Here is a 72,089-nt window from a genome sequence, read left to right on the forward strand (position 1 = left end):
GGCTTTCTTGTTTCTCATCGATGCTTCTAAATCATTACTTCATTCTTCAAAGCCTCCAGGTGCCTTGAAACATAAGTGATCAGAAGTTTCCACCCATTACTTCTCTTGGTGCTATTGTTTGTCAACCTCTTGGTTACTTGCTCTCAGTATTAATGAATTTTAATATGTAAATACCTTCTTTTTTATTGCCACTATCTTGATTTATTATCTACCCTGGTTTCTCTGTCCATGTCTTCCTTTGTTCCAGCAATCATTTCCTGTAAGCTACCCTACCTTCCACTCACCCTATCATCCCTTAGATGTGGTTATCATTTTCTACTATGGCCCAGCCACTTTCTACCTATGTGACTTGAACAAGTTACTTTATGTTTTGTTCTGAAATTTCTTCTATAAAATGAGTCTATCTGTGATTACTAACTCAGAGAAGTGTTGCATAGTTTGAAAAAGTTCATAACTATAAACCTCCTAGTATTTTGTCTGTTACATTGTAAGTAAACGATAACAAGTATTATTATTGTTATTGTTACTAAAGTCATGAGCTACTTAACAATAAGGTTACATTCTGAGAAATGCGTCATTAGGTGATTTCGTCATTGTGCAAACATCATAGAATGCACATACACAAACCTAGCTGGTACAGCCTTCTGCACACCTGGGCTATATGGTCTGGCCTATCGATCCTAAGCTATAAGCCTGTACAGCACATTACTGTACAAAAGAACATGAAATTAAATCAAGCATAAGATAAAATGATGGAACCAAGAGGTGAGGCTGCTACCAGAATAATACAGTATATTGTTTCACAGTAAATTTTTTTTATAAGTAGAAAGTGTACACTCTAAAATAGCCATAAAAAGTATAACATAGCAAATAATCATTTATTATAATTATCAAGTGATATGTACTGTACATAATTGTATGTGCTATACTTTTATAGGACTTACGGCACAATAAGTTTGTTCACACCACATCATCACAAACACATGAGTAATGCATTGTGCTATGATGTCACAACAGCTATGATGTCACTCCATTATAATCTTATGGGACCACTTTGTATATGTGGTTCATTGTTGACCAAAATGTTATGAGGTGCATGACTCTATTATTGTTGCCTCCTATAACGTCTCCACTTTAAATATCTCCTATCTGAATATCATTTTCCACTTATTTCAACTTATTACCCTAGTTCTCACCCTTTAACAAATCTCTACCCACACTGAGCCCTCCAGTTCATTCACTCTACCATTTTCCACTATTTATCACCCGACACTTGTCCTTCCTCCCCTCTTTGACAAGCTTAGCTACCATGATCCAGCTCAATAACCACTTCTTCACAAACATTCTTTTTTTCTGTTCATCTTCTTTCCCACAGTTACACTTGTCTGGAATTTCCAAACATCTACTTACTCCATACTATCCCCCACCCCCAACATAGCTGAAATAGTCTGAGAAAAGTCACGCGCACAACCAGGACAACTGGATACATCTCAAATTGAAGACTACAGGTATAAAACAGGCATTCAATAAAGTTGGAAAATCCTTCTATGCTGCCCTCGTCACTTCTTTTTTTCTCTTTCCTCAAATCTCTAATACCTCTACTCCCCTTACTATCAGATGTCGACTGTATCGAATGCCTCATCTGGAATACCTGTATTGCTATATGACCCAGAGCCAATGCCCACACCTGCCTTGCCTCTTGTTTCAGTGAAGTAAGCATCCCTGCTCTTGCCTAAGGCGACCTCTCCACTCTGTGCACTGGATTTCTCATTACCGACATAAGCCCCGTATCCTTTCAGTTATCCCCTTCTCAACTGCTTCAGAAGAGTTTTTTCCAGACATGCACGTGATCATATTTTTTCTCATCATTCAGCTAAAAAATCAAATGTTAACTACTCAGAGAAGTCTTTCCTGCTACCCTAAAATGTTCCATCACCCTCTACCACATTGCTTTATGTTCTTCATTGTGTTTATCAGAACCAGAAATTATCTTAGCCATTTTTACACTCTTTGTGTCTCTCTCATTTGAATGACAATAAGCTTCATAAGAACAAAGATGCACTTCACTGTTACCCCAGCACCTTGAACAGTGCCTGGTACACACTGCAGGCTCATTGGAAATATTCTTTGAATAATTGAGTCAAGAGTCTGTGTTATTGCTACTACACCAGACTATCTCCTGTTGCAAACAATCTTAAGGTGAAAAAAAATGTCGGATATTCATTTTCTAGAGAAACGCAGGCTGCTCTTTGCTATGATTAGAGGCTGTCTGCGGGAGCAAGGCAACAGGGAAGCAGGGAATGATCGCAGTGGTGCCACATGAGGGAGAGAAGAGTGAATTCCATGAAATTGAGGTGACCTGGAGGAAGAGCTCAGACCCTACAGGATCTTACTTGTAGATGGGCAGAGCTTGCAAAGAAATGCTTTGTAGAAACGGTGTGTATACAAAGGCAGTTTTAATCAAAATGAAAAATGTGCTTGGATATTTGACTCTTAAAGAGAATATCATGATGCTATAAAGCTGGGGGGTTTGGGTTTTTCTTTTTTCTTTTCTTTTTTTTTTTTTTTTTTTTCGATATAACCACCTGAAATGTGGTGAGTGCTATGGTAAACTGTGTGTCTTAACAGAATGGTCATCTGTGTTTTTATTAACAGTGCTCCTTTCAAAGGATTATAATAAGACAGTTGAGCAGAAAGATTCTTTTGCATTTGAATTTGACAGAGACAGGTTTGCCAGAAGATCAGTTCACCAATGTATGAGTTGCATAAGTGTCAAAATGAAAGATATAGTTTCAGTTCATACAAATATACTTTTTGGAGGTAATTTTTATAGAATGCAGAACATGTACTTAATTAGCTTTATTCCCAAATTAGAAAAATAAGGCACATATGTGTCTTCCGCTGTGATGGCTAAACTCTCTAATTTTACAATAAATTTGAGTTCCACTATTCTAAATATTCTCACTTATTAAAATAGTTATAATAAATATTGTAGCTGTCAAAGAGGTAAAATAAATTAATTTACCAATTTTATAAAACATGAAGCATCCTATTATTTTTAAGTATTTTGAAATATTGCTATTTGTTTTGGCCTGGTTCTAGGAGAAGCATATTTTTAGTTCTTATTTTCATTCTCAGGATTTTAATAAATGTAACTTACTTTAATTTAGCAATAAGTACCAGTCAGGTGAATGGGGAGATAAATTGATAGAAATGTGACAAAGCGAATGGATTAAAATGTTTACTATAAAGTATAGGTAGTGGGTATATGAGTGTTCATTATACAATTATTTGAACATCTGTATTTTAAATTTTTATACTAAAATGTCAAAAAGCAAATTCCAATCAAGCTAATCAACATGAAATACTTGATTAAAAGCAGCAGTTTTCAGTTCTCTGCTGATTATGTATGCCTGGTTCAGATGTTGTAGATTTAATTGTTTAACCAAAAATTATAAATGACTAAACCTTGAGAGAATGTATTTTTTAGTCAATAGAAATAAAATAATGATATTGACTCTTGATTGATATGGCTTTATAACTGGCTAGATTTTTAAGAGGAATAATGTGCTCTGTGGCTTATAGGAAAGGAGAAACAATCATTTATTTGGAATTCATTGTATGTTAGATTCTGTGTTAATGGCTTTGTGTATATTCTCTTTGTACACTGCAATAGAGTTGGGTAAGGGGCTCACTATTTTATAGATGAGTGATCTGTGACTCAGAAATGTTAAGTTATCCAAGATCACATGGTTAGGTAGTGCCAGAGTTGGGTTTAAACCCAGGTATTTTTTACTCAAAGTTGTATTAGAGAAATATGTTTACACCTTTAGAGTCATATTACTCATGTCACTTGATACAAATCTGTTTTTAAAATAAGAAACACACATTAACTGCAGTTTGGGGATAAACTAGTGTCAAGAAAAAGTGCACTAGATTTTGAGTCAGTAATCTGCATTCTGTTATGGGCTCTTAGTTTAGAAACAGAAGTCATTTAATTTATACAGTCCTCAGTTTTCCACAGTAAAATAATAACAACGATAATAATGATACAGAATCTTAAAGCGAGTAGAATCCTCAGAAGCCATCTATTACCAATTCCTTTGGTTTACAGAAGAGGAAATAAGTATCATCGGGTTAAGTAATGTATTCAGCCTTATAGTTTCTTAATGGTAGAGCTAGGAAAATTTAAATGGCCATTCCATTGTATCATAATGTTACTTTAATATAAAAGGAAAAATTAGAGGTATAAATTAAATTCATCATTTTCTTAAGTGCCACACTGAGTCCAGAATTAGCAAGCTTTGTCTAATATATGATACCTTGGTTCCTTACATCCATTTCAACTGTTGTTCTAGATCAAATATACTAAGTCCCATTTCTGCAAGCTCAATTCCTTTACCCAACCTTGTTCCACTCAGAGTTGGGTAGATAACAGCAGAAGAATAAGCAAGTAAATAATTTATTTTTCATATTATGGCTTTGCTATTTAAACACAGATAAAGTTATGTCATATAAAATAATGTCAATAATATATTTCAAGTTTTCTTGGGGAGTATAATTTCTAATGGGCAAATTCAAATAAAGTAGAAATCGACAACATTGCTTGATAGGAGAATTCAGGAACACATTTCAAAGTAATCTCATGGTAAACATGTCAATTAAATGTGTAAAGATGGTATGATTCTTTAAAGAGTGATGATACTTCAGAAATGTATACCACCAAATAGTGGATAATATACAGGAAGTTAACCCAACCATAAAAATTATATACATCATTTTTTCTCAAAGGCCAAATGTTACCAGTACATGGTTATTCTCTTCAATTTATTCTGTAATCTCTATTATAGAATTTGTATGGTTTATGCTGTAAACTTTATGGGATACAGCTACTTTTTACCTCATGAAAGTGTTAGGAAGTGAGAAACCCAAAACTAAGGAGGGTAAAGTTGAGATTCTCTATATAAGTCATTAACAAACTCATCATTATTAAAACAATAAATGGACAGAAGAAAGAACATAAGTTCAGAGTAAGGCCCAAGCTCAGACCCATCCCTATTGCCTCTAGTCAGAGTAAACGAAAGTGAGTCTTCCCTCTGAATTTCTAACATTAGTAAAGAGTTGATTAAAAAAAAAAAAAAAGAAGTGAAAGGCCATCATAGGAAATAAGGAGAAATCAGAGTTTTCTAGAGCCCAGCAGCAGGCCATGTTCAGGAAACAGGATTTGGCATAAGCCAAAGAAGGCAATTTCCACATCAAGAACTAAGTAGACCATCAGCGAATTCAGATACAATTTAATCTGTTTCACTTGGAAGCTGGTACTGGAAGAACCATCATAATGGGCATCTGGAAATTAGTTCAACAAAAGGAAATGGGATCGCTTAAGGAGTCTGATTTAGATAGAAAGTAAAGCAAATGAGCTGTTGGAAAGGAGGGAGAATGATGTGATGACTTTTTAGGAACAAAAGCCTTAATTATATTTAGATGTGTATCTTTTGGATTTACTTCTAGACTCTTACTCACTAATCATTCTTTACCCTATATTTTAATTCAATATTTATTGAGCAGTTCAAATGGGCATACTTTTAATAATGATCGATGGATTCTACTGTTAACTATATAAGACATCTTAAATTCCACTGGACTCAATCTATATTTATTTACACATGCCTCCTCCTCTCTCTTTCTTTCTTTTTTTCTTTCTTTTTTCCTTCCTTCCTTCCTTTCTTTCTTTCTCCATAGTCACAATATGGAAGAAATGACAATATTTTAGTATTAAAACAACATATTATAAGTCCTGAAAAATCATTATGGTTCATTCACAAGGGAAAAGATGCTTTCATGACATGAATCCACAGCTAGACGATTGTGGGGATTTCCTGAGAGGTGAGGATGCTCGCTATCCCTTGTTTTCCTCTCTTTTTCCATGTCTCCTCTGCTGTGAGCTGTGGTCAGGTGCTTGCTAGCAACAGTGAGCACAGCAGATGGCAGTAAGCAGCTGTTATACTTTCCAGACCTTGGTCAACAACTCATTCCCAAGCTTGGTTGAATAGAAACATTGATTCGTTAGATTTGTGTTTACTAATTCATATTCTGCATCCACCTTTCTGCCCTTCTCGATGACAAAGAAACACCTCATTTCACAGAAGTGCAGCAAACTGGGAACAGAGGATGAGAGAAAAGCCTGGGCTTGGCTGTACAAACTGAACTGGACTTGAGCCTGAGGTGACCTAGCAAGGCGTGGCACAGATGTTGTGGCAAATCTTCCTTGGCTTCCACGGGCTGTTGAGCAATTCCTTGCGCCCACATCTGTGAATGCTAATCCCATGCCAAACAATGCTCTGCAGCATCATCCCACCAGTTTTGCAACTACCAGCTTTTCCCAGAGTTAACTAGAGCTGCAGGTAGCGGAAAAGACCTGAGCCCACTGCACTTAGCCCATAAGCCAAGAGATAAACCTGGGCTTTACTAACTCACCCTTGGCAGAGACCATAACAGAGCTGTCAAAAGGCTGTGAACTGCTCTAAGCTCCTACCTTCAAACTTGCCCTGTTTAGTTCAGCTCAGAAGTCTGGAATTTGTGAAAGTAAACAAGTCTTATCCCATGGATAAACTGGATAATGCAATTTAAAATACAGATGTATATTCTTCTGACAGACAGACGAAACTGCTCCAACATTAACCGGGCCATTTATCTATGTTGAAGTCAGTAAGTCATAAGCACTGTGGGTAACATTGGGATCTGGAGACTTGCTTAGGTTTGGATCTCAAGTGACCAACTGAAGCATGGGCTGCAAAATGAGAAAGTTGCTCTTACCCTTTGGGATTATTAAAAAAACTTGTATCTTTTCTTCTCTGTGCTAAAATCTAGAAGGCAAATTTTTCCTTTTGTGCTTTCTATAATGTATCGGAATGATATCCTGGTTTATTTTTCATAACCAGCAAGTATGTACTTATCCTGATCTGTTTTTTGATCAGATATTACAAAGCTGGGTTACCTAAGGTTAAATTTTTCATAAGATCAGCTGTTAAAATAACTTCATTACTGAACAGCATTTATAATCTGTGCACACTTCTAGCTGGGCCATCGACTTAGAGTTAAGACTTTTGTGTACAATCAGCTTTGACTACCCTTGGCTGTCTATTCTCAGAAACAGGGCAGCCATTTCACCAAAACTTCCAGCCTATGAATTTCCAAATACTAGCTCCATAGCATGAACACTAAGTAGAGAAAAATTGGTTTTGAGGAAAACCCTCTTAAATATACTTTCAAGTGAGGCAACATTAAGATGTCACAGTCACTTGACATTTTAGCAAAAGTTGGGAGTGAGGGAAAACTGTTTCTTTATACAACTTTTCTGCCCAGCCTCTAGCAGGATGAGCCATTTGGCTAAATCTCTGGATTCCTTCCAGGTAAACATTAACCGGTTAGAAAGGTGAGTAGTCTTAGCTAAATGATTGACTTCCATCTATCCTGATATACAAATTATGAAATAATACTCAGATAAATATTTGCCACTTCAAAATGTGAACCTATTAACCAAAAAGAAAAAAAAAAAATTCGAGTCAAAAGGAACTCTGAAAAATCTAACTTTCAAACTTTGAATTTTATCCCAGTCCATTGTAGTCTGGCCCACCTATTGACAAATCATCTTCCCCAGGAGATCTGGTGGGAAAGCTGTAGGTGGTCCTAGGCTGGTATCTTTGTCTGAATCAAGTACAAATTTGGTGACTATTGCCAGGCTGTAGGCTTTGTGGCCTGTGATCTAAGCAAAGTCAAGGGATAGATTAAGGTGCCTACATCTTTCTTCACTAAACAGCAATTTCACTTTCTGACATCATAAACACCTCTGTGGAGCTACAGAGCAAATTCTTTATAGATTTGGAAGTTTCATTGAAGTGAATTATGGAAGCAAAATACCCCTTAAGGCTGAAACTATCACTGTGTCTGAAAATGGGAGGATAAAAGCAGAGAAGGATTTTCTAGAATCTATCAGCATAAAGTCTCCAGAGAATATACAATTTATATGAATTATTCTGAGCTAGGGAAGCCGAGAATGTTTAAAAGGGGTGGGGGGGATGAATATTTTAAAAGCTTCCCAGAAACAGATATGAGTTAACAATAACAACAACAACAACAAAATCCTGTACCAGCTAGCATGGGTAGTCATTATTCTGCCAGCCCTTAAAGAGAAAGAGAGGCCAAACACAGATTTCTGCTTTTTTGAAAGTCACCTAGACATAAACAAGAATAAAATTTAAAAGGACAAAAGGTAGAACAATATGATCCCTTTACTCTGAATAGTTTAGAAAATAAAAAAGAAACGCTGGCAGCTTAGGCAAGCAGGAGATGCCTCAAACTTCAAAACTTTGCATAAAACCTAGAGCCTGGGCGTGTGTAAAAAAAGAAGCAATTCCAGGTGCAGTGGTTCTTAACCTTTTGGGAGCATGGGTTGTTCTGAGAATCGAAGAAAACTGTGCATCTTCTTCACAGGAATATAAACATATGCATGACTTTGCATTCAGTTCATGACATTTTACTGACAATATACTTATTTTGCATATACATATTGCACAGAGCAGAGTCTTTTTTTTTTTTTTGTAATAAGTTTTGCAAATCCTCGAGAAGGTAGAGTGAGTCAAGGTTATTAGTGAGAGACAGTGATGAGCCATGTCCTACAGAAATAAAAGTGGCAGATCATTCCCTCCTACCCTGCCTCAAGGAAAAATGAGATAAATAAAAGATATGGCAATGGCGTGTCAAGGAGTTGTGAATCTCAAACGTGTAAATGAGCACTTCAGCACAGGGGCGTTTTCTTCTATCTCTACTTATTGGTAGCATTTGTTTGAATCATTAAAACCTTTAAGAGGCGTTATATAGTTGTGTCATTTTTTTGCCTTTTGCCTAGGGGTCCCCTGCCATGTCATGAAAGTGTCTTCAAGACACTAAAATATTATTTTTTCACTCACAGTTTGCAGTGGGAGTGGTCTAGTTGTCTGGTCGCATTCCAGAGGCAGGAGGGGAGGGGGGCGGAAAGAGCACTTTTGAAGCCAATGAGTTCCTGTTACTGGAAGATTATAATCTGAATGAGAAAAGCGCAATGACTTACTACTGTCATTCAAAGAAAAAGGAAGAGATGCACATCACAGACAGGAAATCAGTGAAGAGGCAAAGGTATCAAAACTATTTGGCAAATATGAAACATATGTGGTGCCTAGAGCACAGATCTAGTTTTCCCCAGTTGCAAATTTCATAGCAAAGCATCAAAAGCCTCAAGAACCACTTAGTTTGTAACTGACTTACTACCCAGCATCACTTTTCTGTTTTCTGCTATGATATGCCCTTACTTAAAGCTAGAACACATAGATCATTCAAAACCTCAGAACGAAAAGGTAGTAGGGCTGACTTAGGAGCACCAGAGAATAATACTCCTTTGCCGACAGCAGCTGCTAAAGCCTTGAAAATATAAAAGAGCTGAAGCCTCGTCTCTCTTATTAATTAAATTCTTCTTGACGTATTGGGTTCCTCAGTGAAGAGAGGATAGAAATCTAGAATGATCTGCTCAACCAACTCAGTGCCAGTGTTCTGACAAGTTTCTCCAAGTTTCTTTAACCTAAATAGCTAAATAACAGTCAAATGGAAATACTGCCAAACGATCTGATCATCTCTTTTTCTCACCGTGGCCAAATGAGGCCCACACAACAATAGACACAGGTCTGAATGCTAATAACTATTTGTAGATCAACGAATACATTCAGAACAGCTAGTAACAGCAATTTAAATGAGAATGGCATTTTGTGGGCACAGATTTCATGTTAAAATGAAAACCAAAGGAGTTGTGTTTGTCGAGTTAATACCAAGGACAAAGGCGAATTACAGGAGAGCATGGTACATCTGTATAGCTGATAATTGATATGACTCGCAAAAAGAAAAAGCAAACAAACAGCAATAACAAGAAAAAAAGACTTCTTTTGTTTGGCTGGAAATTAAAGAAAGCATGACCTTCAGGCCAATTCCTGTTCGGACAGCCTACTGAGGCATCCCCCAGTACTAACTAAAAATTATGATAGACTTAAAGTTGTGAAAAATTCAGTCTATCATCAGAGGTACAAATGACCCAAGTGCAAGGTACCTGATCTGAATTTCAAGTGTTGATACCATCAGAATGGAAGATTTTTCCATTTTGTTTCATTTCAGAGTAAAACAAGGGCATCGCGTCAGCTATGCAAGTCCTTGTATATCAGAGAGGCCACCGGTTCCTGCCTTATTTTTAAAGCAAAAAAGTGATCAGCACTTAGGAAACCCAGTAGCCTTCAGGTGTTCGCCAAAACCACAAAAAAATTTTGACCTGTTTTTTGAAAGATGAATGAACTATTCAGGTATCAACGATGATGCCCTTGATTTCAAAGGGGAGGGATGCGTTTAATAATAAAAGGCAATTCCTGTAATTCTTTTGTCTTCTAGTGGAGCCGTAAGCAAGACAACTTGTTTTTTTGGTATGATCTCGTGCATTAATTGTTACTGGGGCTCATCTTAGAAATTATTTCCACACGAAAGTTACTACCAACGCTGTAATCACAATCTGGATATGGGGACAGATTACATGGATGAGCAAATTGCATTCACATTCACCACAGATTTTAGTTATCCCTAGGAATAGAGAATCAAATTTTTATGCTCAGACTATAATTAAGAAATATTTCTAGGGAATATTTTTTCACTATAAAGGCATAGTAGTAACCATTATGTAATGATTAAAGGAAAAAATATGCTTTTTAATTAAGACACTGGTCCTTTAATTAGCACACATTTATATCATATATATAATTAACACATAATTATATCACATGTATAATTTGATCCCTTCACTACTTGTATTTTGATGAAAGTTTTTATAAGAATATGACACACACAAAGTGCACAAATATTAAGTAAAGTGTACAGCTCAGTGAATTTTGCAAAGTGAATAAACTTTGAAAGCATAGCCCAGATCAAGACATAGATATTAACAACTCAGATACTTTCCTCGTGTCCACTCGCCACCACTGCCTTACAGAAGAATACACATATTTCATTTCTATCTTCATAGATTAGTTTTTCCTCTTTTAAAACTTTGTATAAATGAATCATTCTTTCCCTTAATATAATGCCTGTAAATGTGACAATCTTGTGTGTGAAAAATCACACATTCTTTTTCATTACTTCTTAGTATTTCATTGTATGAATATAACACAATTTATGGGTTCTTTGTTTTTGTTCTAATTCTGAACAATTCAAAATAAAGCTACAATGAACATTTTTGTAGCCAGGAGTGGTACTATTGTGCCATAGCATATGCATATACCCAAGCTTAGGAGATATTGTCAAAGCATTTTCTGAAGTGATTATACCAATTTATATTTTCTCTATTCTCTTAAGCAGGTATGATATTTCCAGCTGCCCCATATCCTTGCCAGTGGTTGGTGTCATTATTTTTATTTTAGCCATTCTTATAGGTTTGTAATGGAATTGTATCATGGTCTTCATTTGCTTCTCTCTACTGAGTAATAACATAGAGAACTCTTTAATATCTGTGGGATCTATGGTTATGCTGGTAATTTGTTGGGATTTTTTTTTTTTTTTTATGATGATGTCTTCGTAGTAATCTATCTTATTAGGTTTTTCAAAAAAACAACTTTTGGCTTCATTGGTTATGTTTGCAATTTTACTGATTCCTGCCATTTAGCGTTATTATTTCAATTCTTATTCTCTCTTTGAGTTAAATTTGTATACTTTTCCTTGCTTATTTTATGAATACTTAGATCAGTTCCATTTAGCATTTCTTCTGTTTTAACATTTGCACTTATATTTTCCTCTATGCCCTCCTTAATAATAGTATCCCACAAGTTATATATTATTTTTCATTATTATTTCAAAATATTTTCTTACTGATATTCTAATTCCTATTAATATCAATTTCAACGTATGTGTTATTTAGAAATGTACTGCACAATTTCCAAATATTTATGAGTTTTCTACTTTTCTACCAGGGAACTCAACTCAAGACTTTGAGTATTTACCAAACTCCTCCTCCCTAGCATACTCTAACTCCAAAACTGCAAGGCTGCCAACACCTCTACCTAGCTCGTGAAACTTCCATGAGTTTCTTGCCCCATTTTCGCATACAGTAAGCATCAACAAAAAACTTGAGGAAGATTTTCATCCAGAATTTTAGGTTCAAGTGTCTGAAATTTTATTTTATTCTCTCTAGGATCTGATTTCATAAGAAGTAGATGCCTTGGAAGTATTGATCTCTGATCTCTGTCTCTCCAGCCCAGAGAGATTGCTGTAATGCAAGCCCCAAATGCTGCTCTGCATTTGGCCTCTAGTTCATGTGCTGCCAATGGCCTGTGCTTCAAAAAGCAAAAGCAAAAGCAAATGTGATACTCAGCTCAATGTGCTCTTATCTCTGGGAGTTTGATCTCTCAAGTCCTAGCTGCTTTAGTTGCTTTTAGATGTCTTCCAACAGCTGTTTTTATTTTCTCTAGCTTTTATAGTAGTTCCCAGTGAGAGATTTAGTCTCATAGAAGTTACGTCACCAAGGTGCAAAACAGGTCTCTTCCACCAGCATTTTAATCTACCAAAGTATGATAGATTTGATTATTGTTTAAAACATTCTACTCTCCCTGCTAACAACTTTGAGAGAAATGTAATTCCCTTCCACTGCCCTTGAGTTTGGTCTTGTGACTGTCTTTGGCCATCCAAATATTAGCAAGCATGTTGCAAGCAGAGGTTTTGGATACATTTGTGTGATGCAGCAAACTTTCTCAGTCCACCACTATGCCATCCAAAGAACTTGCTTTGTTGGCCTACCTAGCTTCTGGCCAATCCACAGACCTGCATCTAAAAGCAGAGCTGCCCAGCTGTGCCTCAACTACATCAGGAAATCCAAGCCACCCTGCAGACTCAAACAGCAGAGCCACCCTAGCCAACTAGCACATTCTTGAGAATAAATTATTATGGTTGCTAAGATATTGACTTGGGTGATGCATGTTATATAGCATCATTTTGGCAACACCAAAATACTAACTGATACATAGCGAATTCCATTTTGGTAGTTTACAATTTCCCTCCTTTTCTCCCACCCAGAGCAGAACCAGCTTCCTATGAACATGCTAGCATATTTTAAAGTGAGACAGTGGGACCAAAGGTACCTATAAGTTTGATAACTCCATACACAGTTTAATACTCAATGCCTTTCCCTCTCTCCCTTTCCTTCTCCTGAAAAGCATTATTTAGGTTTTGGCAGCATGGCTTTCAAAGATACAAATACATAGATTTTTTTAAATTAAGATATAATTGATATATAACAGTCTATGAGTTTAAGATATATGATGTGTTGGTTTGATATATTTATATATTGCAAAATGATTACTACAGCTAACACCTTCATCATATCACATATTTGTCATTGTCTGTGTGTGCTGAGAACAGTTAAGATCTAGTCTCTCAGAAACTTCGAAGTTTATAATACAGTGTCGTTTACTATAGTCACTATGTTGTGCATTAGATCTTCAGAACTTATTTACTTACTAGTTGTTAAGTTTGTACCCTTTAACATCTCCCCAGTTCCCCAACCTCCCAGCCCTTGCTAATCACCATTCTAATCTCTGATTTTACAGGTTTTCGATTTTTTTAGAGTACACATATAAACTAACAGTTTTATTTTTTCAATTTTTAATCAGTTTTTTTTCCCTTTCAGGAAAGAGATTCAATGTATAAGATTATTTAGTCTAAATAACAGTTAGAAAATCAATGAGTTGGACAAGTCAGCAGGATAATCTTTAGGGCTGCTAACTTTTAAATTCGATGAGAAGTTATTGTTATTAAATGGTATGAAAATTGTTATTCCACATGCATAGAGATTAGTTACATTAACACAAGACTATGGGTCTGGAAAAATGAAAATAAAAAATGTGGATATATTCTCATGGCTTATATTGTACCTGAGAATTGTCTGACTTATCTTGAAACATCCAGTTATTTCTAATAAATGCAAATATGGAACTGCCTACAAGCCAATGAGACCACAGAAAACATTGGCATGGGTTCATTTATGTGAAAAAAAAAAAGTCCTATTATCACTGGGAAAAACTGAACAGTACCACAAATATCACAACAATCTTCTCTGGAAGGCTGAGTGTGATGACCATGAAATCCCTGAAAAAGATTATTACTGACAATAGCTTCAGTATTCCTCAATGGAATCTAATGCTTTTTTTTTTTTTTTTAAAGCATGAAATTTGAAACACAAAACAGAGGGTTGCAGGAATCCTAAAATAGCGAGCTTAATAAAAAAAAAAATCAAACAATAAAACACAGGACTACATAGTATTGTTTGTTTGTTTGAAGCAACTAAACACATTTAATAAATGATCAGTTTGTTTAAACTTTTTGCTACAATTAATAAATAGTACTTTGAAAGTGATTTTTTTAACCCTTTATTTCTAGGAACTCAAAAGAAATAAAACACTACATATTCACTCTGGGGTCAAAACACACTGCGTTCAAGGTAAAATGTCAAATATAAGATAAAGTCTCCCAGTCCTTGTCTGTAGATGGGGGAGCTGACACAAGACTGGAGATGACATTTCTTTACCCCAGTCAAGTCCCTAATACCTCTCCTTGTCAATTTACCTAAAAACTTTTTTTCTGTTTTTAAGATATAAATGTAATACATATTTAATGTAGAAAATATATAGAAAAACTGTAATAAAACTAAAAATAATTTGTAACTTTACCATGTTAGTATGTGGGTATATATTTGGGTATTTAGGAGTGTATATAAATTTTAAATAAAATTGAGTTCATAGTGTGTATACAGATTTGTGCCCTGATTTTTACACTTAATATTATATCATGAACACATTCATAAGTGATTTATTATTTTCTGGGGTATTTTTATGGCTTCTTGCTGTTTTCTTTATCTCTTTGTCTTTTGCAACAAAGACTGTTTGTTGCTGTAGTTTTTTGTCTTGTCCACAGATTCTGTCCATGATAATCTTTAAGGCACTAATGGTAGATTGTTTAAATGATTGCTTTACAAGGCATTTTCTTTCAAAAATACTTATCGTATAACTGTGATTTTTAACTAAACATACAATAATAATTTAGACTAACATTATTTTCAATACATACTTTAAAATCTTTTAAACCATGATATTTCCATGTTTTGAATTATTCATCATGCTCAAGTATTCAGATATCGCTGTGGTATATTTTCAAATGTGTTTTTGGTTCTTTCCCACATATAAAAGTCAATATGGCTTGTAATAGAATTCTGAATCACATCATTTTTTGATATATATATTTTTCAATTAAAGTTGACGTACAACGCGATGTTAGTTTCAGGTATACAAGACAATGATTACACAAGTCATCACCCTGATAAATATAGTACCTGACAATATACATAATTATTATATTATTGACTATATTCTTTATGCTGTACTTTACATTACCTTGATTATTTTGTACTTCTTAATCTAGTCTCCTTTTCCATCCATCCCTCAAACCCCCTCTAATCTGGCAACCATCAAAATATTGTCTATATCTATAAATTTGTTCCTCTTTTGTTCATTCGTTTATTTTGTACTCTAGATTCACATGTATGTGAAATCATATGGCATTTGTCTTTCTCTGACTTACTTCATTTAACACAATACCCTCTAGGTCTATCTATTGTGTTGCAAATGGAAATGTTTCATTATTTTTTATGATTGAGTAAATATTTCATCGTAAATATGTATGTCTGTACCATCCAGTGATGGATACCTAGGTTGCTTCCCCATCTCGACCATTGTAAATAATGCTGCAACAAACATAGGGATGCACATGTCCCTTAAAAACAGTGTTTTGGGTTTCTTTAGATAAATACCCAGAAGTGAGATTACTGCTCCTTCTTTGCCTCTTATTATAGCTTTTGTTTTAAAGTCTATTTTGCCTTGCATAAGTATTGCTACCCCAGCTTTTTTGTGTGATTGTCTCCATTTTTATGAAATATCTTTTCCATTCTTTTACTTTAAGTCTGTTTGATTTTTCAATCTGAATTTAGTCTTTTGTAGGCAACGTGAGTAAGGATCTTCTATTCTTATCCATACACTATGTCTTTTGATTGGAACATTTAATCTATTTATATTTAAAGTAATTATTGATAGATATGTAGTTATTGCCATTTTATTATTCATATTTTTTTTTATCTTTTTCTTCTTTTTAAAGAAGTCTCTAAAACATTTCCTATAATACGAGATTAGTAATGATAAAGACATTTAGCTTTTTCTTGTCTGGGAAGCTCTTTATCTGCCTTTTGAGTCTAATTGATAGTTTTGCTGGTTAAAGTAATCTTGGTTGTAGGTCTTTGCTTTTCATCACTTTGAATATTTGCTGCAAAGTTCCTGTTGAGAAATCAGCTGAGTTTTATGGGAGTTCCATTATAGGTAGCTAACTGCTTTTCTCTTGCTATTTTTAAGATTCTTTGTCTTTCACCTTAGGCATTTTAATTGTAATATGTCTTGGTGTGAACCTCTTTGGGTTCATCTTGCTTGGGACTCTGCTTCCTGGGTTTGTGTGTCTATTTCCTTCACAAGGTCAGGTAAGTTTGCCATCATTATTTTTTCAAATAGGTTTTCAACTCCTTGCTTTCTCTCTTCTCCTGGCATCCCTATGATGCAAATGTTGGTACATTTGATATTGTCACAGAGGCCCCTTAAACTATCCTCATTTCTTGTATTCTTTTCTCTTGTTGCTGTTCTGATCGAGTATTTTCTGCTACCTTATCTTCTAAATGCTGATTTGATCCTTCACTTCATCTAATCTACTATTGATTCTGTCTAATGTCTTCTTTATTTCAGTTATTATGTTTTTCATTTCTGACTGGTTCTTTTTTATGTTTTCTGTCTCTTTGTTGAAGTTCTTACTGAGATCATTGAACATATTTATAACCAGCGTTTTGAGTTCTGCATCTGGTAGATTGCTTTTCTCCATTTTTTTGTTTGTTTTAGTTCTTTGTGGGGGAGGGGCTTTGTTCTGTTCTTTCATTTTGAATATGTTTCTTTGTCTCCCCATTTGGGCTAACTCTCTGTGTTTGTCTTAGTAGAGTGGCCTTAAGTAGTAGGTGTCCTATGGGGCCCAGTGGTGCAGTTTCCCTGGTCACCTGAGACAGGTGCTCCAAATATGTTCCTTGTGTGCATTGTGTATGCCCTACTGCTATAGTTGAGCCTTGGTTGTTGTTTGCACATCAATAGGAGGGACTGACCCTTGGGCTGATTGATCGTGAAGACTGGCCAGTGAGGAGCTGACTCTATGGAGTAGGATTCTCTTTAGTGGGACTCTGGTGCCTGCCAAGTTTTCTCTTTGGGTTTGCCATCCTCAGATGCAGACCCAGGTGCTGCTCCAGCTCCGTCTGAAGCTGGCCATTGTACATACTGGCCCTCAAACCTCCTGGGCTGGGTCCTGCCACAGGCCAAGTTCAGCTATAGCCTGTGCCCTGCCTGGGGCCACCTGGCATGAGCCACAAAGCAATCCGCAGATGGCCACAACTTGCACTGGGCTTAGAGGTACCTCGAGAGGCCAAGCCATGAACTGAGGTCAGTTACTACCAGTGCCGAGCTTGGGGCCATTTAGCAGGAGGTACAGGGCATGCCGAGGCCAGATGCTGCGTGTTTGAGGTTTGTGAACTTTTGAGAGATTTTAAGAAAGTCCACATCATGAGCCAAGACAGGGTTTTAATATAGGGAAGCCACTGGAAGTGGCTTGGGTGGGCCTGCATGTAGGGTAGGAATCACCAGGGCAGGGTGACCCGTGTTAGACAGGTTGATGGACATGATTACTGCCTGTGTCTGCATGACGGGAACAGGGAGGGCTTAATAAAGAAACAATGGCTTCTGCCAGCTCTTTTGTCTGAAAGGAAGCTGCTCCTTCAGCCCTCATCCTGAAGCCAGACAATTCAGTTTCTCCTTGTATGTCCCTGGAACCCCTGGGCAGCTGCCTCAGCACTGGAGCTCAGAAAGAGTGAATCCACTTGTGGGTCTTTTAAGAGGAATAGCTGGGGTTCCAGCCACTCTCCATCTCAGTCAGCCACAAACTTTGCTGGTTTTCAGGGGCAGAAGTTGTGAAGACTTCTCTTCCTGGCACTGGAACCCTAGGTGAGGAGGCTGGGACCCCTCAGTCCTTAGGGAGACCTCCACAGCTGAGATATCCCTCCCAATTTTTATCGACCACGCATGGATGTGAGACCAGCCCTTTTTGTATCTCCTCTCCTCCTACCAGTCTTGAGGTGGTACCTTCTGTATGTCCTTATTTGTAGGACTTCTGTTCAGCTAGACTTCAGGTGATTCTCAATGATGACTGTTCTGTAGTTTAGCTGTAACTTTGATGTGGTTGTGAGAGGAGGTGAGCACAGCATTTACTTATTCCGCCATCTTGACTGGAAAATCCCACAGCATTTTTTTAATCCAATATTTATAAGTCTTCCACTACATAGAGAAGTTTGAGGTCAGTCTGATAAATGTACTTTTCAAAGTAAACATTTATATTCTCTACCTGAATATTTGTAAATTTTTTCTTATTATTTTTAAACAGTTTGCCTCCATTTTCTAGTGTGTTTCTCTTATTTATTTATTTATTTTTTCAAGAAATTTTGTCAGCTCTTCAGTCTCGTATACAGATTTTTAATCAGATAGGATGTTTTCCTCAAATACCTTTTTCAATATTGCTTACATTTTTTTTCCAGGGCACGTGGAGAGGTACTTTTCTTAGGGATATGCAAAGTCTCAGATTATCCCTCTGTTCTCTGCCTTACAACATCTCTCTCATTATTTTCATGCATTTTATTTTTGTCTGCTTTCTGAAAGGAAAGTGGTTGTCCTCCACATCACTTTTTTTTTTTTTTATGGAGTCTCATTTCTATTTTTATGTCTAATGTGAATTTTAATCTTTATGGTTTTCTGCTTCTGCTACATAAGGCCATGTCTTTAACCTCTTGCCAAACTGTTCAGCTGCTTTCCAAAAACTTTTTCTGAACCTAGAGAAGATCATATTCAGAGGTTTGCTGTTTTATTTGGATTTTTCAAGATGCTGATAGTTCTGTTCCCCTGCCCTGTAATAAATTTTATCACATTTATTCTTCTTTTTCCTTCATCATTGAATGACAGATCTCACCACTACAAACTCAACAGCCTTCCTGGATTACTCTTGGCTTATTCTACTCATGTCCACTCTGGTTAAATTCACTTTTCCTATTTATCGAGGGAAGCGGAGTTGATGTGCAAAGCCCCTCAATCAATTGCAAAAGTCTGGAAGGCTTTTTCTCATCTCGAATCACTCAGCTGGCATGAGACTGGGTTTTCTATCTCACCATCTAGTGACTTGAGAGTAAACTATGTCCTTGACAAACATGATTCTCAACAAGTACACCTGTTCATATTCTCCTCTGTTCATATTGTGTGCTTCACCTTGAGCTCTTCCCCTCTAAGGCAACAGTGCACCACTGTTTCCTCTCCCTTTCTAATCCCGCCTCTTCCTTTCTGCAGTTAGTCTCTGGTTGAGTACAGGAAAAGAACCGAGAGGAAGGGCACTGGTAGTACAAATCTGCCTTTAAGAGCAAAATACAGGCAGTTGTCTAGTTTTCTGTTTTTCATAGATTTATTGATCTGAATCAAGGGGTAAACAGTTGGGGAAAGATGAAGTGTTTCCCCATCTCATTTCGGGCAGTCTTGTTCTGTTTGGAGGAATTACACTGGCATCTACATTTTTTTAACCCATTTCCTGTTTAGAAATAAAAGTGCAGCTCGCTGCCAGCGTTAATCTAATTTTACATAAACATGCTCTTTGTGGCTGAAGCAAATCTGACTGATTTTAAATGTGAAAATAAAGTATAAAAACTGCTCTTGGAGTTATTTCTAAACGGAACTTGCGTCTAATCTTAATGTAGCAGAAATGTATATGATGATCAGTATTTAATAGTTTTTTTATGTGATAAATTTCAAAGCACAGAACAACACGAAGTTTGTGGAACATCACATTCCACACAAAAATGTCACATTTCTTTCTGGATCTTCTTGCCAACCTTGTCATTGTGTGAGCAGCAAACTTTGCAGCGACCAGTTGGATTCTGTGTCCCTGATATTGGTGGTATGCTCTTGGGGAAATGTCTTCTTCAAGACAAGTGAAGAGGTGTGACATCATCAGAGCATAGATGACCTGGACATTGCTACTCCAGCTTGTGATGTTTTTCCAGGGTTCTTTCAATCAACGTCAGTCTGAAGTTTACATGACTGATCATGTGCTCAGGATTGTCCTTTTAGAACAATGTAGGATGTAAGAGTTCAGCACTGTAATGTTTAGAAGGTAGTAAAAAAATGTCTTATACCAAAACTTATGCCCTTTGTGCTCAGTTGGAAAGAAGTGAGCATCTAATCAGCCAAGTCCACTGCTCCCATATTCTCATTATAATCCACAGTGACACATGGCTTCTTAGTTTTCTTTCCATTTCTGTTGTCTACTTCAATTTCAGTATCATTGTGGAATGGTGACAGCTTTGTCGCCTCCTTCTTGTCACACCATTTCAGTGCCATAAGTTCCCCACAGAATCTGGCTATAGTCGTCCCCTTTGCAATCCTTTTTTTCACATCGTTTGTCATCTGTTTTCTGTTTAAGCAAGCTATCCCAACTGCATCAGTCCTGTTTTGATGAAATGCTCTGAAAAGCGTGGGAGATGCATGGCTAACTTTGGAGGTAAGGTTAGGACTATAAACCACAAGTTATCGAAGTAAACGCTGTAGCCACAAGCACCACTGTTGAGTATTCTAGGGGCAAACGGAAAATGGGTAAATTAGGCATTTTTCAATTAATTAAATTTAGTTGACTTTTCAGGCAGCAGAAATTTAATCTAGTCTTACATATTTTTGTATGCTGGTTTTCCTGTCTTCTTTGGTATCTTGTCAAGAAATTCATCAGTAGAGGCTAGATTAGAAGCTTCAAACAGGATGTCGTTTTACCCTAAAGCCTTTCTTCATGTCTTTAAGTACAAATGTCTTTCCTCATAGCTGCTCTGACAGTGCCATGGCTGAGATCTGAAGCATGAATCTTTAAGCAATGCAACCTCACTATGAGAGATTCAGGCAAGCCTTCCATACCAAAAAAAAATCTTGCAATCTGTCTATTTAATATCAGATAACACATACTGCTATGATGTACAGTTCCTCTCTTATTCATTCTAAATGTGGATCAATAGCATTTGCTATCCATATCTCTTAGATATATGGCAGGGAATCTGTCAAATCTTTATTATGTGTTATCTATAAAGCATTCCATTGTGTCAAACAATATCTGTTTAATTGAATGAGATAGGACATAGTTCATTTTTCATATAAATAGAAAACATGTTTTCTGCTGAGTGTATTATTTAATGAATAACCATCACATTACTTCAAATAGCACTTAACGTCTAAATTGATTCAAATATAAAAATATAATTAGACCATTATTGTTCCAATAAACATTTGTTAACAAATAAATAAATAAATCTAGAGTTAAAATTTCAGGAGTCTGCATTCCATGAAACAGAATGTGAATTTTTATGTATGTGAATTTTTCTATCGAGAAAGCCCAGAGTTTTCAGCAGGTTCTCAAAAGGATTTATGACCAAAAGTTTAAAAAACCAACCATCTTCAGGGGCTTTTAAAAAATATTTTGATATCAGGCGTCTCCCCGCCCCCATTTTGAAATGATGAACATGATGCTGATAAAATACTAATTAAACTGTTGTTAGAAAGGCTAAGAGGCTCATCTTAGGAAAACATACCACATTATCACTAACAATCTCTGAGTCCTGGGGTATGTCCTTTACTAAGTCCACAGGATTTCAGTTACCTCATTTGTAAAATGAGGAGTTTGGACTAGATGGTGAATACTAAGATTTTTCCCAACTGTGAAGGCTAAGAGTAGTCATGAAGATTCACATATAAAAATTCACATGTTTTAAATAAACAAACAAGTCATGTGGTTAGAAAATCCTTGCAACAAATATGATTTTATTAACATAACTAATGAAACATTTAAATGGGAAATTAAACTGTGAGTTCTCAGAATCTCATAAAATCAGTTGTTTCTCAACTTTGAGTCTCTTGAAAGTTAGACATGACTTCAGATGAAATTACTTACACAGTTTATATAGTCTATCATTTAAATCATTTGTTGTATTGCTTTGCGTGATGTTCAAAGTTTAATGAGCAAAAACAAACACTGTTGTCACCTATTGAAATGTAATAAGCAAACTAAGGATTAAAAAATGGGATAAGCACAAGGGTTGATATAATATAAACATGTGGTTAAAGAAAAGAAAAGCAGCTCTATCTTGGTATAATGTAGCAGCAACAAGACAATTAAAATGTGGTTGGAAATGAGTGGTATACAATCACTGTGAAGAGGAAAGAGAGAAGCTGGCTGAGAAATACTGGACAAGTTTAAATACCACGAGATTCTTGTTTATTTGCTCTAAGAAGCAGTCCAGGCTCTCTGTTAGCCAGCATTGTAGGATAAGCCTATAAATATTTACTATATTCTTGGCTCAACCACTGGACAAGTGACTGAAAATTACTCATTTCATTTGACTGGAGCTGGGACCACACAGATGACATTTTCAGGCCATTCTGAATAATTGATCACATCATGAAGAACTATTTTTAAAAAATAAAGTAACTTTTTTAATTTGCAGATTAAACCATTGCTCCATATGCAATTGATGGACTCAGAATGGATTTTGTCTGCTGTGAGAATGTAGGCATTGATGACTTATATATATATTTATATTAAATAGTCTAATTATTTGCTTTAAAATGGAGTAATTATGCTAAAAAGTATTACCAGAGTCAAAGTTTGAGGAAAAATAATCCCCAAGCAGATATGTCTCTTCAGGAAAAAAAAAAATTGACACCATAAATTGGAGTTATTTCTGGAGCCATATAAATTGGCTAGCTTCTGATTATTAGGAAGTAATTTTTTTCCTATTTATTATTAAGAAAATAATACTTAATGTATGTTTACTGTGTGCCAAGAAATATACAAGATACTCTAACATATATAAGTCTAAGAGAGAGCAAGAAAGAAACTGGTTGAAAAGAGGCAAGTTATTTACTTGGGGTCAAACTTGTCTATTGTAAAGTTACAATTTAAAATTATTTCACACAAGTGCAAGCCAAAGCTCTTTCCACTATATCATTTCACCAAACATAATCCATTGATTCAATATGTCAATGCCAAGAAAGAAGATACTTATGAAGAAGGGCTCCTGGGATTAAATTTAAAAAGAGCCTCACAGGCTTTCCTATATAGGAGCTCTCATGCAGCACACTTTAGGGAAAAGTCTGAACTAAACTGCCTTCCACTTGCCCTGAACTGCCTGCTTGCACTGTGTTCCTGCTATTTGAGCCAACGTTTATAAAAGAGTTCCTGGAACTGTAGTTCACCTAATAGAATTGAGACTTTTGCCATCCAATTGTAGCTGTACAGCTGTATCTCCATTAGCATCTTCACCAACTGATCAGAGCAGCTCCACTCCAACCAATCAGGATGGTGCTTTTTGGATTTGAAGTCCTCATTTAGCTTGGGGAGCATACTTCCCTTTGTCACTGAAGACTGAAGACTGATGCCCAAGTTGAAGTTGAAACACCGAAGACATCTCACCAGAGCAGAGCAAATAGGGGCAGAGCAGAGCAGGTGTAGCCAACTGAAGCAGGACAGAGCAAAATGGTGTGGATTAGAGCAGAGCAGAGCTATTGAGCTGGAGAGGATCCTCATCCGAGGTCCACTTCACAGCTATGCTGTTCCAAAGCCAGCTGAATTACGATTGAGCTGTTTACACTGAATAACGTTTCCTTCTTTACTGCACCTCGAATTGGGGATTCCTATTGATAGTAAATTGGTAGAAGCAACCATCAGTTGACAACCAAAATTAATAAGCAACCATAAAGTGTAACATTTTGTGTCACACAGGGATACCACTGTTTCCCGGAAAAGTCGTATACATCATGAAAGGGTATAAGCCACACAGTCAATTGAATTCAACAAATAACTTTATCAATCGTCTTCTATTTTTAATATATACTAGGCACAGAGGAGTCATGATGGTTAGTAAAAACCAAATCTCAATATTTTAATATAATAGTCTGAATGATACGTTATTCATTCACTGAACAAAACTTTATTATAAACCTATCTTTCAAAGTGCACAATTTAGTGGAAGAACAAAGATAATAATAGGAATAAATAAATAAATGCAGCTGTCATTACATCTTGGAAAAAATATTGTATAGGTAAAATGGAGAATAAAGAGGGACAGTCACTTACATGTTTTGTTAACGAAGGCCTATAGGAAGGATATTTTGGGACTTGAGACAGCTCTCAGCATGTAAAAGATCAATAATCATGTGTCCCAGTAGATAGAAGAGCATGGGGAAAGTTTCCAAGACAAAAAAGAGCATGGCGGTCCTGGAGATTCAAGAGAAGCCAGTGAACATAGGGAGGGCCACTTGAAATGAAGTAAACTGGAGCAAGATCAGGCTCTTGAGAATGCAAACTACATGAGAAAGTAGAGAATGAAGGATGAAACAGGAGCTAAATGATACCATCATGGAGAAGCTGGTATTTGAAGTGAGATTTGAAGAAATGATACATTTTCTGTAGACTTGATGATATATACAAGAAGCCATGAATAAGACTGTGACGCAAAAAAAAAAAAAAAAAATGTAATAATGGCATATAGTCACAGACGACTCAAGCACTTGTGCAGAGAGATGTGATAGATAAGTTTGTAATGGTGAGTTTATGAGAGGTCTTAAATACAAGAGATTTATGACTTCTAGTATTCATGCAATAGGGAAACCACTTAAGCTTTATAAACAGAGTGGTGTGATCAGAGGCAAGTTTTAAAAGATTACTCTGGGGGAGTATGTAAGACACATCATTGGCAGAGATGCCCATGAGAAAGCCAGTGCAATCAAAGAGGTATGAAGAAACAGGTCTAAACTGGAATGGTGGCAGGGAAGTGCTCCATGAGAGAGGAATATAGAAATCACTATATCGGCATCACTGATCTGAGCTTATCGCTCTCCAACATCTAGGAACAACTGTAGAGAGAAATAATTTTTAAGACAGATGGTTTAATGTTATACACTCAGTCATTTCTTTAGTTGCTCTAAAATTCACTCCTGTATGGAAGCAGACCAGCCAGATGTGATTCTGAATTATATTGCCTTGACCGCCTGTCAAATCATTCTGGATTTCATTTTTAGGTGATACCATTGAGCAGAGTGAGCTATGTCATAAAAGATAGCCCTGTGGCCCACATTACTGTGTTGCTATTAGAAGAATGTGATTGAAGGCACGATTTACAATATTACGCCGGACAATCTTTATGACAATTCTAGGCAGATGTTTCATTCTAGTCTCTTAAGAACATTTGCAATGGTCATACCCCTTTGGAGTATTTAGTTTGTGTTATCTGATAGATAATTATAAAGTTTGTGATTTATCAGGCTTCTCTTTAAGGAGTCACTACTGAAAACTTTAGAGGCAATTTGTGGCCCTAAGTAAGTGCAACGGTCTTATTGATTATCTTTTCATTTGAGCTTTTATAGTGTGCCCTTGAGTATTTTCTTTTTCCTCTTTTTCCTCTATTTATTGCTTGAAATCTTCCTAACAGTTATAAGACTTTATATAAACTACGTTAAGTATTTTCTAGAACAAATAACAGTATGATTAAGAGAAAAGAATAAAATGCTGAGTAAGTGCTTTTTCTTCTTTTTTTTTTTAGCTTACCTTTTATACTTCCCTTGATGAATAGAAATTTTAAAAGAAACTGGAGAAATAACATCTGCGTTTTAAAGAGAATCATAAATTTTACTTTCCCATTTATTTAAGTCTGCCATTTAAAAAATATCCTAATAAAGGTCCCAAAATTATAAAACCAAATGTCTACAACTTCAAGACAATACTTTCTATTTATACAAGTCAGAAGGGATAGAAGAAACTAAATGACATAAGGCTATAAAAAATTAATTAAAAAGAAGTTAAAACAAGATAGAGTGGGAAGAAAGGGAAAACACCCAATTGAAATATTTCTGATTTTTATCACTAGATGGAATAAGCCAAAAATACATATTTGGTATTGCAATGGTGAAAATATCTCATTACGTGTATAGTAAAGTGCTCTCCCTGACATTCTGAGGAGGAATTCTAGATGTGTTCTTTGTCATATTCATAATTCCCTGGGCTGACAGGACATTTGTGTAAGAATGTAATGTTCCCCATTTTACTAGCGATGGAAAAGATTCATCAAGATAAAAGGAACTCTAGATGTCACAGGAATTTAGTGACAGAGTTGATGATAAAAGCCATTATTCTATACAATGGTTGACAGTTGATTCAGACCTGTACTGTATATTCTAATGGATTCATTAAAAAATAAGAATAAAATAGTGTTACGATGTGAGTCTCTTTAGTCACTTGTCAGTTCCTCATTTCTAATAAATGGATGTGGGAACTAGCTACATGCTCTCTCCCCTCTAATATGGCATCTGCCCCACTTGTGATCTAGAATAAAAGGTTATAGACAGAGCATGGTTTTGTGATTCTATAAGCTAGATAAAACATTTGATATGACAGATTACGAATGTTTTTGTCAGGCTTTAAGGTCATTTAATCAGCAAATGTTTATAGGCTACTATGTGCTAGCTCCTGGGGAACAGCAATAAACAAAACAGATCCAGTCCCTGTCTTAATGCCTTTTAATAATTATACTTATTGTGGATTTACTATATGCCAGATTCTGTTACAATCACTATGAATTTCTTAACACATTTAAATCTCACATCAATACTATTAAGCAGATATTATTATCCTCATGTTATAAGTGAAGAAAGTAAAGCACAAAAAAAACGTAATTTAAGGTTTGAATTTCTGTTCCAAAATGTAAGAAGCCTAGAAGTCATCACTTTCATCCTTCTAACAAGAAAATAAAAAAGTTGAATAAACTATTCCAAAAAATTCAAAAGGAGGAAAATCTCCCAAACTTATTTTATAAGGCCAGCAGTCTCCTGATTTGAAAACCAGACAAAGACACTACAAAAAATTATAGGCTAATATCTTCAATGAACATAAGTGTAAAAATTCTCAAGTTAGCAGACTGAGTTCAACATTATGTTAAAAAAGATCATAAACCATGATCAAGTGAGATTTATTCCTGGGATACAAGTTTTGTTCAATATCTGTGAATCAATTAACATGCTACAACACATAAAGAAAATGAAAGATAAAAATCATATGATCATATCAATAGATGCAGAAAAAGCATTTGATAAAATCCAGCATTTATTTATTATAAAAATTCTCAGCAAAATAAGAATAGGGGGAATGTACCTTAACATAATAAAGGCCATTTATGACAAACCCACAGCTGACACTATAGTCAACAGTGAAAAGCTAAAAGTTTTTTTCCTTAAAATCAGGAACAAGACAAGGATGTTCACTTTCATTACTTTTATTCAGCATAGCATTGGAAGTCCTAGCCACAGCAATCAGACAAGAAAAACATAGATAAGGATTCAAATTGGAAAGGAAGAAAGAAAACTGTCATTTGCAGATAACATGATATTGTATATAGAGAACCCTAAATACTCCACCAAAACATTATTAGAACTGATAAAGGAATTCACTAAGGTAGCATGATACAAATTAATATACAGAAATTGTCTGCATTTTTATACACTAATAAGGAACCATCGGAAAGAGAAATTAAGAAAATAGTCTCATTTATAATTGCATCAAAAAATAAAATAACTAGGAATAAACTTAACGAAGGAGATAAAATATCTGTACTCAGAAAATTTTAAGACATTGAAGTATGAAGCTGAAAAAGATACAAATAAGTGAAAGCATATACCATGCTCATTGATAGGAAGAATTAACATCATTCAATGGCCATGTTACCCAAAACAATCTACAAAGCATACTACCCAATGCAATCCCTATCAAAATACCAAGGATATTTTGTACAGAACTAGAACAAATAATCTTAAAATTTATATGGAACCATAAAAGACCCCAAATAGCTAAAGCAATCTTGAGAAAAAAAGAACAAAGTTGTAGGTATCACGCTACTTGATATTAAATGAAACTACAAAGCTATAATAATCAAAACAGCATGGTACTGGCATAAAAACAGACATACACATAGACCAAATAGAGAACCTAGAAATAAACCCATATCTATATGGTCAAGTAATCTATTGCAAAGGACGCAAGAATATACAGTGGGGTAAAGACAGTCTATTCAACAAATGGCTTTGAGGAAACTGAACTGATAACATGCAAAAAAACATAAAACCAGACCACCTTCTTACACCATATATAAGAATAAATTCAACATGAAATAAAGGCTTAAATGTAAGACCTGAAATCATAAAATTCCTAGAAGAAAACATAGGAGTAAATACTTAGTAATATTTTTACTCTTAGTAATATTTTTTTTGATTACTCTTAGTAATATTTTTGTTGATACGCCTCCTCAGGCATGGGAAACAAAATAAAAAATTAAACTAATTGGACTACATCAGTCAGAAAAGGTTTTGCACAGCAAAGGAAATCATCTACAAAATACAAAGAAAACCTACTACGTGGGAGAAGACATTTGCCAATGATCGATTTGATACAGACTTAATATCAAAGTTATAAAGAACTTATACAACTTAACACATACACACACACACACACACACACACACACACACACACACACACACACAATCCAATGAAAAAGTGGGCAGAGTACCTAAATAGACATTTCTCCAAAGAGGGACATATAGTTGGACAATGAACACCCAAAAAGATGTTCAACATCATTAATCATCAGAGAAATGTAAATTAACAGCACAATGAGATATCACCTCAAACCTGTCAAAATGGCTGTTATCAATAAATGAAAAAACAAATGTTGTGAGGATATGGAGAAAAAGGAACACTTGTGCATTATTGGTGGTACTGCAAATTGGTGCAGCCGCTAAGGAAAACAATAGGGAAGTTCCTCAAAAAATTAAAAATAGAACCTATGACCCAGCAATTCCACTTCTGCATATTTATCTGAAGAAATCCAAGACACTAATTTGAAAAGATATATGTACCCCTATGTTTATTGCAGCATTATTTACAATAACTAAAATATGGAAACAATCTAAGTGCCCATCAATAGAAGATTGGATAAAGAAGAGGTGGTACATATACACAATAGAATATTACTTGGCCATACAAAAGAATGAAATTGTACCATTTGTGACAAAAATGATGGACCTAGAGGATATAATGCTAAGTGAAATAAGTCAGACAGAAAAATACATACCATATAATTTCACTTATATGTGGAATTTAAACAACAATACAAACAGGAACAATAAAATAGAAAGAGACGTACAGATACTGAGAACAAACTGATGGTTGCCAAATGGGAGGAGGATCAAGGGTCTGGGAGAAAGGATTAAGAAGTACAATTGGTAGTTACAGAATAGCCATGGAAGTGTAAAGTATAGCAAAGGGAATATAGTCAATAATATTGTAACAGCTATGTATGGTGCCAGGTAGGTTCTAGACTTATTGGGGGAACCACTTTGTAAATTATATAAATGTCTAATTGCTATGCTGTACACTTGAAACTAATATAAAATGCTATTGAAGGTGTACCATAATTGAGAAAATAAAAATGGTTACTTAATTAATTTAAAAGGCATACGAGCCATGGAACTATCAGCCAGGGAGACAGCAAGCTTAAAGCTGATCCCTGGAAGATTTAGCGGAATTAACCTGGTTGGGATGAGGGAAGATTGTGGCCAGTCTAGGCATCAGAAACATGCTGTTTTTTAAAACTAATGCTATTCCTTGAAATTTGTTGGTACATTTTTTTTTTCACATAGACCTTGTGAGCAAATGATGAGAAATGTATACTTAAAAGGGGCATAGAGAAAGAAAAGGAAAAATATTTCATAATTAAAGACAAAAACCATGTCTCATTTATATCTATTGTCCTATGTTCTACCTGAAATAGTGCCTTGGTAGATACTGTGATTGTAAATTAATGTATGGTTGAAGAAAACAAGACGCATATAAAGCAATCACATTTATATCTAATAAAAAGAATAATCTATTATCAAGTATTCTTCAAAATTATCCTTGAGTTATTGGTTGCCAGATAATACTAATAAATCTAGGTGACTGAATATGTAAATTATTTAAGCAAATAAATGAATTCGGTTTTCATTAAAATAGAGGTTTTTAAGTTAGTTCAGGGGAAAACTATATGATGACATGAGCCTGAGATTTTTTTTCCACCAAATCTAGATTGCCTGGAAAAATAAAACAATTTGAGACATGCTAACTTTCAGATGTCTGAAAGTTCACTCTTATTTAATTGAAGGCATTTATCATCTTACTACAATATTGCATGGAGTTGCTTGGTTGAGTGATGAGATTAAGAGCTATCATGGAAGGAATTGGAAGGATAAAGATAAGCTTGAAAGGGAAAGTGAGACGAGAGAGTGAAAGTCTAGGGAAGAAAAAAGGCTTAGACTGTGAAGTGAAACTTAGGAAGCAGCCCTCTCCGCTGCAAGGCTAGATGCCTTCTTGCTTTTTTTAAAAAAAGATTGTCCAAGAATGAGTGTATATTCCTTTGAGAAACTATCTCAACCTTTTTCCTATGGTTATATATGACTTAGGTAAATTCATATTTTAAACTAGCAAACAAAAATCCAAAAGAGTTTAGCTAGCTGAACTGTCTACAGAGCACGTTACAAATTGTATCCACTGGCTGTTTTGTTTATTTAAACTCCTTTTAGCTCTGAGCTGGGCTTCATCTATTTAGGAAACTCACTGGATGTTTTTGTTGTTATTTCCATTGCTTGTTCTGTCTCCTGCCTGTAACAGTCAACCCCATTCTAATGTGTCAATCCTTAAATGTCCAGCAGTTCAGGGTATTTTGGGATTATATGCCTCATGAGTTTAAAATGAGAAAAAATGCATAAATATCACGTGTGAGCCTTTAGAAACAATGATAATAAATACTTTATTGTTGGGCTAATAAACTTGAACAGTCTCTTTGAATCAATAGTATCAACAGAAATTTGACTCTCTTCCAAGATTCTCTCTCAATATCTCTCTCTCTCTCTCTCTCTCTCTCTCTCTCTCTCTCTCTCTCTCTCTCTCTCTCTCTCTCACTAATTACAAAATAAACAGTTCCAAGAAATTACAGAGGCTTTATCCAGACTCTGCATGATTTACTCTTTGAATTATCTCTAAGTCCAGAAATGGCTTTATAAGTGGGCAAAAGAATTTTAGAAATATTTCAAATACTCACTTCCTGTGGTGCTGACCCAATGATCTCTGCCTCCTGATATTCATACCCTTCCACATTGTATTAGGGTTGGTCTGTATGTCCAATAGAATACAGCAAAAGTAATAATGTGACATTTCTGAAAGTAAATTATAAAAGACATGGTGACTTCATCTAGTTTGTATGTCTCCTCTCTTAGATCACTCGCTCTAGAAGAAACCAGCTGCCCTTGTCATGAGGACTCCTTTGGAGAGGTCCTTATAGAGACAAGCTAAGGCCTCCTGCCAACAACCACATGAGTGAGCTTGGAAGTGAATGCCCATTCTACCCAAACCCTCAGTTGACTGCAGCCCCAGATGACATCTTGACTACAACTTCATGGGAGACTCTAAGCCAGAACCATCTAGCTATGCCATTCCTGGATTCCTGACTCTCAGAAACTATAAGAGATAATACATGTCTGTTTTAAGCCTCTAAATTTTGAAGTAATTTGTTATTAAGCAAGAGATAACTATATACTATCCATGACTTAATTCATTTATTTAATCTGTTGACATCTACAGTCTTAATCTTTATGATATTCACTTTAGAGGCATAATAAATCAAAATATCTGCCCTCAAGGAGCTAATAGAATCATTTGGAATGCAGATGCACGAATAATTTTAATCCAAGTTGATGAGTGCAATGAAAATTTACAAAAGAACACACACAAAAAGAGGGACTTAGTCTACTCAGAAGAGTTCAGTAAAGTTTCATAGAATTTTGATATTTGAATTATATCTTAAAGAACAAGTAAAAGTTTGTCCAAAGGGAAAAAAAATGCATTCCAAAAAAAGGAGCAGAAATGAACCAAAAGTGAAATTTGTGAGCTACCATAGTGTGTTCAGAGATTTGGAATCAGTTTTATGCTATAGGAATGGAACAGTGGAAGCAGAAAATGGCAAAATGTTTCTAGTGAGGGGGCTAACACGAGCTTGTAAAGGGTCCTTGATGCCATGTCAGAAACTTGGAGTTTATTCTACAGGTCTTGGAGACCTATATTTATAAACAAAAATTTATTTGTGTTGTAAACAAAAGTTTTAAACAGAAACATCATCATTAAATTTATATTTGGTAATGTGCATAGACGAAGGATGAATTTGAGGAACAAAAGGGCTGGGAGCAAGTACATTACTTGGGAAGTTGGCCCTGCAGTTATCAGATAAGAGATGGCAGTGGCCTGAATTTGGCAATGGTGACAGGGATATAGAAGAGGACTGAATGATGGTTGGAGAAAAGCAAAGGAGGAGCACAAAAAAAAAAAAAAAAGACCACATCCATAATTGGATGATGTGATGAAATGTGACACTACCATAAAAGAAAATACATGCAGGAGAAAAAAAAAATTGTAGGGAATATTTATGATTCAACTTAAAATATGTTGAGATTAAAACTCTTTCCCCATTATATAAAAAGAAAAATCACATTATAACATATTATTGAATTGTACACTTAAAACCTATAGAATTTTGTTAACTAATGTCACTCAAATAAATTTAATTTTAAAAAATCACATAATTGGTATTAATATCTTTGTGTACAATTAAGATCCCAACATTCTTAATAGGGAGGTATAACATACCAGTTCACATGAGATAATGTAGAGTGCTAAAAATCAGAAAGTATACACACATTTGAATGACAGTGTCATTAATGGGAAGAAACTGGACCTTATGTAAATTCTGGAGGTCTTTGGGTGTGGCAAGGAGGTGGTGATTCAGTGAAACTGGAATAAGAGAGAAATGATATATGTAGTAAGCCAAATCTATGAATTAAATAAAACCTGCCTGAATCAAGTTTCTCTTTCAAACATGATATTATCATGAGTAAGTGGATTATTTCAAATACCGTTTCTAGAGTTTCATTTTAAAATAAAATTGTGTTGGTCATTCGGAGCAGAGTGGGTTGCCCTCTGTTTCCTCCTCAGTATATTCTGTTGTCTGGGTATTTGCCTTCTTAGAGAAAGAGAGAAAGCAAATGACTTGGGATTTGGGAAAGAATCTATGATGGGACTTATTAAAGATGGCAGCATAACTCAGTTCCTTCTCTTCTCATTTGAGAACGCTGTTGCAAGAGAAGAAAGAAAATGTGAGAAAAGGAAAAGAGTTAACTTTTTTTAGCACTTACCATATGTCAGGCTCTGCTAGGTGTTTTCTCTATATTGTCATTTGACCCTCATACACTTGTAAATTGTGTGTTATTAATCCTCTTACAGAAGTGAGGAAATATAGTTTTGGAGAAGTTAAGTAATTTGCCTAAAACTGCACAAGACACTATTTTCAAGTATATTTTTCCTTAATATAGCAAATCAGCTGTTGACCCACAATGTAGCTGCAGAGACAATGCATCCCTTCTCTTGATAAAATACATTCTTACATCATGACTGGAAGTGTGCTATACTCCAGCAACCCAGGTGGAAAGGGCAAAGCAGACCTAACAGGGTAAGTAAGAGCAAGGTTTCTCTTCCTGTGCTCAACATGAATAGTATCTCTTTTTAGAATTGAAGTCATGACTATTAAACTTTTAGAAAACATTCTGAATGGAAATATCCTCACTGCCCTTTTGAATTATAAGTTTAACGTTTGCTTATGTAAAGGAAGAGACAGAAACGGAGAAATGGATAAGGAGATATTATAGTACCTTAGTAGTACCATGCTGCCCAGAAATGAGCAGTGTTTAAAATTTGTACATATCCGTATGAAATTTTTCCTAGGCAAATGTGTGTGCATACAAACAAACACACATGCGTACACACAAGAGATTTTCCTTCAAGGACTTCTCAATTTGCTTTTCTCTTTCATTTAACAATATGTTGTGTAAATATGTCAATATGAATAAATCTACCAAATTTTTTGTAACATCTTTACTGTATTTACTATTCACAAATAGTTGCCAAACTTAAATAGCACTTCAAGAGCAAAAGAAAGCTTATAAAGAGTGCAGCAACATACAAGTCTGCAATTACTCTATAGCTATGTTGGCTCAAAAACCAGATATTTTTAGCCTATGGCCATGCCACCCTGAACATGCCTGATCTCGTCTGATCTTGGAAGCTAAGCAGGGTCAGGCCTGGTTTGTACTGGGATGGGAGACCACCTAGAAATACCTGGAGCTGTAGGCTTTAAAATAAACAAACAAACAAACAGATATCTTTAGATGAGATTTTACAAGAGGAGAAAAAAAATTAAAAACCTTAATTGGACCACCAATCCTTCGAGTTAGAAGTAGTCTTTGAGGTTCTCCTCAACCTGGCTTTTGTGCCCCCTTTTTTCATTCCCACTGATGACCTGTGTAACTCATGATGCTCTACTTCCCAGCTCTACTTCTAGGGGTGAGGCACTCCCATACATACCCACCAGCAAGGTCTCCTAATGTTCTAACTTCTCTATTCTGGGGCTCATTCCCTCGGTTTATTCTCTTACACACCAGGAGCATCCTACAGAGTGTTGCCTACATAAGAAGAAGCAGTCTGATTCTGATGAAAATCCAGTTGGGGATCATAGTGGAATAATTGTTTATTTAGGTGTTCTGGTTGTATAATACAGTCACTACTTTAAAACCTGTTATCTCTTCAACATGACTCTAGGTGCACCAAAAGAGAATTTTTCACAAATTACTGACTTTTTATATCTGACTATCCTAAATAAAACTTGCAAATTTGTTAAAAATTTCATCTAGTCATTTTCAATATAAATGGTAACAAGAAAAGAGAGAGGCGGGGGAGGGAGGGAGGGAGGGAGGGAGTGAAGAAGGAAGGAAGGAAGGAAGGAAGGAAGGAAGGAAGGAAGGAAGGAAGGAAGGAAGGAAGGAAGAAAAATAGAGCTATACAAGATGTTATTTACATAGATTAGGAATCTGCAAACTATGGACCATGGTCCAAACCTGGCCCACTGCCTGTTTTTATAAGTAAAGCTTTATTGGAATGCAGCCACACGCATTCACTAATGTGTTGTCTATGGCTATTTTTACTCTGTGATAGTGTAGTTGAGTAGTTGCAGTTTAAAAGCCTAAAATACTCACTCTCTGACCCTTCGCTACATAAAAAGTTCGCCAATTCCTAATATAGATCAATATTCAATAATGATTTCTAATAATTTGATGTGTCATCTCTCTTAAAGTTATAGTTAGTTTTGTAGAGCTAGTGCCTTAGTTCAATGAAATATTCCCAGTGGTAAGAATTCTTATGAGAGTTACTTTTTAGTGAGACAGGCTTTTTCGCTTTGGGAAAAGTGAAATATTTCCCTTCAATAACATCACTCTAAGGGGTCCTCAAATGCCTTCTCACCTTCATTAGTCCTTAGCATCACAGCTACACTTAAAAAAAGCCACACCATATAACTCAGGAACTTCTCTGTCTGCCTACCAGAAAGGAATAAAAAACATTAAAGAGAACTAATTAAAAATAAAATGTGGGTGGAGGGCAGATGACTTACTGATATCTCCTCCACCCTTCCTGTCTCCTGTCCCTGTTCTGATCACCAGTGAGAAGCCTGAGGTGTGGGAGGGGCCGGCAACAAAGGCCTGAGTGCATGCAGATGTGGGTGTGTGCCTATGAGAGCAAGACTCTTGGAGAAAGGCCTCGCACTCAAAGGAGAGAGAATGTGTCTCCAGGGACAGAGAGCATCTGTAGGAAATTACAAACTTGAGATCATGGGCATTTCAGAGTGAGAAACTCAGTATGTAAGAGATTTTGACAGAATGTGTGATTGTGATGTGTATGTACCCGAGACAGTGAGTATGTGAGAGTGAATAAGGCAAGGATGAATAAATGTCACAGAGTGGCACTATATGTGTGACCAAGTGTCTGTATGAAAGAACAAAGAAGAAATATAAGTAAAAGAAATGAGGAGAAAAAAATATATAAATGTGATTGAGATTCTTTCCAGCAAGAAGAAATTTGTATATATATGATGTAACTTTAGTGTAACTACATTAAATGTCAATTCAATGCCACTAACAAGAAATTAATTCTTAATTCAACATAACTTATCTGGGCTATAAAGGATAATAGAACAAGATGACAAGATGGTTAGCTGAATCCCTGTGCTGTGTTTTAATGAACTGAGATAATTTAAATAATGTAGACAAAATCATGTTGACAGAAGTAAATATCACTTCACAAAGTATGTGGTCTTTTAACATTTTGTTGGGATTTCTATTCCATCAATTATCATGTTGTATTGTAATTATCGATTTATCACTTATTTCATTAATCTATAAGGCTAGCCAATACTGAGTCTCCTATACAATATTTGGTGCATAGTTATTATCATTAAGTATTTGCTGAATGAATTAATTAATAAGTAAGTAAAGTAAGTTAGTTCTTGACTAAAAATTACATTTTTGGCATCTAAACATCAGATGATATAAAGATAGCTGCTCCTAGTGACTCCAGTACTTCCTCCAATGAAAACCACAGGAGAGAGTGCAAGAATCATTGTCATTACAACCACAAATGAAAAACAATGACATGCACACTGCATGTCTTCACTGCAATGGTTTCAAACATCACTCTCAGAACAGCAAAGTATTAGGACTGGCTCATGGTTACCCAGGTCTTGGGTTACCAAAAAAAAAAAAAAAATTCTCTCTTGGGACCTGGATATCAACACATATGGGAAAAAAGTATATCTGGAATTGGGGTTTGCTCAGATAAGACATAACAGAGCTGACTATTCACCAGCATCACCCAAGTTCGAGCATTTACTTTTGCTGTACCTAAGCGATAGATAACAGTTCATTTAAGTTGAACTATTCTTCAAAGGAGCATGGAGGTACACTCCCCAGACCATCCCAGAGTGTAGACGGTGAACCTGAGAACTATGCAGTTATAAAGCTTCAAAACTCCTTAGAGAGGGATGACCACGTGTCCTAGTTTCCTCAGGATAGCCCCAGCTTATGCCTGTCATCTTGCTGTAATTATTCACTTTCACTCTGGGAAGTAGATTATACAATCAACCCACTCAGGAATTATCTAATGCTCATTTTACAGATGAGAATCTTGTGGCCTGGACAAGTGAAGAGATTTGTCCAAAGTTCCACAGCTAATATAGTCAGTAGCACATTAACTGGCATTTCTTAATTGAGAAGAATGCTTTTCATTCCAAATGGTAGTATAACCTTTTCTTTCCGCAGAAATCTCAGCGGAAAACTTTTATTTTCCTATTATAAAATTCTAAAACTACTCATGTAAAAACTTAAGGAAAACACTTCAAAAAGAGAATTTCATTTTCCTAAAGCTTGGACTATAGAAGGATTTCTTCATTTGTGAAGGAAATGCATATATCTGAGTGGAAACATTCAGATTTAACCATGATATTGGCCTCATCTCCTGTAAACCCTCAACCATGGTCATCGTAAGTGTGGTGAACTTTGGCTTGGTGGGCTCTATAGGATGGAGACTGTCCCAGCACAGGGGTGGGGATGACTGTTCAGGCAATAACATTTGATGTATCTGTGTTAGTGTATCAGATGCTTATGGACATTTGTTAAAAATATATTTGTTATTAAAAACTATCCATTCACTGCTAAATAATATTTTGAGCCCAAAACAACTTAGTACAGTGGTCAAATTTTGGAGATAAGAGAAAGTCTTCAGTAATCCTAAGCAAAACTGATCAAAAGGTATTGGATCATTTCATGAACACACAAAGTTAGTGATATTTGTGTAGCCCTTATGTCAGAGGACATTATGTGGCTGGCAGATTTTCTTAGATCAAGGTTTACAAAAGAATATGAGATATCTCTCAACTGGAAGGTCCAGTTGGCTACATCAATTACCTAGCTTTTAAACATAGCAAATCCATAGGCCTAAAGGAAATTTTAAAATAATAATAAAACTCAATAAATATGTATCATGCAAAGGCCCAAACACTGGGCCTCTTATTCCCAATGCCTTCCCTGCCCTGATTTTGCCTGTGATCTTATCCAGTAGTGTTCATCACTCTAGAATCAGGAGACCAGGACTTCACTTCCGTTACAGTTTAATTGCCTCTGAATACATAGCTACCCCCTGAAGTTTCTTACTCACTTGAAGACTTCTCTTTTCTTTCTTTCTCTTTTTTCTTTTTCTTTCTTTCTTTCTTTTTCTTTTTTCTTTTTAGGCAAAGCAACCCTTAGTTGACCTCACAGATTTCAAGGACCTTGCCAGCTTACAATCCCTTATTTTTTTATTTTTTACACCTACAGCATCTGGTCTTCCTAGGTGGTCTCCCATCCAAGTACTAACCAGACTCGACCCTGCTTAGCTTCTAAGATCAGATGGGATCGGGCTTGTTCAGGGTGGCGTGGCTGTAGACAATACTTCTCTTTTCTGAATCTCTTGTCTGGCTCATCTACAGAAAAGTCTGTGGCACAGACTCTGCCCTTAGACTAAGTAGATGAAAACTCACTCCCAAACTAGGAGGTTTCAATTTCTCAACAATAGAATCTATGTGTTCTTTATAAAAATTTCCTAATTCGAGGTGTTGATGGGGCCGTACTCCCATGGAAGCCTCTCAGACTCCTCTCTCAGATTCTAGTGGTCCCAGGCATTCCTGGGCTATTGCAGCAGAACTCCAATCTCTGCTTCTATCTTCACATAGCTGTATTTCTTCTATGTCTATATCTGGTTCCGAATTTCCCTCTTCTTATAAGGATAAGAGTCATATTGGATTAAGGGCCCTCATTTTACCTTGACCTCATCTGCAAAGACCCTATTTCAAAATAAGGTCACATTCACAGGTACCCGAGATTAGGACTTCCAAATATCTTATTAGGAGAGTTCTGATCAAGATGATGGAGTAGGAAAACATTGTGCTCACCTCCTCCCATGACCACATTAAAATTACAGCTAAATTATAGAACAATCAACCTGGAGAACCACCCAAAGACCCAACTGAACAGAATTCCTACAACTAAGGATATAAAGAAGAAGGTATGTCAAGACTGGTAGAAGAGGTAGAGACACAAAACAGTTTTGGCCCCAAACCACATGTGGCAGTTGACAATTGGGAGGACTATTTCAGCTGCAGAGGTCAGCCCTGAGGAGCAAGGAGTCTCAGCCCCACACCGGGCTCCCAAGCCCAGAGCACCAGTGCTGGGAAGAGGAGCCCCCACAGCATCTAGCTATGAAAATCAGAGGGGATTCCTTACATCCCCGTAAGTCGGAAGTCTACTGGAAACTCAAATATCCTCTTAAAGGGCCCACAGAGAGACTCGCTCACTTGCAGGCACTCACCGTGGGCTCCAGCAGAAGGACAACAACTCAGGAGGTGCCAGAGACATACAGAGAGAAACCGAGTTGTGTGGCTTCAGGGTGAGGGCTGAAGTGACAGCTGCTATTGTCCCTGTGTTGAACCTTTCTCGGATACAACCTAATCTGAACCTGCACTAGCCTGGTGAACTCCACACCTCGATCATGATGACTATTGAGACCCTGCTCCACCCCAATCATGAACAAAGAGAGGCTTTGGGGCCAGCAGCAGCCAGCCTTGACCCAAGCTGCAGTCACTCTTTAAAAACTCTCAAAGGTCCACAGGCCCCATGTGGGTAACAGCTGGCCTTGGTGCGCCCTGTGCCTTTTGCTGCATGGTTCTAGACTGGCGCCATATCTGAATGTGCATTAACCCGGCAAACACCACTTGCCCCACCCTCATGACTCTCTGAGAAACCAACACACCAAACTCAAACACTGATGGAGGCATTTTGGGGGCTGGGTAACCATCCCCACCTGAGATCACAACAGTAGGTTCCTTCAGCAGCAACCAACAGGCTTCAGCTCATGTAACTTGGGAGACATTTTCGGTGGTGGGCAACCAGCTGCAGCCTGAGCTATCGTATTTCTTGAACAAATCTCAGGGGTCTGTGGACCTGAGACTAGCAGTGGCTGGTTTGGGAGTGATTCAAGACTTTCATGAGAGGCCACAAGTACAGCACTGGCACCAAATCTGAATCTACACTAACCTGGGGAATGCCACCGGCCTCACCCTGGTGATACCCCAGGACCATGCCTCACCCTACTTGTGTACCACCTGAGGCTCTTTTATTTACTGAGTTTTATGGGAGCCAGCAGGAGGTGGCAGGACTTGGAGTGCCCTGTGCTTTTGCTGAGCTGCCCCAGGCTCAGTACTGGTGCCACCCAGCCTCAGTGACAACGTGGTGTCTCCTACACACTTCCAGAACCAATATAGGCAGCTACCAATCATGGATCAGTATGTAGCTCCTACCAGGTAGCCTCAGGCTGGTCATAGGTAGGAGATGAACTTGGCCTACACTGAAGCCCTTCCCAAGAGGCCACAGAACCAACACACCTGGAGATTGGCTTCGGACCAAAACAGAGCACTACCCAATTAGCCTCATAAGTGGCACACACAAAGGGAGATCTCCACAGGCACCAGGGCCTTCTACCACAAATTCAACTCCATGTAGTGAGCCCCTACACAGCAGCTCATATGCTCTGGTTGTGGGCAATCTTTACAGAGAAGCAGCCTAAGGGTCATTTCAATTCACTGATGTACCAACACCAATCGAGGCTCAACTACAACAAGAGGTCACACACAACACACACAAGCAACACTCCTGGAGCACCTAGCTCAAGTAATCAGGGACACTGTGCCATTGGGCCCCACAGGATACTTACCACATAAGGCCACCCGGTTGAGACTGGGAGTCATAGCAGATATACCTGATACACAGAAACAAACATAGAGGCAGCCAAAATGAGGAGACGAAGAAACAGGTCCAAAATGAAAGAACAGGAGAAAACTCCAGGAGGGAAAAAGAAACTAATTGGAAGCAAGCTATCTACCAGATAAAAGTTTAAAACACTGGTTATAAGAATGCTCAAGGAACTTAGTGAGACCTTTAACAAAGAGATGGTAAGCATAAAAAATAACCAGTCACAAATGAAAAAGACAATAACTGAAATAAAGAGTACACCAGAAATAATCAACAGCAAATTAGATAAAGAAGAGAATCGAATCAGCAACTTGGAAGACAAGTTAGCAGAAAACACACAAAACAGCAAATAATAATAATAATAATAATAATAAAAAATAAGAATAAGTTAAGGGACCTCTGAGATGACATCAAGTAAACCAACATTTGCATCATAAGGATACTAGAAGGAGAAAAGGAAAAGCAAGATATTGAGGACCTATTTGAAGAAATAATGACAGAAAACTTCCCTAATCTGGTGAAGGAAATAGACATACAAACCTAGGAAGTGCAGCATCCCAAACAAGATGAACCCAAAAAGGTTCACACCAAGACATGTCATAATTAAAATGCCAAAAAGTTAAAGACCAAGGGACAATCTTAAAAGCAGCAAGAGAAAGGCAGTTGGTTATCTGCAAGGGAGCTCCCATAAAACTCAGCTGATTTCTCAACAGAAACTTTGCAGGCATGAAGATACTGGTAAGAAATACTCAAAGTGATGAAAAGTACAGACCTACAATCAAGACTACTGTACCCATTAAGGCTATCAATTAAAATTGAAGGAGAGATAAAGAGTTTCCCAGACAAGAAAAAGTTAAAGGAGTTTAACTTTAACAGCAGTATTATAAGAAATATTAAAGAGACCTCCTAAAAAAAAAAAAAAAGGATAAAAAGAACATAAATATAAATAATATCATAGCAATAACTACATATCTATCAATAATCACTTTAAATGTAAATGGATTAAATGTTCCAATAAAAAGAAATAAAGTAGCTGATGGATTAAAAAAAAAAAAAACAATACCTATATATACATGCTGTCTACAAGAGACCCACTTCAGATTGAAAGACAGACTGAAAGTAAAGGGATGAAAAAAGATATTTCATGTAAGTGAAAATGAAAAAACTACTGGATTAGCAATGCTTATATCAGACAAAATTGACTTTAAAACAAAGGCTATGATAAAGACAAAGAAAAATATTTAATAATGACAAAGGGAATAACCCAAGAGGATATAAACCTTGTAAATATTTATGCACCCAACATAAGAACACCTACATATATAAAACAAATATTGAGGGACTGTAAGAGAGAACCAAATGGTAATAAGTCATACTAGAAAATTTTAACACCCTGTTGACATCAATAGATAAATCTTCCAGACAGAAAATCAACAAGGAAACAGCGGCCTTAAATGACACGTTAAAACAGATGGAATTCATTAATATTTTTAGAGCATTTCATCTCAAAGCAGCAGAATATACATTCACCTTAAGTGCACATGGAACATTTTCCAAAATAGACCACATGTTAGGCCAAAAAACAAGTCTCAATAAATTTAAGAAGGAAATTACATCAAGCGTCTTCTCTCTGAACACAATCGTATGAAACTAGAAATCATTGATGAGAAAAAGACTGAAAAATGCACAAACACATGGAGACTAAATGACATGCTGCTAAACAATAATGGGTTGATAGGGAGATCAAGGAAAAAAAAAGATATCTCAAGACAAATGAAAATGAAAATATAATGACTCAAAATCTATAGGACACAGCAAAAACAGTCCTAAGAGGGAAATTTATAGCAACAAAGGCGTACCTCAAGAAACAAAAAATAAAATAAACAATCTAACCTAACACCTAAAGAAACTAGAAAAAGAGCAGCAAACAAAGCCCAATATGAGGAGAAGGAAGGTAATAATAAAGATCAGAGCAGAAAAAACAAAATCGAGTCAAACAAAACAATACAAAAAAAAGATCAATAAAATCAAGAGTTCATTCTTAGAAAAGATATACAAGACGGATAAAATTTATCCAGACTCATCAAGAAAAAAGAGAGAGGACCCAAATCAATAAAATCAGAGAAAAAGGAGAAGTCACAATTGATATCACAGATATAAAAAGTATTTAAAATAAATACTGCAAACAATTATATGCCAACAAATTGGACAATCTAAAAGAAATAAATAAATTCCTAGAAATTTATAATCTTTCAAGCCTGAATCAAAAAGAAACAGAAAACATAAACAAACTCATTACTACAAACAAAGCTGTATCACTTATCAAAACAAAAGTCCTGGGCCAAATAGCTTCATACGTAATTTTTACCAAACATTCAAAGAAAAATTAACACCTGTTCTTCTCAAATCATTTCAAAAAATCCAAGAGGAGGGAAGGCTCTCAAACTCATTTTACAAGGCCAAAATTACCCTGTATTCAAAACCTGACATAGATATTACAATAAAGAAAATTATAGACCAATATCCCTGATGAATATACATGAAAAAATTCTCAACAAAATATTAGTAAACCAAATTCAGCAATACATTAAAAATATCATACACCATGATCAATTGGAATTTATTTCTGGGATGCAAGTTTGGTTCAATATCCACATATCAATGAAGATGATACACCACATAAACAAAATGAAGGATAAAAATCATATGATTTTTTCAACAGATGCAGAAAAAACACTTGACAAAATCCAGCGTCCATTTACAATAAAAATTCTCAGCAAAGTGGGAATAGAGAGAATACACTCCAACATAATAGAGGCCATATATGACAAACCCACAGCTAACGTTATACTCAACGGGGAAATGCTAAAAGCGTTTTCCTTAAAATCAGAAACAGAACAAGGATGTTCACTTTCACTACTTTTATTCAACATAGTATTAGAAGTTCCAGCCACAACAATCAGAAAAGTGAAAAAAAAGAGAACAGGGATCCAAATTGGAAACAAAGAAGTAAAACTGTCATTTACAGATAAGGATATTATGTAGAGAGAACTCTAAATATTCCATCAAGAACTGTTAGAACTGATAAGTGAAGTCAGTAAAGTAGCAGGATACAAAATTAAAATTGAGAAATAGATTTAAGTTTTATAAACCAATAATAACTATCAGAAAGATATATTTAAAAAAATCTCATTTACAATTGCATCAAAAAATACCTAAGAATAAATTTAACCAAGGATATAAAATACCTATTCTCAGATAATTATAAGATATTGAAAAAAGAAATTGAAGAAGATATAAATAAATGGAAGCATATACCGTGCTTGTCATTAGGAAGAATTAAAACCGTCAACATGTCCATACTACCCAAAACAATCTATAGACTGAATGCAATCTTCATTAAATGGCACTTTTCAGAGAACAAGAACAAATCTAAAATTTATATGAAACCACGAAAGACTCTAAATAGCCAAAACAATCTTGACAAAGAAGAACAAAGTTGGAAGTATCATGCTATCTGATATCAAACTATAATACAAAGCTATAGTAATCAAAACAGCATGGTATTGACATAAAAATAGACACATAAATCAATGGAACAGAATAGAAAACCCCAAAATAAATCCATGCCTATGTGGTCAATTAATCTATGACAAGGGATATACAAAAATATACAATGAGATGAAGACAGTCTATACAATAAATGAGATTAGGAAAATTATACATACACATGCAATAAAATTAAAGTAGACTAGATTTTAACATCATATACAAGATTAAAGTAGACTAGATTTTAACATCATATACAAGATTAAAGTCAAAATGGATTAAAGACTTAAACATACACCCAAAAGCATAAAATTTCTACAAGAAAATATAGGCATTAAACTTTTTGACATTGTTTTTAGTAATATTTTTTTCTAATATATCTTCTCGGGGAAGAAAAACAAAACAAAAAAATAAACAAATGGGACTATATCAAACTAAAAAGTTTTTGCACTAGCCTTATCCCAAATCCATTGCATACTTTTCTTTAAAAAAAAAAAAAAGCAGCCAAACACATTTTCTAACAGGGACACTGCAAAGGAAACCATCAATGAAACAAACAAACAAAAAAAACCAATCTACCGATTGAGAGAAGATATTCACCACTGGTACATCTGGTAAGAGGTTAATATCTAAAATTTATAAAGAACTCACAAAACACCAAAATCAAACAAACAAACAAACCAATCTAATTTAAAAATGGGCAGAAGATCTGAATAGACATCTTTTCAAAGAGGACATACAGATGGGCAATAGACATACTAAAAGATGCTCAACGTCACTAATCATCAGAGAAATGCAATTAAAACCACAATGAGGTATCACTTAACACCTGTCAGCATGGCCATCATCAATAAATCAACAAACAATGTTGGCGAGGATGTGAAGAAAAAGGAACCCTTGTACATTATTGGTGGCACTGCAACTTGGTGCTGCCACTATGGAAAACAGTATGGAGTTCCCTCAAAAAAATTAAAAATCGAACTACCTTATGACCCAGCAATTCTACCTCTCCAAGTTTTTCTGAAGAAATCCAAAACACAAATTCAAAAAGATATATATGCACCCCTATGTTCACTATAGGGCTATTTACAGTAGCCAAAATATGGAAGGAACCTAAGTACCCATCAATAAATGATTGAATAAAGAAAATATGGTACATATATACAATAGAATATTACTTTTGGAAGCACATAAAAAATGAAATTTTAACATTTGCAATGACATAGATGTACCTAGAGAGTATTATGCTAAGTGAAATAAGCAGAAAGAGAAAGATAAATGCCATACGATTTTATTTATATGTGAAAACTAAAGAATAAAATAAACAAACAAAACAGAAACAACTTCATAGATACAGAAAACGAACTGAGGATGGCCAGATGGGAGGGGAGTTGGGAGGATGGGTGAAAAAGGTGAAGAGATTAAGAAGTATAAAACAGTCACAGGGATGGCAAGTACAGCATAGAGAACGTAGTCAACAGAATTGTAAAAAATATGTATAGTGTCAGGTGAGTACTAGACTAATCGGGGAGATCACATCACAAAATATATAAATGTCTAACTACTATGCTGTATACCTGAAACCAATATAAAATGATATTAAATGTCAACTCTAATTGAAAAATAGAAATTTAAGAAAAGAAATTTAAAGGAAAGAAAAGAAAATTGCACTTGAATATATCAGTAGATGTCATAGTACACATACATATAGTTTACGGCATCTGACCAAATACTAGAAAATAATTAAGCCCACAAGCATGCTATTTAGGTAGAGAGACTTTAATTTGAAGATGGACATACATTCTGTGGGCTCTTTTTATACCAGCCACATCTATTTGGGAATTTTCTTAAAAATGTGCTTCCAAAAGTAATTTCTAGAATCCTGTGGGAATTGTTTTGGCTTTCCTGTTGTTCAAGTGTATCCACATGGTTCTAACACCTCATGCAAAATATGAACTAATACCATGCTGGCATGTCCACATGGCCATGAGTTTTGGAGCAGTTTTCTTGCTTTGATGATGGGGATAAAATTAAGGAAACAGACCATGGGCAGAGAGAAGGCAAGGCATTGGATAGAGCAGTTGCCACAGCTGGTCAATTAAAAGAAAAAAAAAGTCCATGGGGATAATACTGGAGAATAGCTGGCCTTTTCTCACTTAATGTGATATGTCTGGAAGGTATGCCATCCAATTCTCTCTCTCCAAGTTCATGGACATGCTGACAATGTGTTGTCCCAGACCTGGTAAGGAAAAACCACTGGCCTTACTCCAGACCCATTGCATACTTTCCATTTTTTAAAAAAGGCAGTCAAACACATTTCCAGCAGGGACACTTCAAAGCAATTGCCGATTCATCATTCTATTTGTTCAGCAAACATTTATTGAGCACTTATTATGTACTAGACCTCATGATAGATGCTCGGAGAAATAATAGAAATGAGATATGGCCCCTGCTATCCAAATTTGCTCATAGCTTGACAGCAGAGGGACATAAATGAACAGCTAATTATAATACAACAAAATGATAAGAATATCAATAAAGACAGTGGGTAACAATTACTAAAAATGTAATGCATTCCAGGAGTAGCACTAACCTCATTTATAGATTATTTAATTCTTACAACACCTTTAAGTCCAATTAGTTTTCTGACTCTATCGTTGAGGAAATCAAGGTGTGGAGAAGTAAAGCAACTTGCTAAAAGTCACAGAGACAGTTAATTCTAGATCCAGGATTTAAATTCAAGTTGATCTGCCTATAGGGCTTATTACCTCAATTATTAGGACAAAGGAAGCACTGAAGAAGGCTATGGACTCTCTGGATCCTAGAAATGAGAGAGAATTTGCTCATAGAATCAGAGGAAGTCAGGGCAGAGTAATGGCATGACCTTTGTTCCGAGAAGCCACTTGGGGTGGGCCTTGCAAGAAGCATCTGGTATGGTCAGAACACTGTCTCTAAGCAGTGTGAGTTCTTAGTCCAGCACAAGAAAGTCGTGCACTGCCAGTCTTTCTCTGTAAAAACATGGATCATGTTCTCAAAGCCTTATAGGCCAGGATATTAGCCGTAGCTCATCTCTTCCTAATCCTATTCCTCAGCCATGCACAGATATGAAGTGAAGAAAGAAGGAGGCTGCTTTTGAATTTAATACTTAGATAGGAGTCTATAGAACACACACACAGCCTTGAATTATCTCTATAACCAAAGTGACAGAATGACTTTACAAATATTCTCCTGGTATTTTGTACATAGACCCTTAATCTCCTATATTTCTTTGACTTTAAGCCTTCAAACTGACTCTAATTTAGTTTTCATTTTTCTGTTAAAGCTCACTTCTTTTAAAAACTCTTCCATGGTACCAAGCAAGAAAAATCCTCTCCAAAAAGATGGCTTTCATACCCGGGAAAAGAAGGGAGAGGTAAAGGAAATAAAGAGCAAAAAATCTTCTAAATTTCACAAATATCTATAATTCATTTCAGATATCTTATTTCAACATTCGTTACAATAAACAAAACAACAACAACAAAAATACTTACTGACAACCTGCTTTCTATTTGTAGCTCCGAAGCCAAGGGCCTTTAGGTCAAGTCATTTAATTTGTCTGAATATCAATGGACTTATCTGAAAGTTTGCAATAAGACCCATCTTGTCTCACTTACATTTGAAAATCAAGTTTAAAAATATATGTAAAGCGTTTTGAAAAAATACATATAAATGCTAGGTGTATTTGTTTTCTCCTGCTACAAAAGTACCACAAACATAGTAGCTAAATACAATGCCTATACTATAATAGCTACAGGTCCAAAGTTCAAATGGGTTTGTCTAGGTACTATGTACAGGATATCACAAGGCCAAAATCAAGGTGTTGGGTGAACTGGGTATTTATCTGAAGGCACCAGGAAAGTATGCATTGCCAAGCTCATTCAGAATTTAGCAAAATTCAGGTCCTTGCAATTTTTGTGCTGGAGTCTCTGATTTTTTGCTGGCTGTCAACAAGGACCATCTTGATTTCCTTGAAGCAGTCCACATTTCTTTTCATTCAGCCTCCTCCTCTGTCTTCAAAGTCAGCCATGAGTGTCAAATCCTCGCATTTTGAATCTCTCTGATTTCCTCTTTTGCCCTCTGTTCTGTTCTCCTTTTCTACTATCAGCCAAAGAAAACTCTGCTTTTAAAGCCTTATTTGCTTAGATCAGGCCCACTGGAAACCTACCTACTTGAGCTCAAATATATTCTATAGAATTGTATATAGCATAACATAATCATGGGAGTGGAAGTTCATCATAGCCTCAGGTTCCAGAGATTAGGATGTGGCCTCTTGCGGGGGACGGGGAGGTTGGCTTTTTAGAATTCTGTCTACCATATTAAGGTATCAGACTCAGGAAAAAAAAATATGTACAGAAGACCTAGTTAAATTTGAATTTCAGGAAAACAACAAATAATTTTGGGGAACATACTTGTACTAAACTTTTTTGTTGTTTATCTGAAATTCGAATTTAATTAGGCATTCTAATTAAACATTTTACCTGGCAACCCTAACAAATATAAACCACCATTATCATTCATTCTTTACCTTATTATGCCAAAAGAGCAAGATTCTGTGTGTGCAGATATAACCATTTAATGCTATTACAGCTCTTTGTTTGATGAAAAGTTGTTCTAATGAATCTACTCTCACGCAGAAACTATTTTATATTTACTAAAAATTATTATAATATTTAAACATAAAGAGAAGAAAATTGAACACATTCTAATGGCTACTATATACTAAGCACCAAAGTAGACATATAAATAAGAAAGAGAGGAGACAGACAGACAGACAGAGAGAGAGAGAGAGAGAGATTTGCTTTATGCCTCAAAACACAAACTACCACAGAACAACAGAAAAATGATATTAATCAGATACTCTACTCTCATTTTTCAAACCTCTTTATTTTCTGTATGTTTGATGCTTTGATATTTCAGGGCTTACTGACCTTGGAAGTGCTGGCTCTCCCAAGACTAGCCAATTCCTAGAGATAGCAAATAATTCCACCTTTGAATATGCCTTTCACATGCAAACCAACAAATTCAGAGCCCATTCCCCAACTAGTTTCTTTATCAGTCCACTATCCACCTGCCCTAATCACCAAGGACAGGTACTAGACAACAAGGGACAGCTCCTAGGCCCAGGAGTCCACTAGTCAATCCTAAACTTTTTAGCCTGTTTCTCCCACTCCTTCCCACAGAAGCCATGGTAAAGGCCCATGTTCTTCCCTCACTCTTGACCTCCTGACTGACCTGTCCTTCCCTGGATGGCCCTGGATGGTACAATGTGCTTCCTATTTCTAGGGATCTGTAAGTACACGTAACTTCCTTCTTCATGACAGTCATTTCTGTGTCTGCATGCCTTACCATATCTGATCAAAATAAATCCCAAGTACCTTTAAAACACAAATATTTAGTGAAATGCCTACTTTTTACATATTACTTTGAAAGTGTCACTGGGTGGTAGAAAGGATGGAAAGCACGAGGATGAATAAGACTGCAGCTCAGCTCTCAAAGGGGCTGGCGCTTCGGATAGAGGGTGTATTCCTGCCTACGTAGAGCCCAAGGAAGCGAATGGTCGGGGTGGGGAGACAGAAGGGCTGAGAATGCACACATCCCTCCTCAAGTTTCCAGACTGAAGCCTTGCTCTTGAAGCATCACCTTGGTATTGACTTTTCATTTCATCTCTTTCTTCTCACCCAGGTGCTGCAGACTGGAAAGCAGGCCTGCTGTGACATTGTCAGGTCTTCCACGTAAGCCATTTTTAGGGGCTTTTCTCACTAGAATCTATGAGAAGAAATATAATTTTCTTAATTATATTTATAGTATATAAACATAATTTATATAGCAACAGTCTATACGTATATAAATACATAATCGTATACAAAGCTGAAACAAAAAGTTCACATAAGAAAATTTATCCTATGTATGCTTTGATATTTTCTCCTTGCTTCTCTTTTCTCTTCTTTTATTTTGTTTTATTTTGTTACTTTTAATTGTGCTGGTCACGCTCCATTAAATTGATTTCATGACTCACCAATGAGTCAGGGCATAGATTTTTAAAAATATTGTTCTGAATATAGTGGATGAGAGAAATATGGTGGCAACAATTTTCTCTCTAAATATGACAATCCTAATTAGGAAAAACACATTTTCTGAGTCTGGGGCCCACTAGCTCTCAAATAAAACTATTACTTGGGGAAATTTTTGCCTAAACAGTGATCTCCAGCTAGGATTTTTATTTTAAGGTAGAATAAAGGTATTGAGATTTTAGACTAAAGGCCTGGGAGTGGAAAAAAGAAAGGTTAAAGGAATTGTGTATGGAAACTTCAAATAGGCTTCATTTGGGCTTTGCGATGTCTGATGTCATGTGAGTTGTAGGTATATGCTTATTCATTGTACTGTTCTCTATACTCTTATATGCCAGAATTATTTCATAATAATAAAACACAAATGTCAAAAATAGGAAAGAAATATCTAACATTCATGTAATAAGAATGAACTCTAATGAGGGCTGAGACATCTGTAGAATAATTTTATATGTGACATATAAAGTTGGAAACTTAAAACTCAAACTCCAGTTGCTTTGTATGAGCTAAAGCTTCTTTCTCAGCTATGTTCCCCACATTCATTCTCATCTTCTTAGAATATTAGAAGACTTAGAATATTAATAATAGCTAAAATTTATTGAGTACATATTACATACCACAGACTATACAACTGGTGTTATCTGAATTTTCTTACTTGATTCTCCTAACATTTAAGGGAAGATACTACTATTATCACCCCTTTACAGATGAGAAAAGTAGAGTTAGAGATTTTTAGATAATCTATACTAGTAAGGGACAAAGCCAGGAATGAAATTCAAGTCAGTTCTCTTAACCTCCAAAGTCTACTGCTTCACTGAAGACAATGATGAAAGAAGTGATATACTGTTTACTTTAATCCGTGGCTGGAATAGATCACCTTTTCAGAATGAGTACGTCACACTATGAGAAATTTTCACCCCAGTCACTGAGGAGTAGGGCGGAGGTGTTTATTGCTACTCAAGACTTGATAAGGGGGAGTCCAGCAAACAGAGTAGTTGGAGAAATCTGGCATCCTCTAGGCAATCTGCAAAACAAAGATAATTTCTTAATAAGCCATATAAGGCCATCTTTGCCACATTATTCAGGCACATGTGCCATAATAGCAGCCGTGGGGCCTGAGTTATACAAGCCCAGGCTTTACAAGGAGTTGGTGGATATTTGGTGCAGACACACAGTAGCAGGTTGTCCTCTTGAGATAGCCTCACCCTTTTGTGTTTTTATTATTGAATTACAATTGTAAAAACACCTACCTCTCTGCCTTTCTGCCCTAATAAAATAACATCACTGTTCAATCCAATATCCAAATACCAGAAGCTATAAGAATTGTTCCTATATATAAAAAGGCATTCAAGCTGAGATAACATAAAGAAGTGCTGAGGAATAGAGGGTCAAATACACAAGAACATTGGGTTAGAACTTGGACTTCTTTGCCACTCAGTATTTATGTGAACTCGATCAAATCAATTCACAGCCTGAGTTTCTGAGTTCATCCTCTGATAGGAAATCGTCTCTTAGTTCTTTAACATACTTCAAAATTTGCCTCCTTAAAAGATAATACATAAACATTTTTCCATCAAAAACACCTATTATGAGCTGAATTGTGCCCCTCCAAATTCCTATGCTGAAGTCCTAATGCCAAGTACTTTAGAATATGACTATATTAAGGGATGGGATCTTTAGAGAGGTAATTAAGTTAAAATGAGGTCATTAGGGTAGATCCTAATCCAATCTGACTGGTGTCCTTATAAAAATTGATTAGAACACAGAGATGTATAGAGGAAAAAATGTGTGAAGACATAGCAAGAAGGTGGCCATCTACAAGCCAAAGACAAAGATCTCAGGATCTGACACTTTCATTATGGACTTTCAGCCTCCAGAACTGTGAGGAACTAAAGTTCTGTTATTTAAGCCCATTCTGTGGTACTTCCTTATGGTAACCCTAATAAACTAATATAAAATATTACACAAATTAAGAACTTGGTGTTCTCATGACCAGGTGGAGCCTACTCTAAAGGGCATGGAGCTGAATAAGAGTAAGAAACCCCTTTCTATGCTGCAGTGTGCCAAGTGCTGCTTTCAGCACTCGGCATAGATTAAATTATTTCACCCTCACAGCAAATGCTATAGACATCATTATTATCCTCATTTTACAAATAAGAAACTAGATAATCAGAGAGCTTATGGCACTTGCTCAGAATCACAAAACTGGAATGTAGTACAGCAGAGATTTGAGTCCAGTAGGAGGATCTTCAGAATCTGCAAAAAAGAGGTGCAACCATCTCAAAAGGACAGTCTGCTTCTGCTTTCGCTCTTCCTTCTTGCTGTTCATTCTTACCTATTCAATCTCCTTTTAGATATTATCTAAACTGCTCTTTAAAGGGTCAAACATACCCTCTTAATTCCAAAATGTAGGATAAGCTCAATCAACATTTTGTATCCATTCTTTACTTCTAAATCCACTTGCTCAGTATTGAAAGAGATGGAAGGATAAAAACTACAATTTTCAGACTCCACTGTAGTTAGAGATCTAGGTGTGATTTAAGTTCTGCCAAGGAGATTCACTACTATGAGATTTGAAAGGCTGCGATGAGGCAGAAGCCATTTGACGTGCTGACGTGGACTAGTGTAGTGTAAGCCATTCCGAGTTCAGCTCTGTGGGACAAGGGGTGAGGTGACAGCATCAGAAATAGGAGGAGAACCATGCTGACCACTGTGTTTCCTCTAAGATCATACAAATTGGAAACCAATGGCCTAGCCCCTGACTTTCACTCTTCCTTTCCTATTGGCAATTTCAAAAGGACCTAATTTCCTATAATAAATCTCTTTTAGTTTGACATACCCAAATAATTTCTATTCCCTGCAATAAAAATCTTATTTATACACATAGAATGTAGCCGATTTTTCTGTCCTTATCGCGGTCGCTATCTACATGCGGCACTTAGCACTCATGACCTCCTGACCATCTTGGTACTTCCTCTTGCCCAGTTTTTGGTGTATTTTCTGTCTTTGATTTATTTGTTTTTATCTCATTTATTGGATTCATTTCTTACTTCCAATCCCTAAGTGTTATCAGTCAAGAATCTGGCCTTGATTATTTTCCTTTTCTCTATACCTTCTCTTTTTCAATCACGTCTTCTCCTATGATTTCATTTACAACTTTTGATTAAGTAGTTCTCAAGTGTCACCTAAACTCCAGAGTCATGTTTTATAACTGCTGGTACCTCCTCATGTACATACCCTTCTGTCATCTGAGACCCAAATGAACTCAACACCTAGTTTCCCTGCCTCACTTCAACTTTGCCACCGGTCTTGCTCTTCTCAGCCTCCAGCCATTTTTAGTGATAACATCACCATTCATTTCCATTATGTGCATTCAAAATGCTCTTTGACTCCTGTTTCTTTTATTTTCTCTATCCAATCTATTAGATTTGATTTCCCATCTTTTCAATTTATATAATTCTATGACACAGTTTAGGCCTTTATTAACTTATATAGAACCTAGAGTATTATCCTTTCTCTAGGATTTCTCTTTCATTCATTGAACAGATTTTTATGATACACCCACCACACACAAGGAACTTGAGAAGTAAAAGTGGCTATGTGAGGTCATTGCCTAAAAGACTTCATAGTGCATAAGGGAAGGCAGACACATGCATCCATAGGTAATTCCCTCATTTATGTGTGTATTTAACTGCAAATGAAGTAAATTGACATAATAGTGATGTGAGCACACTACAATGGGACAGATTATAGGACACTAACTAACTCAAAATTTGATGACAGAAAAGGATTAACAGAAGAAATAACTCTTGTACAGGCCTTGTTAAATGAAGAGGATTTAGACTGGGGAAAAATCGGAAGGAGGTCATACTTAGGCTAAGGGAGAAGATGAAAAAGGGCAGAAGCCATGTTCATGACTGTGAAGAGGTCAAGTTATTTGGAGGTGGTGGAGGACAGGATGCATGTGTATGGTCAGGATATGTCAAGAAAGAGAACTGAAAAAGTAAATTAGGGTCACGTTGAGAAGAAATTTGAGTATAATATTACATGCATTTTTCTAAAGAAAGTGTCTATACTGATATTGTCTATACTGCATTTTTCTAAAGAAAGTGTCTATACTGATATTGTCTATACTGCATTTTTCTAAAGAAAGTGTCTATACTGATATTGTCTATACTGATAAAATGTAATATGAGCCACACATGTAATTTTAATTTTCCAGTAGCCACATTAAAAAAACAAGTGAAATTAATTTTAATAAAAATAATTTATTTAACTCAATATACTTCCTATACCGTACTCCCCATCCCCGTGACCATCTATCAGCTACTAATTTGTACTTCTTTAACCCTTCACCCCTTTCTTACAGTTTCTGAATCCCCCTCCCCTCTAGCCATCACCAGATCGTCTTCTATATTCGTGAGTCTGTTTTTGATTAGTTTGTTCTTTAGATTCTATGTATAAGTGAAATCATATGGTATTTATCTTTCTCTGTCTGACTTATTTCACTCAGCTTAATAACCTCTAGGTCCATGCATGTCATTGATTTCATTTTTTAATGGCTGAGTAATATTCCATTGTATATATGAATCATAATTCTTTATCCAATTGTCTGTTGATGGGTGTTTAGGTTGCTTCCATATCTTGGCTATTGTAAATTGTGCTGCCATGAACATAGGGGTGCATATATCTTTATGAATTATTGTTTTGGTTTTCTTTGGATAAATACCCAGCAGTAGAATTGTTGGGTCAAAAGGTATGTCCAATTTAAGTTTTTGAGAAACCGCCAGATTGTTTTCCATAGTGGCTGTACCAATTTGCAATCCCATAACAGCGTATGAGAGTTCTCTTTTCTCCACATCCTTGCCAACACTCGTTCTTTGATTTTATTGACAGTAGCCATTCTGACAGGTGTGAGGTAAAAATCTCATTGTAGTTTTAATTTGCATTTCTCTGATGATTAGTGACCTTTGGCATCTTTTCATATGTCTATTGACCATCTGTATTTCCTCTCTGGAAAAATATCTATTCAAGTCTTCCAGTTTGGGTGACTGGGTGTTTGGAGATGCTGTGGTAGAGGAGGCCGAGCTAACTGTTTCCTATAATGGCTGAAGGTTGTTCACTTCCCTTCGCATAATAGGTAAGGGACTTTTCAGTGTCATAGCTGATGTGGCACAGACCACCAAGCCTGGTCGGTCACTCTCCTTACGGCCCGCCAATCAATCAAAATACACTTTCCTTATAGAGAAAGAACATGCAAGTAGGATGTATAAGGTGTATAAAAGGGAAGCCCCGCTGTGATCAGGGCTCAGGCTTTGGATGGGAATCTACTGAGCTGGTGCCGGCAGCAGTAAAGGCTACTTCCTGCTTATTGCCTCCATGCCCCATCTCTCTCTCTGAGCATCCTGCAACAATGCCATCCATAGCACTTGCCTAATACATCCTCTCTGACGCTATTAGAGTTGTCTTCCAAACGAGAGTGAGATCCTGCCACGCACATCACTAGCTTCTGCTACCTCACCCTCCTGACCCCACCATGGGCCTGCTCCAAACCTCCTGACTCTCCATACCTGGGCCTCACTCCTTTTGCTCGTCCTCATCCTGCCCTGCCTGGGCAAGGTCCCACTGAGCCAGCCAGAGCCTCCTGTACCTGCATGTGCCCTCAGCCATGTCAGCCTCAATAGCTAAGGATGCAGGATAAAAATAACTTTAGGAATTTGCCTGTTTTCTTAAGTCTACCCAGGAATAAGCACAGGTTCCCTCTGCCCTCAAGGAATTTAGCCCTGGAAGAAAACTGGGATATCTGCTCAGGATCCATTCTGAGGGATATTGAACAATTTCTAATTGCTTTTCCATTGCTTTTCCTCAGACCGTCTTGTCTCTCTCCAGCTCTGAGAATTTTTCTCTCCTCTTCAGCTGGTTCAACTTTTTACATTTTCACGTATTATTCCAACTGTATTGTTTATGGCTAGAGTGACTGTCTCTACGTTTATCTGGGGGCAATCTACGTTTATGCCTGTTATCCTAGCATAATTAATGGTGCCTACATTCACAATCAAAGTGCCTGCTTTGAAAGATTGAGGATCTATTTTGAAACTCAAAAGCTCAACATTGAATAAGTTCTTTCTTGCTTCATTCTGTTACTACCCTACTCTAAGGTACGGATGGCTCATACAGAATGAGCATGTGGCAAGCACACTATATTTTCAAAATACTCTTACTGCAAAAAAATGGTTCCTTATCATAATTAACCAATATGTATATTAAACCAATAGTTCATTCTATACTTAATTCATAGCCAATAGGATTTTATTACTGAAGGGTTGATTAACCCAGGGAAATAGAAAAATGAATTATATAAAGAATAATATATATAAAAAATATATCTAACATATATCCAAAAATCTTATCTAATATAAATAAGAGATGAAGTGTTAATTATTCACTAATAATATCATCACCTTACATTATGTAATAAAATACATTTCACCTAAATTAAATATCCTCATTACTTAAAATTAACATATTTTAATAAATTATTCTTATTAAATTATTATTTTAAATTTTAGTTTGTAATTCAAAGAAATAGAAGAAAATGTAGGCAAGAATTGACTTTATCCCTGGATGAGAAATAGTTTTCAAACTGTAAAACAATGAAAGAAATAACAAATAAATATATTGATATAGTGACAACATACCCTTTAAAACTTGTATGCTATATTTCCTTAACAACCTAGGTAAATGTATAGGGAAACAACATACTGGGAAAATATTTATAATAAATAAGGCCAAGAGTTAATATCATTAATTATATAAAGAGCTACTGTGTAGATTCAGGAAAAATACTAAGATCTTAAAAGTTAAAGAAATAGAACATATGCAAATATTTCACAGAATAGCAAATACGGATGGCTATAACAAACTTTGGAAAAAAACTCCTATGATGCAGATGAAAACACTTGCAGTGGTTTGCCCAGGGTCTTCTGATGGGTGTGTGTCAGAGAGTATATCTGAACCACGGAGACTCGACTTCACGCCCACACTCTCGCCTGGCCACCATGCTCTATTGCGTCTCAGATGGCAAGAGTGAATAGCACAAGGCAACTGTAAGCAAACAAATTGGTAACACACACTGATAATTTAAAACACACACACACATCTACTTGTCCTGTCATTCCCATTAAAAACAGGAAACAACAAACAAATAACATCGCAATTCAGACAAATGAGAAAAACAGTTACTTCAATAAATGATATTGCCAAAAAAGAAAAACTGGCACTCTCACATATTATGAAATAGCAATGTGTGGAAAGTTTTCATGCAATCCGGTGTGTAAGAATAGTCTTTTACAGTGTTATGTACCATAGACATTCCTCAAATTTATCACGTTTCTGAAAACCCACCCAACGCCAAACATGTAAACGCTGACCAGTAGAAAATAAGTTTTAAGAGCAGTTGTTTTCACATTTTAAACTGGCTAAGATTCTCCTGAGGAATTTATTTAAATGCCATTTCTGGATCCAACTCTAACTCTTGGTACAGGTAGAGGAATTTACATTCTTGAAAATACCTCAGGTTATTCTGATGCAAACAGTTTACAGGCCACATATTAAGAAATAGTTCTAAGAGAGAAGTGTCTATTACTGAATCACTAAAACCATTATAATGTCCCTAATTTTACCCCACTTTTTAAACACTGTCTTTTATCTTTTCATTTTATTTTATTTTTGAGATCTCATGCATTTCTTAACTTTTTATTTTCATTATTGAACACTATAAAATAACTAGGATGGTGAGGGTAAAAATGAGGGCAAAAAAATTTGCCACTTTGGCTATATTTGATAATTTCCATTTTCTATCTCCCATATCAGTATTCATTTTTTTCATTTTTCATTTATTTTGTAAAATAAGTAGGATAAATACTATAAACTATGTAAATTATTTACAAACTCTTTATGTCATAGGGACAAATAAAAGTTCCCATGGAAATGTGCTGGCGTCTGGAAAACATCTGAAATTTCTTTTCTGTGCGAAGAAGACGCGAAGTGCCGCAACCATTCAGGATCCTAGAGGACCAGACACTCAGGCTTATGTGAGTATGTGAATGCCTTGGCGTTTCACACTAAGCTTGACTCTGTCTGAAATCTTTTCTAAGGAGTATTGATCACCAATAAATAAGTGAACAAATAAACAAACAAATAAATAAGTGTTAAATTAAAGAAGTTATTGCCAGAACTGAAGAGCTTAAAATATTTGTCAGTTCTATTTATAGTTTTTTGAGGAATCATAGTAGTTGCACCAATTTGCAATCCTGCCAATAGTGCATGAGGGTTCACATCCTTGCAAACACTTATTATTTATTGACTTTTTGATAACAGCCATTCTAACTGGTGTGAGGTGGTATCTCACTGTGGTTTTGATTTGCATTTTCCCAGATGATTAGTGATGTTGAGCATCTTTTTGCATGTGTATTGACCATCTGTGTCTTCTCTGGAGCTATGTCTCTTCATGTCCTCAGCCCATTTTTTTATTAGATTTTTTTTTTCATTATTGAGTTGTGTGAGTTATTTATATTTTTTAGATATCAATTATGTATTGGATATAACATTTGAAAATATCTTCTCCTATTCAGTAGGTTGTCTTTTTGTTTTGTTGATATTATGCAGAAAGTTTTTGGCTTGATGAAGTCCTATTTGTTTATTTTTGCTTTTTTTTATCTTGCTCAAAAAGATATTAGTAAGACTGATGTCAACTAGTTCACTATTTATGTTTTTATCTGGTTTCATCTTACAATTAAGTCATTAATCCATTTTGAGTTTATTTTTGTATATGATATAATAATAGTCCAGTTTCATTTTTTTCCATGTATCTGTTTAGTTTTCCCAACACCACTTGTTGAAGTGACTATCATTTCTTCATTGAATATTCTTGCCTTCTTTGTCATAGATTAATTGAACATGTAAGCAAGGGTTTATTTCTGGGTTCTCTATTCTGTTCCATTGATCTATGTGTCTGCTTTTTGTACCTGTACCATACCGTTTTGATTATTATAGCTTTGTAGTATAGCTTGAAATTGGGGAGTGTAATACCTTCAACTTTGTTCTTTTTAAATATCACTTTGGCTATTCATAGTCTTTTGTGATTTCTTATAAATTTTAAGATTATTTGCTCTAGTTCTGAGAATGCCATTGGTATTTTCATAGGGATTGTATTGAATTCGTAGATTACTTTGGGTAGGATGAATATTTTAAAGATATTAATCCTTCCAATCAATGAGCACAGTATATCATTCTATTTACTTGTGTCCTCTTCAATTTCTTTCTTCAATGTCATAGTTTTCATAGTACAGGTACTTCACTTCCTTAGTTAAATTTATTCCTAGATATTTTATTCTTTTGAATGCAATTGTAAAGTGTATTTTTTTCTTAATTTCTCTTTCTAATCATTCATTATTATGTATAGAAATGTGATTGATTTCTGCATATAAATTTTTTATCTTGCTACATTGTTGAATTAATTTATTAATTTTGTTTTTTGGTGGACTCTTTCAGATTTTCTATATATCACATCATGTCATCTGCAAATAGTGACAGTTTTACTTCTTCATTTCAAATTTGGATTCCTTTTATTTCTCTGTCATGTCTGATTGCTGTGGCTAAGACTTCTAATACTATGTTGAATAATAGTGGTAAGAGTGGGCATTCTTGTCTTATTTCTGATGTAAAGGGAAAGCTTTTTAGATTTCCACCACTGAATATAATGTTAGCTGTGGGCTTGTCATATATAGCCTTTATTATGTTCAGGTAAATTCCTTAATTACCAACTTTGTTGAGAGTGTTTATCATTAATGGATATTGAATTTTGTCAAATGCTATTTCTGCATCTGATGAGATAATCATGTGATTTTTATCCTTGGTTTTGTTGATGCGGTGCATCACATTGTTTTGCAATTATTGAACCATCTCTGCATCTCTCGTATAAATCCCACTTGATCATGGTATATAATCTTTTTAATGTACTGTTGAATTCTGTTTGCTAGTATTTTGTTGAGAATTTTGCACCTATGTTCATCAGGGATATTGGCCTGTAATTTTCTTCTTTAGTAGTGTCTTTTCTGGTTTTGGTATCGGAATAAGGCTGGCCTCATCAAATGAGTTTGGAAGCATTTCTTCCTCTTCAATTTTAGGTAATAATTTGAGTAGGATTGGTATTAATTCTTCTTCAAATGTTTGGTAGAATTCACTTGTGAAGCCATCTTGTGTGGGTTTATGCTTATTTGGAGTTTTTGATTACTGCTTTAATTTCATTGCTAGCAATTGGTCTTTTCAGATCTGTTTCTTTCTGGTTCGGTCTTAAAAGGTTGTGTGTTTCTATAAATGTATCCATTTTTTCAAGATTGTCTAACTTGTTGGCATATAGTTGTTCATAGTACTCTTTAATAATCTTTTGTATTTCTGTGGTATTGGTTATAACCTTTCACTTCCGATTTTATTTGTTTGAGTGCTTTATCTTTTTCTCTTGATGAGTCTTGCTAGAGGTTCGTTAATTTTATTTATCTTTTCAAAGAACCAGTTCTTAATTTCAATGGCTTTTTTCTTTTCTTTTCTTTTTCTTTTTTTCTTTTCTTTTAGTCTCTATTTTGTTTATTTCCACTCTTATCTTTATTATTTCCTTCTTTGGGGGGATTTTGTTTATTTGTTTATCGAATTCCTTTGGGTGTAAAATTAGATTGCTTACGTGCAATTTTTTTTCTTGAGTTAGGCTTGCATAGCAATGAACTTCCCTCTTAGAACTTTTGCCACAGCTCATAAATTTTGAGAAGTTGCGTTTTCATTTTCATTTGTCTCAAAGTAGTTTGTGATTTCTTATTTGATTTCCTCTTTGATGTATTGGTTGTTTAGCAACACATTGTTTAGCAACATATTGTTTAATCTCATATTTGTGTTTTTTCCAGTTTTTTTTTCCTGTAGTTGATTTCTAGCTTCGTGCCATTGTGGTCAGAAACTGTGCTTGATATAGTTTGTGGTCAATAATATTGAATTATTATCCAATATTATTTAATAAATTAATATTTAATAATATTGCTTGAATATTATTAAATTCATTGAGGCTTGTTTTGTTGCTTAATTTATGGTCTATCCTGGAGAATGTTTCATATGCATGTGAGAAAAAAATGTATATTCTGCAGTTTTGAGCTGAAATATTCTATAAATATCTCTTATTTAATCAGTTCTAATGTGACATTTAAGGCCATTATTTTTCTATTAATTTTCTATCTAAATTATCTATCGAGCTTGTTACCTACTATTATTGTATTACTATTAATTATTGCCTTTATGTTTATTGATATTTGCTATATACTTAGGTGCTCTTACATTGCATGTGTAGACATTTACCTCTTTATATTCTCCACTTCGATTGACCACTTTGTCATAATGTAATGTCCTTCTTTGTCTCCTTTAACATTCTTTGTTTCAAAATACATTTTGTTTGATATGGGCATTGCTACTTCAGTTTTCTTTTTATTTCTGTTTGCATAGAATATCTTTTTCCAATCTTTTACCTTCAGTCTGAGAGTATCTTTTAACCTAAAGTGAGCCTTTTATAGGGAGCATATAGATGGATCTTGCTTTTTAATACATTTGGTCACCCTGTGTTTTTTGATTGAAACATTTAATTCATTTACACTTAAAGTACTTATCGATAGGTATGTGCTTATTGCCATTCTGTTTGGGTTATTTTTTGTTGTTGTTTTTATAGTTTTCTCTATTCCTTTCTTTACTTAATCTCTTTGCTTTTGTTTTGCTGGTTTTCCTTAGTTTTGTAGGGGTTCTTTTCTCTTTATTTTTTGTGAGTTGTTTTGTAAGTTTTTGGTTTTTGGTTACCATAAAGTTCATATCCATCCATTTATATCTATAGCAGTCTATTTTAAACTGATAAGGTTTAAGTTCAAACTCTTTCTAAAAGCACTCCATTCTTACTCCCCCCTACATACTTTATGTGTTTGAGGATGTCATATATGATATCTTTTTGTTTTGTGTATCCTCTATTCAATGTAGTTATACTTAATCTTGCTACTTTTGTCTTTCAACTTTCATATTAGCTTTTTTAGAAGTGGATTCTCTGTATTTATTATATATTGCCTTTATCAGTGAGATTATTTTTCTTTCCTGTATTTTCTTATTTTTATTATGGTCTTTTCTTTTCTGCATAAAAAAGATACCTTAACATTTTTTTTTGTAAATCTGGTTTAGTGATGAAGAACTCCTTTAGTTTTTGCTTGTCCAAGAAACTTTATTTCTCCTTCAATTTTAGATGTTAACCTTCCCGGGTTTAGTTTTATAAATTGTATATTCCTTTCTTTCAGCACTTTAAATATTCCTGCCCCTCTCTTCTGGCCTGTAGTGTTGCTCCTGAGAAATCAGCTGATAGCCTGATAGGTTTGCCTTGTATGTGACTTCTTGTTTCCCTTTTAATGGCTTCAAGATTGTCTCTTTATCCTTAACCTTCGCTATGTTACCTACAGTATGTCTTGATGTGGGCCTCTTTGGATTAATCTTGCTTGGAATTTTCTATGCTTCCTGGACCTGAATATTTGTTTCCTTCCCCAGATTTGGAAAGTTTTCAACCATTATTCTTCAAATATACTTTCTGTCCCTTTCTCTCTCCTCCTTCTGAAATTCCTATAATGCAAATGTTAGAGCACTCAATATTGTCCTAGAGGTTTGTTATCCTCACTTTTTAAAATGCTTATTTATTTATTTATTTATTTACTTATTTACTTACTTACTTACTTATTTACTTACTTACTTACTTACTTACTTACTTACTTGCTATTCTTATTGGGTGATTTCCGCTACTATATCTTTCAGGTCATTAATCCATTCTTCTGTATTAACTAATCTAGTGTCAATTCCTACTAATGTATTTTTCATTTCTGTTACTGTATCCTTCATCTCTGGTTCTTTATTATATTTTCTAACTCTTTGTTGAAGTTCTCTGAGTTCTTCTATTCTACTCTCAAGTTTGTTGAACATCTTTATGGACCATTTACTTGAAATCTATCAGGCAAATTACTTTTCTCTATATTATTAGAGTTTTCTGCAAGTTTTTTTCTTGTTCTTTTACTTGGGGCATATTCTTCTGTCTCCTGATTTTTGACTTTTTGTGTTTGCTCCTATGAGTTAGATGAAATAGCTATCTCTCCAAATATCAAAAAAGTGGGCTCTCTGTAGACTGTGTACCACATGGTTTTGGTGAGTTAGTTATAGCTGGGTGAGCATATACACTGCATGGTATGCCACATGACCAGAAGAGGTGGGTTCTGGGTTGGGCAGCCTGACATATATGCAGGTGTTGTAGCTCACTGTTCTTCTGACTGTCCATGGTCATTGTGGAGTCAGGGTGGGACAGACTGATGTGTGTGCATTTCCTTGCCCTTATGATCTGAGCAGTGCTGTTTGGTGTGCATGCAGCATGTCCTATTGCTTGAATTATCTGTTGCCCAGTCGGTTTGGTCATGGCTTCCTTTAGTGTGTGCGTCACAGCATCCAACCAGTTCCACACTTTTTTTCTGACAGATCAGCCCTGTGTACACCACAGCACTTTTCTAGTTCCACAATTTCTCCAGGCAAGGCAGCCCTATGTGCTCACGTGGCAATGCCCCTCCAGTTCTGCAACTTCTTCATGTGGAGCAGCTGTTTATGTGCTTATAGCACTAATTCCAAACTCTCTCTGGAAAGGGAAGCTCTGTGTGCATGCACTGCAGCACTTTGCTGATTCCACCCTTTCTCCAGGTGGGGCAATCATATGTGTTCACAGAGCAGTGTCCCACTAGTTCTGCACTTTTTCTGGATAGAGCAGCCCTACATGTGGGTACTACATGCTGTGCTAGTTCCATAATCTCTTTGGGTTGGGGGGCCCTGCATGAGCGCACAGCCCAAAGGGTGTGCACAACACACCCAAAGGGTGTGCACAACAGCTCCCTGACTACCCTCTAGATTAATCTCTGTATGAAGGAGACCTATGTGCACTCGCCAGGGCATCTCCAGTGACTGCTGGACCTAATTCTGGGAGAGGTGGTTGGGGAAGCATGGCAGTGGCCCTGAAAGTTGGCCACAGCACCTGGATAGAGTTCCTGCCTGGTATCCAAGTGCGGGAGAAATGTAAACAATGGCACCCACCAGTCTCTCAGCTCCCTGAGAGCTCCCACGGCTTCCCAACCTTTGGTGTGTGGTCTCCCTCTCTTATTGTTGTACAATAGCTGTTCAATGGGCCCTCAGTTGTCTCTCAAGAGGAATTATTCTAAATATAAGTGTACATTTGAGGCGGTCTTGGAGAGGACAAACTCAGTATCTTCTTATGCTGCCATCTTGGACCCACCCCTGTATTACTTTTCTTATGATAAAATGTTTATTATAAAATAGAAAGCATGAATTCTGGAATACAGGTTTTCAAATTCATATGCTAGATCTTTAGTTTACTGGTTGAGGAAGCTCTTGTTTCATTACCTGTAAAATAGAAAAGTGATAGCTAAATTAAACCGCTGTGCTTAGGTTTAAATGAGTTAACCCATTGAAAATGCATAGGGCTCAATTGACCTTTAAGAGAAGCTAACTCTTTCTCTTAATTTAGCTCAATTCAAGTAAAGATTCAGTGAGGAGTTATTTGGAAATGCAGCCATTCAAAAAGAGAGCAAAGGACCAAGGTACTTGGGCCTATAATGTGATTTATGTAAATGTCTTGGGGTCTTACATTAAACTAAGCTCAGCTCTGTATTGTACCTTCTCCAGGGGTGATTGCCAATACAAACATACATAAACACATACATAAATATTAAATTAAATCGGAGAATCTTCTTGATAATATGAAACTAAAGAATAGATCCTGACTTCAGAACTATTCTCAAGGACACAGGGTGCTTTTAATGATTTTGATTTCTTTACTCACTCAAGGTCCCACTCTGTTGCCTGAGTTAGAGATCAATTTTACTTATCAATTTAGTTGACTTTATTAACTCCTAATATGCTGACACTTGGGTACAGAATTTTAATTGCTATTTTCCTGTGGTGAGCCACATGCATTTCTTCAATATTCATGAATCTCTGAATTCATGATACTGACAGAACATAATCCTGTTGTTCCAAATCCCCACAGATCTGTGACTTCATGACCTCGGCTATGAAATGACTCCTGATGAGAAAGTCTCTACAAAGGCACCAGCTGGGGAGAAGCCTCTCACCCTGGCTTTTCTAGCAGGACAGCCCTGCTGTCCTTATGGGGCCGAGCTTGTTCTAAAGCTGGCCAGCTGTCCCCATGTCACTGATCCCACAGGGAGATATGTCACTTTCGGAAGTTCATATAGGGCAGCCTAAGATTCACATCAATACCAGACAGAGGTCAAATGCTGTTCTGTACTAACTTTTGTTTCCTTCCAAATATATCAGGAACGTTTGCCTTGGGTCCTTTCAGACGGCAGGAATGTACGTGGGGGAGAACAGAAGCAGCAGCGAGGACCGTTTCTTTTTAATTCTGGCTCTGGACCAGATAGGGATGACCCAGTCTACTCTGTAAATAACCTCGACAAGAGTTTAAGAAATAATAATGTCGTATTTTGATATTCTTAACAGAAATTAATTAAAAATAAAAATTTTTGTTTATTTATAAGCATAATTGGTAAAAATAATCTCCTCAGAGTATTTATATTCTGCCTGCTTCAACTGCTTTGAGTCATAATCAGTGGATGTTCTGCAGTGTTCAGGCAATATTTCTATTAAACAGATCATACTAGAAGATAGAGAGGATAGTATTTCTTACTACAATGGTTCAAGCAAACTTCTGTTCATTTAAAATGTTTATTTTTACATCTACTTCTAAGAACTCTGCTAGATACCGCAGTGGTGCTATTCATAAATGCCTTGTTTGACCATCTGTAAGAAGAAGTGTTATTGATATACTTATTTTTCAGATGAGGAAACCGAGACAGAGAGAGGTTTCCAGAATACTTTGTCTTTGTTATGAAGCTAATCTATCATCCAACATTGTTTTCCAGGGAGCTCACTACCAAGTGGGAGCCAAAGACTGTGTTCACAAAGAATAATAAGAGAAAGAAAGACTTTCTATAAAGGAGGATTGTAAAGGCAGGACGTGCCTGACCCACTACAAACAGGGAAAGGTGAAAGAAAAGATGGCATAAGGCTAAGCCTAGAAGGAATGGCATGAGTTGTCAAGGTAGAAAACTACTTCAGAAAAGAGGAATTGCCTGTGAAAAACCATGGAGGAATAAACACAAACTGTGTGTACCTCTGCTCAACACTTTGCTTATGTTATGGCTAATTTTTACACACAGTTGGATGGTAAATATTAGTATTTAGTGGAAACTGACTTTTGAAAGAAAGCTAAGTCATTAAGGCTGGTAAAAATTAGAGCTTTCCTCTGCTATTGTCCTTCCTAGTGGGCGTGTAAGTCTGTTTTGAGAACCTGACTGAAGAATAAAAGCAATGAAGCAAGACAAACCTAGAAAGCCCACAGGTCCTGATGTTCAGTCAACATAGGCTCCTTCTACTGTTCTGTTCCAAACTTTATGCTTGTCAATCCAATGTGTCCTCTGTGGCCCTATATTGAGAAATAAGCTTTAGCAACAGTCACTATACATGAGCCATATATCCAGAAAGAATATGGCACTGAAGTGAAGAAAGATTGAGCATGAAAAGAATAATGAGGCATCAAATCTGAAACATTTTTTTTTTTTTTACGGATATTTCACTGCATAGCATTCACAATAGTCTAAATTAAAACAAGTGGGCATTTGTCTATTGACAAATATGCTAGATCTTGTCTATGCAAAAGAGTTCTGATCTGTGAAAAGTGACCTTAGAAATGTATAGTGTTAGTCAGGTTATGTTATGTTATGTTATGTTATGTTATGTTATGTTATGTTATGTTATGTTATGTTATGTTATGTTGTTATGTTATAGTCACTAAATGACCACAGAATCTCAGTGGCTTATGGCAACTTGGGTTTATCTCTCACCCTCATGTCTGTCTCTGTTTCATGCCATCCTCATTCAAGGATCTTACTGGTCTCCTGGAAAATAGAAAAGAGACGTGGTAAACCATGCAATAGCATTTAAACCTTTGTTATAGAAGTACACGTGTAACTTTTAGACATATTCTAATAAACAGAGGAGACAAATTGCTAAAGCTTAGTTAGGAGAGAGGACATATGTAATCCTCTCTTAGGGATGGGTCCTGTAGGTCAGGGAAACAAATATTTTGAACAATGCAATCAACCACTATTAACTACTTAATTCAAACAGTATTTCTACTGGACAAAACAAATTAGAACCCCTTTTTTAGAATTATATTCCAAGCTAGTTTATCATTTACATAAGGCAGTCATCCTTCCATTAACAAACTAACTAATCAATCATAAATTTTTATAAATTTATTTTTCATAAATTTATTTATAAAATAAGTTATTCAACTCACCTATACTGAGTGCCAGCAATACATCAGCCATAGAGGTAGGTAATGTCTATAGAAAGTCAAGAGACTGATCACATTTCATTTTTTTAGTCAGTTCTAAAATGAAAATAGGTAGCTTGGTCTCTCCCCATAAGACATAGATCTGAATGATTTGAGATTATTTCTAAAAATCAAATCAGTAGACTGCACTGTGGGTGCCAAACGCAATCCCAGAGAGAAAACCTCTCAATATCTTGAACAACATAGATTTTTTTTCTTCCCAATTCAAATGTTGTCTAATGAACTTCAGCAGGCCCTGTTATCCACAGCATATGAAATGCCTACTCTACTGTGCTGGGATTCCTTATCTTGTTAAGTATTTTCTCTGGACCAGGCACTGGGTAATTTCTCTGAAGCAAAATCTAATTTAATCTTCCTAGAACTTTACATTGTAGGTTATTTTTTAACTCTAATATACATATATGAAAACTAAAACCTAAGAAGAAAAGCAAAAATACCCAAACAGTAACTGATCCGAGATAGAAATCCAGTGTTGACATTGAAGTCTATGCATCAAATGGCAGGGCAATGACATCCATCATCTACGACTCGGCTTGAGGTAAGCGTCTAACTTCTCACATTATGGGAGCTGTGCCCATATTCCACTTTTCCTCCTGTAGTCTCCTTTCCAAGGAGGAGCAATTCACATAATTTACCTCAAGCATTGGGAGATTTAGGGCAACAATGCACAGAGAAACAAGAGAAAAAGAAGTAGAGCCCGTGGAAGCTAAGAAAGATTAAACAACTGGACCTCATCTTGTCCTGAATTAGAACTTCTTGGATGACCATTCTAAGTGTGACCATAACTAGGATATTCTCTGTTCTCTGATTTTCTGACTCTTTAAACTTATGTCATTGCTATCAACTGCCCACTGTAAGATAGATTATAGATTGATGATACATAGATATAGATAGATGATAGATGATTAGATAGATAGATATAGATAGATAGATAGATAGATAGATAGATAGATAGATAGATAGATAGATAGATAGATGATAGTCCTAGTTCAAGATCCTCAAAAGAAGAAATCTAATTGACAGCCAACCACCATTATCGTTGTACAGGTGGCAGATTGGCTGCCTTTAAACTCAGTCTAGTTTGAGACCTGTAGCCATGGGAACAGATGAGTATGAGTATTTACACCCATCTGTGGTACTATCTAGGTCTGCTTCTTTAGCAGGTCAGGGAAAGAGCTGTGGGAGTGGCAGACACCATAATGAGACTGTCCTGGCCATTACCTCGGCTATATATTTGTCATTATTAATTCTTATTTTAGTCTACTCCTATATACACTGCCAATCCTACATCATAGGGACATTTAGGTCAAAGGTAGTTCTATGTTCCTTTCACTCTGATTCTTCCCTCTTCACCTCTTCCTGTCCATGTCTCAGAACTAAGAGTATAGTGCAGAGGCTTTGCTGACATCTAATAAGCATGAACTAATGAATCAAAAAACCCACAGCCACCTGATCCCTGAGTCTTAAGGGAAAATTCAGGCTTGAGCTGAATATGTGGTCATTGTCCTTCCTATTAATTTCTCCAGCCCCTCTGTGAGTTATGCTCTCTGCTCCACTGGGATGATACAATCATGACAGATGGCACTCTCAAACACAAGGAGTTTATTCAGCAACACAGTAAGGGCTATAGTTTTTGCTTTAAAACTCTTATAAATCACTGTTATGCATTTTGGGCAGGAATATTGTGACACGAGAAAGATGTGCTATTTTATATATGTGAAGAGTAAAAATTTGGGGATGATAAGAGTATAGATTCATATATATCAGTGAATCATAAATACATATTTCATTTAGAGATTTTGATGTAAGGATACACATTAATAAACAGTTTCTGGCTTTTTATAAAGATTTTTTTGATGGTACAATATATATTTAAATTGGAATTTTAAATTTTCATATATCAAAATCATTTTAATAATTTAAAATTTAAACTGTTATGATAATCTAAGGAAATGAGTATAGCTATAATAGGACTAAACAAGCACTTATAAATTTATCAATAAGTTGATAGGTTGAAAGATAGGTTAAAGATAAGTTGATAAGATAATTATGGAGATAACCAGAGGAAAAAAATCAGCATTACAATGGCATCTAGCCTAAGTCAAAAAGAAAATAAATGAATAGGCACAGAAAAAATCAAGGATGTGATACTTATAATACTAGAAATGGAATCAGTCTTCAGTATACTGGTTTTGTAGACACCTTATAACTTCAAATAGTAAAAAACAAATTATAACATTTTAAAATTTTCTTCTATAGTTTGAAAAGTTTTTTCTTATTGCAAATGATACATATTCATCATAGAACATATGTCAAATAAAGTAAAAAAAAACCATCTGTAATCATCTTTAGTCAAGAAACATACTTAAATCAGAGTCATAAGCTTTTTGCTTAATAATAAACATCATAAAATCAATAAAATTACAAACTTTTTAATAATATTTTAAAGGTCTATAATAAAATCAAAGATGATATCAAACTGAAATAAACCTTGGATCATCTAGTCTGACCTTCCAGCAATGCTTTAGTAACGCTAGATGATAGTGAGGCCTTTCCTTAACACTTCAGTGACTAGGAAATCATTGATTTGCCAGGAAGTTTTTTCAGTTGCTTGAATGCTCTGGTTATGAGAAGTCCCTTTCTATCCTGAATTTTGTCACTTCCTTTAACTTCTCCGCAGAAGAGTACTGGGTTCGGAATTCATTTCAAGCTTTCCCATCCCTTGGCACCATGACAATAACTAAATCATGTTACTTTACTATACAACCTTTACAAAATTAGAATGATAATATTTACCCTATATTCTTCTTAAGGTTGTTTAAAAATTAAAGTAAGAAAATGACAATATATTTGAAGCATATCTGGATGGTAAACATATTTCCTCTTCTACATTTATTATTTGAAAAGTATTATAATCTTCACCCCAAGTTCCTTCTCCAAGACAAACTATCTAATTCTCTCCATCGTCTCTTATAAAGTATAATATCCAGAATTATTGTCATATCAACTCCTCTGGATACATACCAATTTGTGAATGTCTCCTGTAAAAAGTACCACACTGAACTAAACAGGATGGTTTTCATAAGGCTTAATGCCTGGCAAATAAAGTAGGATGTCCTGCCATTGATTTACGTGGCACAATAGTTGAGATGCAAAAGTTTTTCTTATTACCACTGTCTACGTCATTTGTAAAGGGCTAACTGAACTGCAGCATTTGAGAAATGTCTTTGAAAAAAATCTTTTAAAAGTAGCAAGATGATAAAAAAGATAAATGTAGAAAGATAAATTCTAATGATTTATTTTCTCCTAATCACACAGCTGATTGGGTATAAGAGATGTCTCCTTAACCATCCAGTTTTGCTCTTTATTAACTGAAGAAAGGGTTTTTGAATTATTACCTAAAATGAAGTTTAAGATTTATCTGTGACTTTAAGTTATCTGTATTTTTATACACATGGTCTTTCCAATGATGTAGAAAGCTATAATGAACCCTAAAAATAACAAGCAGAAAATATAATGGCCTGCTTGTTTTCATCACTCATTTTTTTTTTTTTCTGTCCTGGAATAATGTATAAAATGAATATTTATCAAGTTGGTCAGATGATGTCATGACTTGTTAGCTCTGTGCAAAGGCAGGCAAGAATCAGAATCTGCTAAATTAACACTTCACTTTCCTTTGAGTTGAATAGTTTGTATAGAGAGGTAATCTCAAAAAGATAAGAAGGAAAACAGTCATCCAGCCTTGCAGCTCTGTTTGCTGTCTGCCTTCATAACCTAAGGC

The 72,089-nt window shown here is 35.7% G+C and overlaps 2 pseudogenes; one reads left to right on the top strand and one right to left on the bottom strand.

Annotated features, from left to right (window-relative positions):
* Nucleotides 1–34,449: 34,449 nt before the first annotated feature.
* LOC111731542 lies at nucleotides 34,450–34,568 on the top strand (annotated as a pseudogene).
* A 4,058-nt stretch (nucleotides 34,569–38,626) lies between these two features.
* On the bottom strand, nucleotides 38,627–38,745 carry LOC111731543 (annotated as a pseudogene).
* Nucleotides 38,746–72,089: the final 33,344 nt, after the last annotated feature.

This window comes from Pteropus vampyrus, unplaced genomic scaffold, assembly GCF_000151845.1.
Source record: "Pteropus vampyrus isolate Shadow unplaced genomic scaffold, Pvam_2.0 Scaffold383, whole genome shotgun sequence".
NCBI classification, from domain to species: domain Eukaryota; kingdom Metazoa; phylum Chordata; class Mammalia; order Chiroptera; family Pteropodidae; genus Pteropus; species Pteropus vampyrus.